The following is a 61,940-nucleotide window of genomic DNA, read 5'->3' on the forward strand; positions in this document are numbered from 1 at the left end:
GAAACATTTCCTGAAAGAATCTTCCATAAGGAACATTATTTAAAGGCACAACAGCAAACTAAAGTTGCTGTCACTGTCACTGTCATCCTGTTGTTCATAGATTTGCTCGAGTGGGCACCAGTAACGTTTCCATTGTGAGACTTATTGTTACTGCTTTTGGCATATCAAATACACCACGGGTAACTTGCCAGGCTCTGCTGTGGGGGCGAGTAGCTTGTCGTGCTCTCCGAGAGGGGCGGAGGAATCGGACCTGGCTCGGCCTCGTGCAAGGCAAACGCCCTACCTGCTGGGGTATAACTCCAACCCAAACTAAAGTCAAAGAACAAAGAATCCAAAGAAAACTAGACAAGATCATTCATCTAACATTTGACTTATTCTCTTTCTATAGTGAAAGGAATTCTAAAGACAAAAAAAAATACATACCTGGAAAAAAGAACCATGAAATTTGCATTTATCTTTATTTTAAAAAATAACAGTTGAGTTTTAGGCATACAATATTCCAACACCAATCCCTGCACCCGTGTCCCAAGTTCACCCCACCCGACCGCCATCACCTGCCACCTTGACAAAGATCGGTGGTTGTAGTTTATTTTGTTATTTTACTTTATGTTTACAGTTAAACAATTTATTGATCTTAATTTTTATTTATTTTTCAATTGAGTCACCATGAGATACAGTTACAAAGCTGTTCATGATTGGGTTTCAGCCATACAATGATCCAAAACCCATCCCTCCACCGGTGTCCATCTATATCCCACCTCTCCCACCACCAGTGACCCCCGTTTCCCTCCTACCACCTTCTCCCCACCCCGGCCTGCTCTGTGGCTCTGTGGCAGGCACTTTCCTCCTCCCCCATCTCTCTCTGTCTCTCTGTCTCTGCCTGTCTCTGTCTCTGTCTCTCTTTCCTTCTGGGCACTGTGATCTGCAACCCAGATACTGAGAGGTGTGTTCCTTTACCTACTTGCAGCACACAGTTCCTACCCAGAGCGATGATTTCCAACTATCTTTGCCAAAGGTGGTTTCAGCTCAGAGCTCATGTTTTCAGTGTTGTTGAGTCTGCACTTTGGGTCTAGAGCTATCCCACTCTCCCGAGTCACTGGTCTACCTGAGGCCCCCGACCCCTGTTCCCGCAGTAATTTCCTTTCTCATTTTCTCCTCCCTCACCCCCCCAAGCCCCCTGTGCACCACTCTGGCTCCACTCCCCTCCAATATATCCTGACCTGCTCAGCCTCGCACCGGTCCAAGACTAACTGTGGCTGTTGATCCCTTTTGGGATTTATTTGTGGGTCTCTGAAGCAAGGCCCGATAACTGAGCTTGTATTTCTGAGCTGGAGGTGGTTTGCGGGTGTGGTTCCACAAACTTTTGGCTGTTTCTCGGGAAACTTGGTCCCGAGTTGTTGGGGTCTGGCCAGAGGGACAGTGAGTGGCAATTTGGGTGTATCAGGAAGCCTGACACAGCATCCGGCTGCTGATGCACTCGCCCCGCCCATGCAGGCTGACCTGCGGGAGGCCCTGCATCCCCTTTCACATTTTTTTTTAATTCCGAAGTATCTTTTTATTTATTTATTTATTTATTTATTTATTTATTTATTTGCTTTTTGGGTCACGCCCGGCGATGCTCAGGGGTTACTCCTGGCTCTGCACTCAGGAACCAACCCTGGCGGTGCTCAGGGGACCCTATGGGATGCTGGGAATCGAACCCGGGTCGGCCACGTGCAAGGCAAACGCCCTACCCGCTGTGCTATCACTCCAGCCCCTTTTAATTTTTTTAAATTTATTTTATTCTTTAATTAGTGAATCACCATGAGGGTACAGATACAGATTCACACATGTTAGAACTTGTTTTTCCCTCATACAATGTTCACAAACACATCCCTCCACCAGTGCCCGTTCTCCATCACCAATAAACCCAGTATCCCTGCCACAGAGGCAGGGTGGGTGGGGGGGGGGATTTGGACTGAGGGGGAGGGAGGGACATTGGGGTTATTGATGATGGAGAATGGGCCCTTTCACATTCTTTTATGGAGCTTTAGTGTCTTCTGGGCTAAACGGGACCACATCCTGACTCACGTTTTTTTATGTTCGTTTTTCCCTCCAGAGTTTTGCTTAGTAATTTTATTTTAACTCGATTTCTCTCTGATGGTTCCAGAGAAAGGTATTCCCTGTATTTCCTATGGAATTTTTTTTTCTCTTTTTGGGTCACACCCAGCGATGCACAGGGGTGACTCCTGGATCTGCACTCAGGAACCACTCCTGGCGGTGCTCAGGGGACCCTATGGGATGCTGGGAATGGAACCTGGGTCGGCCGAGTGCAAGGCCTACCCACTATGCTATTTATCGCTCCAGCCCCCTCCTATGGAATTTTATTATTTTTATTTTTGTTTGTTGCTTTTTGGGTCACACCCAGCGATGCTCAGGGGTTACTCCTGGCTTTGCACTCAGGAATTACTCCTGGCGGTGCTTGGGGGACCATATGGGGTGCCGGGGATCGAACCCGGGTCGGCCGCGTGCAAGGCAAACGCCCTACCCGCTGTGCTATCGCTCCGGCCCCACCTATGGAATTTTAAAATGCTGTCTTTAGTAGGGAGATTGGCATTATCTAATCCTTGTTATCCATTTGACTTTTTCATCTGTTGAAACAAGAGTCCATAAATATTGATCTTATTCCCATAGTTTTTAACATTGTTGTGACTCAGAAGATATATAAATAAAATAAATACTTAGGAAGAGAAATGGCACATAATGATACCTGAATTTAAAATAATAATATTTATCATTATGTTGTAGACAAGGACTATGGCATGCTAATTATTATACCTCTGCAGCAAGTACAAAATAAAAAAAAACTCTCTTCTAGGAAGGAAATAATAATATTATTGGCATGTCAGGGAGAACTTCAAGATATAAAATAGAAAGAAAGCATTTTTTTTCCCAGACTACATTTAATTCTTGGCTAGAAGTGGGTGAGAATTAACCACTAAAGAATAGTTAGGGCTCCGTCTCGTTTAAAACATTTCGACCGATCAGCCATGGATTATGGGGGGTCAGGGTGGGGCGGGGGCTGTTGGTCTTAGAATTACTTATCTTGTTTGTATTTTATCTTCCTTATATTTGCTTGAAAATTAATTCCACTGGTATTTCTACTCTTCATCTGTTTAACTCTCTCTGAAGTAATAGGACGGATAAAACAGAGAAAATAGTGTGTCTAGTTCTTCGAATATGAAATAGGAAGTCATGATGCTTATAGGGCCATTAAATGTCCTTCTCTAAGACCTTTTGCTGAAATCTCAAATCTACTTGCAATCACGACTGCAAGTCTAGTGACCTCTGAAGTGAGCGAACATCAGTTTGGAGAGTCAGATAGCCAGGAGCAGCCCTCAGGACAGAGCTGGTGCGGCCCCTGAGCGCTGTCACGTTTGTTCAAAAAAAAAAAACCCAAATAAATAAATGAATAGATAGATAAAAATAAAACAGGACAATATAACTTGCCCAAATCCAATCTGACTCATTCCAGGAATGCTTTTAAGGGAAACTTCAAAGAGAAAGGACAGATACCTCACCATTTCCATGAGGCAGTCCAAATTATTGTTGAAAGATTCCTACTCTGAGAATTCTTCTGTTGTATTAAGGCAAATGATCTGTCAATATGGGCCATTAGCTCTGACTCTGCTCTCTGGAAGTACATGCAAGAAGGCTTTTTCGTTTTAATTTTGTTTTATTTCGTCTGAGCATTTCTTTGGATACTGTGCTGTAGCTCGTTGATCCATTTGACACCTTCCATTCCTCATGGGAGCCGGGTGTCAGTTCAGGACAGTCTGTCTTTTGAGATTTAAATAAAATTGGAGAGTCTTCTAACTCATATCCTATTGGGGCGGGGGGGAATCACAGTTTCTGTGAGTTCCTGGAGGGTTATGAAGGTGACCTCTGACATTGCATTCCTGATTCTACAACAGTTGTTGCACTTGTGTGGGTTTTTTTTTGTTTTTGTTTTTTGCTTTTTGGGTCACACCCGGCGATGTACAGGGGTTACTCCTGGCTCATGCACTCAGGAATTACTCCTGGCAGTGCTCAGGGGACCATAAGGGATGCTGGGGATCGGACCCAGGTCAGCCGTGTGCAAGGCAAACGCCCTCCCCTGGATGCTTGTGTGGGTTTTTGGGTTGTTTTTTTTTTTCACTTGGTTCTTTACTATTCTCTTCTCCACCCATAATCTCCATATATTGGGCATCCCCTCTGGATCTCTTAACCCACACACGTTCTACTTTAGCTGTGTGAGTTTACCTATGGTGTTAAATGATAATCTCCACCCCTAAGTGCAGACAACTTGAAAAGAAATAATAGAAAAGAAATTATCAATGGTCTTTTACAAATCACATCCTTTCTGCCACCAGAAATATTGCCCACCCTTTCTTCCTTGAGCTGTGTCCTCTGCCTTCCTCTCCAGAGTCTCTCTCCCCATCATCCTTCGATACTTCCTATTTTTCTAATGGCAGAGTCTGGCAAGCTCCCCGTGGCGTATTCATATGCCAAAACCAGTAACAATGATGGGTCTCATTCCCCTGACCCTTGAAAGAGCCTCCAATGCGGCACTGTTGGGAAGGACAAGTAAAGAGAGGCTGCTAAAATCTCAGGGCTAGGACGAATGGAGACGTTACTGAGATCGCTCGAGAAAATCGACGATCAGTGGGACAATGATGATGATGATGATGATGATGATGATGACTATTCTCTAATAATATGCAAACTGATGCTCATTATTTAAAGCTGTCTCCTTCAAAGCCAGGCCCAGAAAGCCTTACCTTTCACACCAAACTATTTATCTAAATATTTCTCTAACTAGCACGATTATCTTCCTGCTACATACTTACAACGTTATTTTAACCCTTCCTACCTCTCCTTGGTGCTCTCATTAAACAAGCTTTGCTCATTAATATTTTTCCTGTAGTACAGCTCCCAGGTGGAACATAGTGAAGCCTGTGAAAATAGCTTTAGTGAATGTAAAACATGAACCTGATAAAGGCCCAGAATGGTGCTTAGGCGAGGCCTGTCTGTAAGAGGTGCCAGGCATGACCAACGTGCTGCTTCTTTTTTCTCTCATTTATTTATATTTTTAATTTGCTTTTTGTCTTTATATTTAATCTTTATCAATCTATGGGATGATTTCTATAGTGTGTTTATCTTTTCCTCTTATACATTTCTTCATTTAGCACCGCCGATTCCGTACTATTATTCTTTAATTTATTTTTAATTGAATAACCATGAGATACAGAGTTACAAAGTTTTCATAGTTGGGTTTTAGTCATACAGTGTTCCAGTACGCATCCCTTCACCAGTGTACATTTCCCATCACCAATGTCCCCAGTACCCCTCCTGCCACTCTTCACTCCACAATCCTTGCCTGCCTCTGTAGTAGGCATTTTTCTTCTCACTCTCTCTCTCTACTTTCGAAAAAATGCAGTCATGAAATTTGCGTATACATGGATGGAAATGGAGAGTAAGATGCTAAGTGAAATGAGTCAGAAGGAGAAGGACAGACATAAAATTATTGCACTCATTTGTGGGATATGAAATAATATAGTATGAGACTAACATTCCAAGGACAGTAGAAACAAGGGCTAGGAGGATTGATCCGTGGTTGGAAGCATGCCTCCAGTGCTGGGGGAGAAGGAAGTTGGAATAGAGACGGGACTACTATGGCAATGATGATTAAGAGGGGTTGCTCTGGATGGGAGATGTGTGCTAAAAGTGGGTAAAGGGCCAAACATGATGGCCTCTCAGTCTCTGTATTGCAAGCCATATTATTCTTCACAAATCACAAAATCACGAAATCCCGTTAATCACCGATTTCTCGGGCAGGCTCAGTAACATCTCATTTCGTCCTTTCCCTGAGATCTTAGAAGTCTCTCTCGACTCAGCCCTCCTAACAATGTTGCACTGGGGGCTCTTTAGGGTCAGGGGAATGAGATCCAGCTTGTTACTGGATTTTGCATATGAACACCATGGGAAGCTTGCAGGGCTGTCCCATGTGGGCAGGAAACTCTCAGAAGATTGACAGTTTCTCCCAGAGGGAGAAGTAGGCTAAAGATATCTTCTGAGAGCTTGCTTTTAAGTCTCTCTCTGGATGTTGGCCGTTGATGGGATTACACATACCTGGGTTCCTCTGCCAGTACCTTCATGCATGAGGCCTGTCCCAACGCATGGAGAGGGGCCTCGAGCATGGCTGTAGCTAGGTTCCGGTGGTTTTTAGCCGCCTGGAGCTCTGCTCAGGGTGGGGAGGGAAGCTGGAGCCCATCCCCTCCGAGGGGCCCTGAGAAAGACAGCCAGGCATGCGGGCAAGAGACTCTCTGCATCACTCTCTTCTGAGAGCTTGCTTTTAAGTCTATTATTCTTAATATTTTAAAATTAAATCACCATGAAATCACTGTGTCACTGTATCACTGTCATCCCATTGCTCATCGATTTGCTCGAGTGGGCACCAGTAATGTCTCCATTGTGAGACTTGTTACTGTGTTTGGCATACTGAATACACCACGAGTAGCTTGCCAGACTCTGCCGTGCAGGAGAGATACTCTCAGTAGCTTGCCGGGCTCTTCGAGAGGGGTGGAGGAATCAAACCTGGGTCAGCCGCATGCAAGGCAAGTGCCCTACCCGCTGTGCTTTCGCTCCAGCCCCACCATGAGATAAACAGTTAAAAAGTTGTCTGTGATTGAGTTTCAGTCATACAATGTTCCAACATCCAACCCTTCACCAGTGTACATTTCCCACCACCAGTGTTCCCAATTTCCCTCCTTCCATCCCCCCACCCCTGTCTGCCTCTACCGTCAGACACTTTTATTCTCTCTCTCTCTCTCCCTTTCTCTCTGTCTCTGTCTCTGTCTCTCTCTCTGCTTTTGGTCATTATGGTTTGCAGTACGGGCACTGTAAGGTTATCATGCATATTTTTTCTCTTCAAGGTGTTCTAGCCAGCTAGCCTTGTAATTTATATCCGAATGCCCTACTTGAGTCCTTAACAGTTCATCCATATTCTGCACCAGGAATGGGATTCAGACACCTCGGGTTCATTCTGAGCCACGAACATGTTTTCTTAATCTACATGTACCTGGAAAAAGTGCTATTAATATTGCACACATATTTTTAAATCTAAGTTTGATTGCTTATGGATGTCAAGATGTGACTCCAATTTTTTAAAGCATAAGAAAGCAATCAGGGAGGTTCAGAGTGATAATAACAACTTGGGAAAGTCCCAATTTTGGTCCACCAGTCATCATTTCTGTAGATAGTTTTGGAGTTCTCTAGAATGCTAAGTGTGGTTGTTTGCATAATTGATGGCTTGCGGCACAGAGGAACCGGAGATTCTTTCCATTATAACATGTACTTTTCCTTAGAACTTACTTTGGGCCAGGTGCTGTGCTAAATGTATCATACCTCTATTTTCTCTTCTCCTCCTCCACCCTAAAACCCTAAACTGTTCCTAACTTTGTTTCCCCTGGTTTATAGATGAGAAAACTGAGGTACAGAGAGACGAAACAACAGTGTGTTCAAGGAGACAGTTAAAGAGCGGGGAGCTAGGAGCCATCTCAGACGTGCTTGGCCACCAGTGTTCGCTACACTGTCCTACTCTAACTAAGTGATCTGGGAGAAAAGAGATCAACTAGAACATTCTTCCACACCCCCCACCCCTGTTGTTGTTGCACATGCCTTACCAACCTCCTTTGGGGTTTCTAAATACTAGTATTGGCAAATCTAGATCATGTGACTGGTCCATTTTTATTTTTATTTTTTTTATTTCATTTTTTGCTTTTTGGGTCACACCCGGCGATGCACGGGGGTTACTCCTGGCTCATACACTCAGGAATCACTCCTGGTGGTGCTTGAGGGACCATAGGGGGTGCTGGGAATCGAACCTGGGTCGGCTGCGTGCAAGGCAAACGCCCTCCCTGCTGTGCTATGGCTCCAGCCCCCATGACTGGTCCATTTTCAAAAAGGGGAAGTTTCCTTATGGGAGCCAGAACCTACACAAGAAGTAATGGGCGAGTTCACTGAATTTTAAGGAGGAGAGGGCCAGTGGATCAGAGAGGGCACGAAGAGAGTACCAGGGGGAAGCAGGGGGTGACAGCCAGCAGAGGGAAGGGGGAGACCCATCTTGGTCTCTATGGAGATGTCAGTTCCTTTCACAAAGGATTATTTTGCATCTTGATTAAAGTGTCTTAGGAGTGAGCCTCATTAAACAGAACCAATGCCTTGAAAGCATGTAATTACACTAAACCATCTTTTGTTCTTCCTAATGCCTTAAATACCTGTTTGTGCAGGAGGCCTGAACATCAAATAACTTCCTCAGGCGAAAGAAAGAGGGTGGTGGGAGCCCTGGAGGACAGTAGTGAGAATTCTCTGGCTGATTAAGGATTTCCTCAGGGGACAGGCTTGCCTTCCCAAATTTCTGAATCCTAATTCACAAAACACAGACCCCTGCATATGTGCCCGTGGACACTGGCCATCTGGAATATCAGAATCAGACATGCTTCTGAGAACATCACCCAACCTCACTGATTTACCCATCCATTCTTTCAGCATTTATTAAGTGCCTCCCTGATGACGGGTGCTATCATCCCAGGAGTGAACAAGTCTAAATTCTTGTCCCCGAGGAATGTATATTGTGGCAGGAAGCACAGCACGCTTTTGGGTCTGCGTGCCGTCCTGTTTTTCTTTTCTTTCTTTTTTATTTTTTTTGTTTTTGGGTTTTTGGGTCACACCCGGCGATGCACAGGGGTGACTCCTGGCTCACACACTCAGGAATTACTCCTGGCAGTGCTTGGGGGACCCTCTGGGATGGTGGGAATTGAACCCAGGTCGGCCGCGTGCAAGGCAAACGCCCTCCCCGCTGTGCTATCGCTCCAGCCCCTGTCGTTTCTTTTTTTTTTCACACTAGACCAGTGCTTCCCAAACTTTTTCTCATTGTGTACCCTTCCAACATTGTTTACCTCCTGTTAACCCCCTTCTCTCATGTCGTGCTCCTACCCCCGCCTCCATTCATTTATATTTCACTGTAGTACCTATGGAATATTCTAGAGGCCCCAGGGACCCACATATGCTGGGTTAATAAATGCTAACTTAAGCTATTTAAGATCTAAGCTTCGCCATTCACATGATAATTTAAGTATATATAAATATATAATAGTATATAGAAAAGAAAAAGAAGGAAAAAATGGGGCTGGAGCAATAGTACGATGGGTAGGGCATTTGCCTTGCATGCAGCCAACCCGGGTTCAATTCCCAGTACCCATATTGTCCCCCTGAGCACCACCAGGAATAATTCCTGAGTGCAAAGCAGGAGTAACCCCTGTGCATTGCCAGGTGTGACCCCAAAAGAAAAAAAAGTATATAATATGTATTAATTATGTTATAATCCAAATTTATAATTTATGATTACATACAAAATATATATGTCATATATTATAATCTATCAAGTCCTCTCTTTAGAGCATTGCACTCATCTGCCAACATCTATATCTTTCTCACAGATTCTCATAAATCTCCAGGTTCACATGGCCAGAACTCAACTTTTTACTCATCTTCCTAAAATCCTTCCCTAACCTTCACCCACCTTGGATCCATATTTCACCAAATCAGAGACCTGGGAAATATGCAAAGTTTATCTTACCCTATCTTCTCTTGTGTCCAGTGGATCCACAAACTCTCTTTCTCACTGTGACTCGCATCACTAGGTCCCTTCTCTTCATCGGGACTGCTACATTCACTGCCCAGCTGGTCCTCTGCTCTTCTCCACCTCTGACCTTGCCTTCACCCAGCAGCCGGAACGATCTCCTTAAAAGTGTAACCAGACCTGTCCCTGTTCTGTACAAATGAACAGAATAGTCACAGCAGTTACAGTGCTCTACAGAGCTTCACAGATATGGTCTCTGCCTACCTCCATCCTCTTAGAATTCTCAGCCCTCACAGGGCTGACTTGGTTCCATCTGAGGCTGTGGCTTTAAGAATATGCAAGAGATTCTAATGTTCTTATAATACCGGTTGTCATGTGCTCAGTCAAGTACTAAACTATTTACCTGTACACTTTCGCCTCAAACCATGCTTCTCAACACTGATACAGTCACTCAACAGGTAAGAGACGAGTATATATATATATATATATATATATATATATATATATATATACACACACACACACACACACACACACACACACACACACACACACACACACACACACAGCTAGTGAGCTAGTGACAGGGAGTCCTGGGACTCAAATCCTGGCCTCTTTCTTTTCAAAGGGGGTCCTAATTTATCTTTTCAAAGGGGGTCCTAATTTATCTTTTCAAAGGGGATCCTAATTTATCTCTTAGGGTCATACTTTTTGAAATTTTGCAGTAACCACTTGCATCTGATTTGAACCTAGAACTTCAAAGTCTGGACTCTTTTTTTTTTTTGATCACACCTGGTGATGCACAGGGGTCACTCCTGGCTCTGCACTCATGAATCACCCCTGGCAGTGCTCAGGGGACCATATGGGATGCTGGGAATCGAACCCAGGTCAGCTGCATGCAAGGCAAACACCCTCCCCGCTGTGCTATTGCTCCAGTCCCTCAAAGTTTGGACTCTTTTCGTGCTATTGGGCCAACACATCCTCTTCCGCTAGGCAAGCCTGCCAAGGAGGGGGAACCCAGGAGCAAAGCCCCGAGGGTGCAGAAGACCGTTTGCTCTTTTGTATCAGAGAGGGTCAAAAGAATCACGCGGAGAAACGTTCAGTCAAGGGCACTGCTGAGGCGCTTCCCCAGGGGGAGTCTGAACTGGACCGGTGGAGACCTGGCTCCAACTCGAGTGTTAGTGTGCGCCCAGTGATTCTGTCTTGCAGCCGGGATTAAGAATGCCGCTGATTTTCTTGGGCTGTTTTCTCTCTTTTGTAAGCTCACATGCCTGGCCAGGTGAGCACAGGGTCATGTGAAAGCTACGTTCAGCGCTTCTCCAAAAATTCATTTCATGCTGAGCAGCCCCCGAGGAAGAAGAATCTTTTTCTCATCTTTTTCTCAGTCCTCTGGCAGTTTCACTGCAAAGGGGGAGGGAACAGTTCTTGAAGGCTGGGGCTCCGTGCATCTCTCGGGGATCCAGTGACAGCAGTTTTGCGGACATGGGGAAGTTCTGAGGTGTTCGGGACGAGGGTCGAATAGGAGAAGGGATATTCGTATTCATTCCCAGCTTTTTTCTTCACTCTCCCATTCCACTGGACTGACCTTTGCGCAGACTTCAGATAATCCCTCAGCAGGTTAATCTGGAATTCAATTCAAACACACAGCTTTCTGTTTCTCTAACAGTTCTTGTGAGTTTTGATTAATTTTACAGCCATGTTACTGTTTATGCTTTTGGTGTACCTCCACCACTGCCATCATGCCCAAAGCCATAGACTCCTGTCCTTGTGGACTGGAGCGATAGCACAGCGGGTAGGATGTTTGCCTTGCACGTGGCCGACCCGGGTTCGATTCCTCCGTCCCTCTCAGAGCCTGGCATGCTACCGAGAGTATCCCGCCCACACGGCAGAGCCTGGCAAGCTACCAATGGCATATTCGATATGCCAAAAACATCACAAGTCTCACCATGGAGACGTTACTGGTGCCCGCTCGAGCAAATCGATGAACAATGGGACGACAGTGCTACAGTGCAGGGCTACTGTCCTTGTCTTGGTGAAATTGGGGGCTGGAGGTGGGGAGGGGAACTCCTAGCCAGTGCTCAGGGCTCCTCTGGTGATTTCTTGTCCAGCCTGGACAGCAGTTCTGTTTTAAGAAGGGATAGTGGTCAGGTCTGGGTATTGGGGACCTCGAGAGTCACCTGGGTGATGCTCAGGAGACGCCAGAGCAGGAAATTATCGGCAGTGCCAGGAGTTGAACCGGGGTTGACTGTAAGCATGGCAGAGTGAGTTATTCCCAGTGTTACCTATCTGACCCCATTGCTTTCTATTTGGGGGGGGGGGCGGCGGGGAAGGTATGCACCCAGCAGGGCTCAGGGCTCACTCCTGGCTCTGTGTGCAGGAATCAGACTTGGTGGGCCATATAGGTGCTGGGATTGAACTGAGGTTGGCCACTGCAAGCCAAGAACCTTACCCATTGTACTATCTCTCCATCCTCGATATTTGCATCTTAGAAGCTCTTTGAACTCCCCAATATCTCTCAGTGTGCACTTTCTGTGTCTCTGGGGTATCTGGAGCCCCCCTGGGAGCCTTTTCAGAAGGAGTCTACAAAGTCAAAACCATTTTCCCAATAAAACCAAGGCGTGCTCTGAATCCTCTTTCCCCATGCTCCCTGAATCCACATTTGTACTAAAACTAGAACTGCTGGAACTTCAGGAGAGATGACAGTGTCACGACTTACCCGTCATTACATCCTTCAACACCACACACTCAAGGAGAAGACAAAAAGGGCAGTTTTATTAAAGATATTTGTGATAAGCTTGTTTATAATAAAAATGAATGTTGTTAATTTTATTAAAATCTTAAGAGGTCTATATCCAGCACTTTATCTGACCAAACGGGAAGCACACTTACACCCCCACTGCCTACTCGATCCTCAAGAAAAGAACTTGTGTAAGTGTCGGTGCTGTGAGCTGAGGCAGTCATTTCCCTCTGAGACACAATTTTTTTTTCCCCCTGCAAAACTGACTGACAGATTCAGACTTGAGTATTTGGCAGACATTTTCTCAAAAATGAACAAAGTGAGCCTGTCACTTCCAAGGAAAACAACTGGCAGTATCTGATGTCAATGATAAAATCTGAGCATTTGAGAGGAAATTAAGAATTTTGAAAAAATTTATTATCTGCCACCATGAGTTTCACAGGCTCCCAATACTTAAAGATTTTTTCAGGTAAGGTCAATGGTGATATTCATGGATGTGAGTTGTTTTTTTTTTTAATAACATATAATAGATCAACATTTGGAAGATCTGTGTAACTCAGTGAATCAAAATTTTCCCTGGGACTAATGTGTGACACTGTAAAATTGTGCATAGGTAAAAGTGCTATTCAAAGCGTGGGGCAGGGGGCTGGAGCAATAGCACAGCGGGGAGGGCATTTGCCTTGCACGCGGCCGACCTAGGTTCGATTCCCAGCATCCCATATGGTCCCCTGAGCACCGCCAGAGGTAATTCCTGAGTGCAAAACCAGGAGTAACCCCTGTGCATCGCTAGGTGTGACCCAAAAAGAAAAAAAGTGTGGTGCATTGATGCCCTGTGGTACCACGTGGTCTCCCCAAGCATCACTAGGAGCGACGACATCCAGCACCAAGGTAGGAGTTTCCCTGAATACCACCAGGTATGACCTCCCAAACAAAAAAATACCTTAAAGATTATTTTAATGTAGCAGCATGAAGATACGTTCACCAACCTGGGGTCTGGTTCTGCCTTGCATCTAACCATTTTAGGTCGCATGAGAAAATAATGGCCACAGTTATCAAAAACAGCTAGCTCCCTCCTTTTATGAATCACAAACTATGTAGAAGTTTTCTTCATAACCATCAGCCCAAAATACCATATCATAACAGATTGAAAGCAGAAACAGATATTAGAATCCAGCTGTCTTTTATTAGGCCAGACTTTAAGGAGTATTTTTTTAATGTGAAAACAGTGATAGTCTTCTCAGCAACTAGTTTAGTTTTGGGAAATATAATTTTGGGAAAACTATCAGGGTGTATTGATATTTTAGGAGCAATGATTACGTGATTATCCTAATACTTCCTTAGTTTCCTTTTCAAGTGTGGTCACTTTGACAGGTATAACTAACATAAACAAAGGTTCATTGGGATCATTGATTGATTTTAAAAGGTAATGGCCCTTGAGACTAAAATGTTTGAGAACCAAACATTTAGTGGCTCTAACTGGAGAAAGGATGAATTGGATTTTTCAGATATGGGGTGGGCATCAATCAGGAAGAATTTTTATTCTCCCTATGAAAGAAGCAAAAGAACTATGCCTATTCCTCTGAGAATATTTGCTTCCGGGGTACTCTCCCCCAACCCTCCAGTCAAAACTTGACTTATGGGGGCCAGAGTGGTAGTACAGTGGGTAGGGCATTCGCCTTGCATGTGGCCAACCCAGGTTTGATCTCTGGTATCCCAGAGGGTACCCCGAGCACTGCCAAGAGTGATTTCTGAGTGCAAAGCCAGGAGTAACCACTGAGCATCACTGGGTGTGACCCAAAAAGCCAAAGGAAAAAAAACCTTAACTTATGTCCTCTGTCTACATGACCATTTCATAGAATCTGTACTTAGGCAATAATCTCATTGTGACATGCATTTATAACTTATATTCTGTCGTGAACCCTTTTTTTTTTTGCTTTAACTTTGATATATCATCATCATCATCATCCCATTGATCGTTGAATTTCTCTAGCGGTCTCAGTAACATCTCCATTTGTCCTATCCCTGAGATTTTAGAAGCCTCTCTTTACTCATACTTCCCAATGGTGCCGCATTGGAGGCTCTTTCAGGGTTAGGGGAATGAGACCCATCGTTGTTACTGGTTTGGGCATATGAATACGCCACGGGGATTTTGCGAGGCTCTCCCATGTGGGCAGGAAACTCTCAATAGCTTGCCAGGGTCTCCCAGAGGGAAAACTAGGCTAGAGGGAAAACTAGGCTAAAAGCTTCCAGGAGCTTGGTTTTATAGTCTCTGGATGTTGGCCGTTGGTGGGATTGCATGGCGCTGGGGGCAGTCCCTGGGTGTGACTGCCTAGCTACTGGAAAATGGGGAATCTGGGTGGAAGAAGCCCAGTCCTGATCCGAGCAGGCTTGGAGATATGCAACTTTGATGTATCTATATTTTAATTTTTTTAAACTAAAAGTAATTATTAGTCACTGAAACCACAAAGTTATTCATGTGATGAATAACTTAAAAGTAAGGGAGAGGTCAAGAACGGGATCTTTAATAGTAGAACAGGGAGGGTGTTGGGCCCAGCCATAGTACAGCAGGTAGGGTGCTTGCTTTACATGCAGCTGACCCAGGTGTGATCCCTGGCACCCCATAGGGTCCCCTGAGTCCACCAGAGTGATCCCTGAGTGCAGAGCCAGCAGTAAGTCATGAGCAACACCGGGGCGTGGCCCCAAAACTGAAAAGAAAAAAAAAACCTGGAAGGATATTTTTCACACCGATGTGACTGTTAGTCAGAGACCAGTTCTTGGTTGGTTTGAGATTCTATACCTAATGAGTCATCTCGGCGGTGACTCGAGTGGACAGCCCTTGGAGAGGAAGGGAGAGGCCTGGGAGGAAGAGCAAAATAAACATTGCACTCCGGATCAAGGCTCAGGCCAAGTGTTCGGGCGGTTCTTATGGCCGTGACTCCCACGGCTGCTGCCCACAGTTGTCCCGAATTCATTTCTCGGCCCCCTTGAAGGTGCCCTCCCATGTAAACAGCCCGTCCAGTGCACGAATTTGTGGGTTGCCCTGTAATTGCTGGCTGTGCTGTGAATCCCGCCTCCCTCTAATCCAACCCTGACACAAATAGCCAGAAAGGTCACTTGTAAAGCCACCCCTCCCTGAGCAGTACACGTTGGGGGTCCCCCGTAGAGAGAGTAGCGCCCGTTCCGTTCAAGTTAACTCTAAAAGTGAGCACCTATTTTTCTGTCCTCGGGGTGCTACGTAAAGAACGCATTCCCAAAGCACCCTGGACGGTACCATCCAAGCTTGATGTTTTGCAAGCCTCTGGGTCTACAAGTTTTACCTTCACCAGACTCCTTGGCCCGCTGCCACGGTAAAGAGCCAGCTACCACTTGAGGCGGCTTTGTAGAGGCTCATTGGTAGCAAATCCTTCCTCATTCTCTGAAGAGGCAGCATAGTGCCACGGGTAAGCCGCACAGACTTGGGCCTTAATCCCAGCCCAATCACTCACATATATTATGACTCGGAGCAAGTTGCTTTGTATATAATTGGGTTTCCTGTCATGAAGGAAGGGACTAGCTGGACCCTTCACAAAAGGTTGTTGTACTAAATTAAATTATCCTTGTAAAATGCATCACCCAGGCCCGAGCACAGATTAAGTACGTTATCACGCCACTGCCACCATTTGGCCTTAAGCTAATTTGTAAACTCAGATTCTTTTGTAGCTGAGACAATGCCTGCAATGTAGGCTGGGGAGGCTGCATCCCTGCTTACTGCTTAGAGATAAGCCAGTTTTAGGACCTTGGTAAGCATGCCTTTTTTTTTTTTATCTGTAAAAGAGAGGCAGTGGTCTTGGCTAATTAAAGGGCTTTTATGAGAATTAGATTGAGTGGTATATATAGCTTTGTGTAAACGGTAAACGGTAGATGTTATGTTATTCACTTTAATCCATTTGCCCTCTAGGATGTCTCCTTTGCAAGGTCTCTGGTCCATTTTTTTATCTGTAAGCTCTGTACAGATGACATCATAGTCTTTCTGCTAAATGGCTCCTTCAAGGCGACCTATTCCACAGACATTCATTCCTCTAATACACATTCCCTTCCAGTCCCCAGGTACTCTGTGCATCATATCTGAACACCGTCCTCTGGATGTTTTCACATGAGGGTTAAGTTTATCAAAGTTAATTTCAAAATATAATCACTGTATCACTGTATCACTGTCATCCCGTTGTTCATCGATTTACTCGAGTGGGCGCCAGTAACGTCTCCATTCGTCCCAGCCCTGAGATTTTAGCAGCCTCTCCTTACTCATCTTTCCCAATGATTGGAGGCTCGTTTAGGGTTAGGGGAATGAGACCTGTTATGGTTACTGTTTTTGGCATGTTGAATATGCCATGGGTAGCTTGCCAGGTTCTGCTGTGTAGGTGGGATACTCTCAGTAGCTTGCCGGCCTCTCCGAGAGGCATATATATATATATATATGTATATATATATGTATATATACACATATATACATATATATACACACACATACATACATTATATATAATATATATACATATATATTTCTATGATTTTATGGAAAATGGGTAGGGAGTGTCTTATGATGTGTTGTGTGGCCGCGCAGTCCAAGAATATATTCATTTATGCATGAGGCTTGGCCCGAGCATGTGGAAAGTGGCCTGGAGCATGGCGGCAGTTGGGTAGTGGAGGTCAGCTACCGGGGCTGGGTCCCTTGGGGCAGGGAGGGCTCTCATCCGCCCCCTTCTGGGGCGTCCCAAGTGGAAACAGCCTCTGGAGCCGAGTCCAGTGGCATGGTTATGGGAGCCTCAGTTTATGCTCCCTTCCAGGGGAAGCAGCCATGAGTTCTGGAGGGTGGCGGATGAGGAGATTATCTGGCACTGGCAGGAGGTGGCTTATGGGTGTGACCCCTGGGTGGCCAGAGACTGGGGGAAGCAGGCAGAGGATCTCTGCTCCCAGGTCCCATTGAGCCCAGAGTCCAAGATCACAAAGTTCCTCATTACCTGGGTTCCGTGGGACTTTGCTCATGCTTGAGCAAAAGTCCCAAAATATGATATTTAATGCAATTCCTGGTGCAACTTGAACAGTCCATATTACTTCAAGATTACCAGTTTTATCGTGCAGAATACTCTTTCTTTGAACATAGCAGAGGAATAAGACATGCCTCTCTAATTTCATGTTCATAAAGTTTAATTTTTTATTTTAAATATAATTTTTTTCTTAAGTTCTAATAACCTTGGTGTCCTTATTTCAACCGGTTTCCTTATCTATTTCTTTTTTAAAAATTGTTATTTTGTATCCAGTGCTTTACATTTTTTTGGCTGGAGTCTGTTTATAGATGAGTAAGAATGCCCTTTATTTGTTGAAGTTAATTAAATTGTTGAGAGGCAAGACTAAGCCGGGGTTTGTGAGGTGAAAGAGAGCCCACCAACAGTCAAGATTTTAATCAACATTATGAAGGTCTCATCAGCCAAATGACTATAAGTTCTCCATACAGATATTCCATCCCGTATGGCATCATTATGCATACCGTGCTCTTATAAAGTGAGAAAATTAAAAGGTGATCTCATTTTCCATAGCACTGGGGAAAGAGGATAGCAGAGACCAGGGTTCAGATCTTTTTTCTTTAATATACTTGTGGATGTCTTGAGGAAAATTACTTACCCTCGATTTATTCATATGCTAGAGAGGCAACATAAATGCACCCCTAACTGCTAACTGAAAAAATTTTAAAAAAAGATAATTAGAATAAATTCTGTATAGAATGCAGGTGTTATTTTATTTCAGAAATAAGAAACTAGAATGACTTTCTTTCTTTTAAAAGATATTTGCATATATTTTTAACACCAAAAAAAAAAACCCAAACAAACAACCCCACCAGATTCAGATTCACAGAAATAAAGTGGCAACAAGAGTTAAATTCTTGCATAAAATATTTTCCACAGTGCACTGGTACCTTGCTGCAATAATGTATGTGACAAATACTCTATCATAAAATGCTGGACTGATATAAGATGTTATTATAATTTAGTTCACCAGTTGGAAATTATACTGAAAAGAAAATTAGGTTCATTTGGCATAATTTGTCCTTTGTGAACCCAAGTGGCCTCCTGGTGATTACAGATTTACCTTTTTATATATATAATCACAAATCACCTGTCATTCATTTTATTTGCTAGCATTTTATTTTAGGCAAAGTAAGTTCATAAATTTTAACATTGATTCTTTCTTAAAAAAAAAGAAAAGCGGTGCGGGCAGGGGTGGTGAGGGGTGGGCAGAGAGATAGAACAGAGAGATAGAACAGAGGGAAGGGTGCTTGCCTTGCACCCGGCTGACTCTGGTTCAACCCCCGGCACTACATATGGTCCCCAAAACATTACCAGCAGTAATCCCTGAGTGCAGAACCAGGAGTACCCCCTGAGCATCACTGAGTTTGGTCCCAATCTCCTTCCCAACCCCTCCCCAAAGAAGCAAGGTATTTATCCTTCTCTGGGGTTCTGGAACTTTTCCCATTGAGAAATACACCACAGTTGTTGTTGTGTTTTATTTTTTTAATTACTGTTTATATGAAGCTGAAATAAATTAGGCAATATGTAGCACATTATATAAACATAGTCAGGTATTAAAATGAATGATAGGAAAATTTTTAAATCTTCTCTATGACCAAGAAAGTGTCCAGTGTGGGTTGCAGCTATCAGGAATGGCCTTGTCATTAAACATCAAAACATCTATTGATGTAAGAAGGACACAGTTCCAAAAGGGCCAGAATCCTGAGATCAAAATCTTTGAAGGTCTGAACTCCTAAATACCCTAGTCCTGAAAGACTGAAGTCCTGATTTTAAGTCCTCAGAGCTGACACTCCCCTTGAGGGGACAAACCAGAGAGATGCTTCCAGACCCCCTGTGCCAGGCTGAATTTCAGATCCAGGGTACCCAGGAGTGGGGGCAGGTGAGTCCCCCCCCACCTGCCCAAACAGAGCCCTGGCAGCAGAAAACCTCCAGAACCCAGTCACTGCCATGCTCACAGCTGGACTCCACGGCCTTGGTGAGCCTCATCCCTGAATGAATCTGTTGAAAAACTCAGGTATGCGGGTTTTGTGACCAAGATCTGCAGGCTCCCGCAGAGCCGGGTATAGGCGACCTCCGTGCCATCCCCCTGTTCTTCCAGGAGCTCGACTCTCACTGAATAAATTCATTAACCGGCCATAATACTCATAAATAAATCTCGAGAGAGATCTGTGAGCTGCAGAGATGCTTCTGAACTCCAAATCACCATCCAGTTAAAAACTTAGCCCCAACGTTATCACCCCATCAAAATTTTAGGAATCTTGGCGCACACACACCTGCAAATGCAGCCACATGACACTATCCTACTCTGCATCACTGATACACCAGGAGTAGCTCGCGCGCGCGCGCGCGCACATACACACACACACACACACACACACACACGTTGGATGGTTGTAAAGTAGCCAGCAGTCAGTCTTGGCGAAGAGAATAATTAGCACACAATTAAACCTGTAACAACGGGTTAGTCATCTCTTATACAAGAGCTTAATGGCTCCAGGGTGAGATACAAAAATCTTCACACACTTTCTTCTAAGGAAATATTTTTCTGACCGTTTTTGGGTGAATAACGATCAATACAAAATAAATCATTTCGGGCCTGCTATTGGGGCAGGCTTGGGTGGTGGTTGGGAAAATAGGAAATAATGGTGGTGAAAAGGTGTAATTATGGCGAGATTGGTGTTGGAATATTGAGTGTAATAAATCACTGTGAGCAACTTTATATAAATACAATAAAATTTAAAAACAAAACAAACAAAAAGGACATCGGTTGTCAGTTAGAGTTTCTACTATGAAATTGTCTCCTTATAGTTGTTCAGTATACAAGGTGATCTCATAGTAAAGGAGAAGAGTTAGGAGACTTATTTCCTTCCTCCCTCCCTCCCTCCATTCCTTCCTTCCTTCCTTCCTTCCTTCCTTCCTTCCTTCCTTCCTTCCTTCCTTCCTTCCTTCCTTCCTTCCTGCCTTCCTTCCTTCTTTCCTTCCTTCCTTGCTCCTTCCCTCCCTCCCTTTCTCTCTCTCTTTCCTTTTCTTTCTTTCTATTTATTTGTTTATTTTAATTTATTTTTTTCTGAGATGCATATTCATTCCTGAAAATCGTTTGGAAATGCAATTTAGGTTTTTTTTAAAAAAATATTTATTTTTTGATTTACAAGTTCTTTTATTTAGATTTATTTATTTATTTATTTATTGAATCACAGTGAGATACACAGTTACGAAGTTGTTCATGATTGGTTTTCAGACTTCCAATGTTCCAACACCCATCCCTCCAACAGTGTACATTTCCCACCACCAATGTCCCCAGTTTCTCTCTCACCCGACGTCCCCCGCCTCTATGACAGGCACTTTTCTTCTCTCTAGGAGACTTATTTTCATTGGTGCCATGAAAGCTTAGCACCCCTTCTTGGCGGCAGCCCGGAGACCACAGGACTTGTGAGATACCGAGTTGCACTTACACAGTACCGAAAAGATCTGCAGACAGCCAGAACTCTGCATTCCAAGTGCTCAGTGTTCATTTTCTCAGATGGCTCTTTCTTAGAGAACAGGCTCTCTTCCAAAGGTCAGGAAATGTTCTCCAAATTGTTTGGGTATTATCTTTTTGGGAGTTTGATCTTTTAGGTTTATTATCATGGGAGTTTGGGGATTTGGGCCTTAAGGATTCTGCTATTTGGGACTGCATCTTCTGTGTTTATGACCCAAATTCCAACGAATGTGATATACCATATCAGTAGAATAAAGGATAAAACCCACATGATCCATCTGAGTTGAAGCAAAATGCCTTTTTATACACACACACACACACACACACACACACACACATCACCTTTCCATGGCTAAAAACAAACATAGAAACACTCAACAGGGCAGAGAGATAGGCAGCAAGTAAGGTGCTTGCCTTGACCCCTGGCACTGCTTAGGTCCCCTTAGGCCTGGCCAGGATTAATTTCTTAGCACAGGGCCAGGAGTGATCCCTAAACACAGAGTTAGGAGTAAGCCGTGAGCACTGCCAGTGTGGTTCAAAAGCCAACCAACCAACCAACCGAACAAAAAGAAACATAAACATGCAACAAACCAGAAATACAAGGAAATGTTCTCAGTTTATAAGGACTATCTACAAAATAATCTCATTACCAGTTGTGCTATAATTACTTGTTCAAGACTCGGTGTTTTCCCTCTGAGTTCTGAAAGAACTGCGTTTCTCCTTTCACCGCTGCTGCTCAGCATTGTATTAGAAGTTCTAGTCAGCATAATTATGACAGAAAATTTAATAAAAGACATTTAAATAGGGAAGGGTAAAATTATCTCTATTTGAAGATGATATGATCTCCTATAAGAGTTTAAGGAGTTCACTAAAATATATTAAAATAATAAACTAGTTTTTAATAATACACTGCAAACTTACTAGGTTTCACGGTACAAAAATAAATTGTATTTCTCTCCAATTAGAAATGGCAATGGAATAGCAGCTCATTGACCAGAAATGGTCAATGGTCAAATTTGAAGTTGAAAATAGGGGAAAAAAAACCCATAATAATATAGTCAGCATTAAATACAACACTTAAGAATGAATGTAACAGTATGAGACTTTTACTCTGAAAATGACAAAATGTAGTAAAAAGTCCTTGTAGGGGAAAGATAAACTGGGTTTATGAACCAGAAACTTAATATTGTTAAGATAGTGTATGTGGGGACCCTCTGCGCCTAAAGACTTTGATTCCAGAGATGTAACACATTCGGGCATCCAGCGCAGCATCCGATAGTGATGCACTGGGACTTCGAACTAGGCTACAACTCTGTGCTGCCGGGGGTGGATTTTTTTCCTCCCCACCCTGTCTTCCTGCACGGAAAGCGGCGGCCTGGCGGCACCCACGTGGCAGGCGCCATCTTCTGTGACTCCAAACCCACAGGTATTCGGATTTTACTTTTGGGGCTCCCAGGAACTCATGGGAAGGGGGCGTAACCGGCACGCCCTCGGCCCAGATAGATCCGGAGCCGCTGAGCGCGAATCGGACCCTCTGCGCCTAAAGACTTTGAATTCAGAGACTTCTTACAGCAATGCACTGGGACTGTGAGCTGGGCTATGTAATTTCTGGCAGAATTTTCCCTGGACTTTATACAGAAATCCAAAACCGCGCGGACTTAACATTTATAATTGTCAGCAATGTGAAACGGTTCCTTTTGAACAGGTCTGACTTGGGGGGGAAACTCCAAATAATAACAGTAAGTTTTTGTTGAAATATTGAAGGTTTTTAATGTAGCAGCACCTCTCTGGACTGTGAACTAAGCAAAAGCCCCACGCTGGCCGACGCGGCGTGGTGTACACCATACTATGAGGCGCGGGAAGGAGTATGAGGGGGAAAAATTAAAAAAAAAAAAAAGGGAAAAGGAAAAAGGAAAAAAAAAAGAGAGAGAGAGAGTTATGTACTTGTAGCAGTGGGGCTACATATCTCTTCATTTCCAGCAATGAAAAACTAATTATCAAATGTAGTAGGTCTATCTCTCTTGGTTGGAAACTCCAACAACTATAGTGAGTTTTGTGTTGAATTATGGAATGTAATCAAGGTAAAGAAAAAATGAAGTGAAATTCATTAGTTATACGGTAGGGGGTGGGGGCGGGGGGTATACTGGGGTTTCTGGTGGTGGAATATGGGCACTGGTGAAGGGATGGGTGTTTGAATATTGTATAACTGACATATAAACCTGAGAACTTTGTAACTTTCCACATGGTGATTTAATAAAAAGTTTAAAAAAAAAAAAGATAGTGTATGTGTATGCCCCCAAATTGATGGATAAATTCCCTGCAATCATTATGAAATCCCCTGCTTGAATCTTTGAGAATCACTTTGTTAATTTCTGCAAATTCCCATGGAAATGCAAGGTATAAGAGTAACCTAAACAATCTCGACAAAGAACAGTGTTGTAAAACTCACATTTTTTATTTCAAAATTTACTACTGAGCAATATTAATCTGGTCAATCACTCCTGGAAGTGCTCTGGGGAACATGTGGTTTGCTAGGGTTCAAACCCTGGTTGCCTGCATGCAAGAGACTGAAGAGGGACAAAATGTCCCATTAATTTAGATAGCTTTAATATAGCCCATCCTAGAAAAGACTTAAAGTCTTGCTTATATACAGAATAGTCCATGAAAGTCAGAATGCAGAGAAAAAGAAGAGGAAAGAAGACACTAATTACAACTTTTGTGATTACAAGTCATTATTTCTATACAATTTACGAAATGGTCTATGAGCATATTTTGACATTTTAGAAAATTACTGAGTAATTTTATACCCACAGAAGCCATAAGTACTTGTATTATTCTCATTATATATGTGAGAAAGTGGAAGCACCAAGAATTTATACAATTTACCCACAATCAGAGCTCTAACTGATAAGATAGTACTCTTCATAATGATTGCACCTAAAAATCACCTCTGGAGCTTGTAAAACACTCAATTTTCAGCCCACCCTTTAGACTATTTGAATCATGCCTTTGGTAGTTACATGGATTCCCCCAAGATATTTCAATAAACAGCCAAGTGATAAGAACCATCATATCACAGTACAATTCTTAATTCAATACCTAGAGTAAAGGACTTGTTTATCGTATCTTATGGTAGTTGCTGGGTTCAAAGACTCTGAATTTCAGAGGGCAATCCTCAGAAATATCACATGAGAACTTGTAAATGAGAATTCTAAAGTCTCCTTTTGAGAGTTTGGATAGTACCCAGGCATCTGTATTTTAGCTCTCCTACAAGATTAATGCAAGCATCAAAATGCTTATTTAAGTTTGAGAACCAGTAAGACAAAGATTAGTGTTTATCTTCTTTCCTCCTTCCATGGTTTAGGAATGTGGAGATCAGGAATCTGGACTTTTATATAAAACATTGTAGATGTTTTTCCACTGGCAGGTATTTCTGGCTTATGAAATTCTCAGATTTTTTCATTTGTGAAGTTAGGGGAAAGGTAAGAAAAATATGTAAGATGTCTTAACAGTGTCAAAGCTGAATTTTTATAATCCAATCTTAATTTTCAGAACTGTTCCAGCTTTCCTAGTAGGAGGTTTTCCAAAAATATAAGCAGACACATTCTAATTCCCAGAAATAAGAAGTCACTATAGCCAATTGTTGAAGTACATGGTCTCCCAGCATTTTCCAAATTTGACTCTTAGTTTTCTCAACTACGTGGGCCTCAGTCTTTATTGTAAAACTGGATTTATCGTCATACCTACTTAATAGGCTCATGGAGGTTGAAATAAGGTGCTTATAAAACCCTTAAGATCACCCAAGGCACACAGTGAACTCTCAATCAATGAAGACTTGTCTTCATAATTATTAATAATGTTCTTCCACACCGAAAGAAATGAAAAAGCTTCAGGAAGTTGGAAAATGGCTGATTAGGTCACAGGGCTGTGAGCAGAGACTGCATCGCAAGAATGAAATCGTAGGATCACTTTGTCTGAAAGATGCAAGGAACCCTAACGAGCTCTCGGTCCCCTTCCACATCTGCAGAACGGGAAAGGGGCTAGGGTGGCCAGAGTCTTGAATTTGGAGAGCAACAATTCAGGAAGCATCCATGGATAGGGTCCTGTGGGTGGCTGACACTATAGTTGGGCTCCCGTGGAGGGGAAAAATGTTGGTGAAAAAGGAGGCAGATTTTGGGGGGAAGTCAACGTACTGCTAAGTGTCCTCTTGGCTCACCAAAAGTAGCTTCTGAAAACAAGGTGCTTTCTACACCCGTAGATGTTCCATCCATCAGAAAGTGCCAGGTCAGACAGACACAGCCTTACCACTTCGCTACAAAATTCCCCATTCATGTCCTTTGCCAAATATTTTTAGTGGGGCACATCTGGCTGTGCTCAGGGCATCCTGCACCAGCTGTGTGCTCCAGGGTCACAGCTGGTGGGGCTCAGGGGACCATATGTAGCGCCGGGTATCAAACTCAGGTTGGCCAAAGGAAAAGCAAATTGTCTTGCCGGAGAGGGAGAGAGAGATGGAGAGAGATGGAGAGTGATATAGAGAGAGGTAGAGAGGGAGAGATGGAGAGGGAGAGATAGAGAGACGGGGGAGAGAGATGGAGAGAGGGAGAGAGCATGAAGGGGAGAGAAGAGAGAGGGAGAGAGGTGGAGAGGGAGAGATAAGAGAGGGGGGAGAGAGAGGGAGAGAGCATGAAGGGGAGAGAAGAGAGAGGGAGAGAGCTGGAGAGGGAGAGAGGTGGAGAGGGAGAGAGGTGGAGAGAAGGAAAGAGTGGGAGAGAGAGCGGGAGAGGGAGAGAGAGATGGAGAGAGGGAAAGAAAGAGGGAGAGAGGGAGAGAGATAGAGGGAAAGAGAGGGAGAGAGAGATGGAGAGAGGGAAGGAGAGAGGGAGTGAGGGAGAGAGAGATGGAGAGAGGGAAAGAGAGTGGGAGAGAGGGAGAGAGAGCGGGAGAGGGAGAGAGATGGAGAGAGAGAAAGAAAGAGGGAGAGTGGGAGAGAGAGATGGAGAGAGGGAAAGAGAGAGGGAGAGATGCCCACTGTACTATCTCTCCGGATTTAGATTAATATTCAAAATACACGTGAGACGAAGGCAAACGAGCGGGGAGGATGCAGAATGGGAGGTTGAGTACTTCTCCCAAGGCCAAGGAAGTTGCAGTGTGGGTCTAAGCTGTGCGGAGGCACAATGCCAGGCCGGGACTCAAGGCCAATGGCACCGAGACAAATTATCAGGTGTAGAAAGCAAATGTCGGGCAGGGGGGAGATGTTAAGAACATGCGTTACAATCTTCGCAGTGGTATGCATTTCTGACACCAGGTCTATGACTATGTGTTTCTTTCGCATAAACAGAGGATGGGAAGTTCAAGATTCTGAACCACAACAGTCCTTTCAGGAAACAGCCCGTCGTGCACTTCCTGGGGCGGCTGTACCACCACCCGGGGGATTGAAACCACAGAAATGTATTTGTCACACATCTTGGAGGCCGGGAGTTCAAAGTCAAGATGTTGTTGACCAAGGCGGTATCTACTGAGGACTGTGAGGGAGAGTTATTCCATGCCTCTCTCCCCGATTCCGGGGACCTCAGGAACCCCTGTGTTTGCAGATCGTGTTCTCTGTGTCTTCACTCCTCTTGCCCCTCCCTGCATAGGTCCGAGTCCAAACTTCTGCTTTTCATAAGTCCAGTGTTTGGGTTGGGGCTCACCGTAATGACCGCATGTAAACTTCATCACATGCGAAGACCAAATGAGGTCAACATGTCCAGATCTGGAAACGTAGGACTTTAATATGTTTGGGTGGGTGGTCGGGTGGTGGGGGCGGGGGGAAGGGTGCACAATTCAACCCATACCACAGCCTGTGCTTTGTTCCCGTGTTATATGTGATGTGGGATCTATGGCAACTGACATTCCTGGATCACAGTATTTCTCGAGTCTTTCATTGGCTGTTTCTAATTTAGCACCATTTGGCGTCCAAGTGCATCCTCACCGCCTCCTACCTGGAAATGTGGAAGTAGGAGGTAGGTGGAGTCCTGTAGCTCCCTGATGGAGCTCCCTTCGGCAGAGGAAATCCTCCCCATCCTCTCCCTTACAACCGCTGACGTGGAGCAAGTCTTGCACAGAGCAGACGCCGAGATGGGAGGCACAGGGTGATACGGTCGTTTTCCCGAGCAGTGGTCAGGGGCCCCGGGAGGCTGGGATTTTGCCCAGGTGCACAGCAGAACCAGTTGCAAACTCAGTTTTCTCCTTTGAATCCAAGAACCCTTCCCACTCAACTTACGACCGGCGGTATTGTACGAGGCAGGCTGGAACCGCATTCAAAGGAAGCGTAAGGTTTCACACAGTTTCAGATGCACATTATTTCACCTGCTTGAAATCCTTGGAGTAGATACACTGTTTACAATCAAATGACTTGTTTATTTGGCTTCGTTTTTCTATTTTTAAAGTGGTATGTAACAGTAAACACGCTTACCCCACAGGGTGGGGGGGCTGAAATTCAGTGAAATATCAGTGAAGGAATGGCTTCAGATTTCAAGGTATCTCCCTGCTTTAGGTAGGAAGATGTAGGAAGATGCTGGTTTCCCCCCTCCCTCACCCCCCCAGATATAAGCTGTGTAAGATAGGATATGATTGAGACGTTCACCTCAGCAGCTTGGCTGAGAAGGAATTGACCATTCAAAACTGATCACGCCCACCACCCCTTTTCTGTAGCTTTCCGTTGAATTCCTTTTGCTCTTTGGATAACAGGCAAATCCATTTGATGGGTCCCAAGGTTTGGCATGCCCCAACCTTTTCTAAGTTTCCGTCTTCAGCTTAAGCCACACTTCTTCATCTCTTTCCCCCCCCCACAGTAGCCCTTTTTATACCCTCATAATTACCATGTCCCTTCCAACCACACAGATTTTCCCATTTTCTCTTTCTCATTTCTTGGCAAGGGTTACTTCTCTGAGTGTAATCTCCCCTAATCCCTCTTTTGTTCAGGTCTTTCCCCTGTCGATCTGGCCATGGATAAATATAGTTCTACATAATTTGATCATTGCACTAATACCAGTTTGCCCCCGTATCTTGAACCTTTCATGAGGATTCATTTTTTTTAATTGAAGTAGCATTGCACTGTAACCTGCTTCAGATGCGCATAATTAAAAATAAGTATTCGTACAACCCCATTAAGCTTATCACTGGGATCCAATTCCTTCCATACAAATGGATAATGGAGGAAGAATTTTTGTGTCTTTTCCCCTTCATTATGTCCCAGATCCTGTCAAAGTCTGGAATATAGATGCTGCCAATAAATATTTGTTGAATGAATGAGTTATGATTCTGTGCATGTTTAGCCGTCCTCAAACTCTTCTATAACTTTTATGATCCCTTCATGATTTAACCTTCGTCTTGGTAGGCAGTGAACAGAGAGAATAATCCAGCCATTGGATCACATGAATGTAAATTAAAACCCCAATTCTGTTTACAGTGAAATAATTTAGAAAATTAAATTAGACAATATACAGAGTACTCATGTAGTGTCTGGAATGCAGATGACCCTTAATAAATTATCGTTTCCATTGTAAATAGTAATGCCTATCCCAAATAGCTTATTTGGTGTAGTATTCATATAAAATTCAATATTTTTGTACAGTACTACTGCCACCTTGGGCCTGCTCCATGTCCATAAATGCCCATTGACCGAATGAAAGGCATTAAAGGTGAAAAATATGCTTTTGAGGTTAAGTATAGGAATTGTTGAATGATCGGTATACCCAGGTCCACTTCTGAATAATAACTGTAAAAGTCATTTCCAGTTTTCTCAAGACGTTATTGAAGAACGAATATAGAATTACCTAGAAGAGAGGTTTCATCGAGTCTCCTTAGTGAAAATGTTTCTTTAAGCACGCTTGTGATTTAGCAGAAATTTTTTGCTTTGCTAACAGTCTGTGGTTTAAGGGGGGAGAGATTCCCTAAAGTACTTTGGTGGGATTTCAATATCACAGGCCTTTGAGTTTTCACTCTTGCTCTCAGACCCTGAGCTCTTGGTTCCTAATTCCTTTATCTGGATGTCATTTTATAAATTGTAATTCTCATAATATAGAAAATTTTACCAAAGTGTTTAAGAATCTATTTCTTTTATTTGTATGTCCTGAATTTCTTGAGTTATGTAAATCTATGGATGCTGACATTTTCAGCATAAAAACATTTTAATTTAGTTTCACATTGACCATTGCTTCTAGGTCCATTTTATAACACTGTTTGGGCCCCGTTTCTCATTTTGCTCATTTATTCTGCATTCATTTTACATTTGTTGACCACATTAGTGATTTGATTTTCTGCAATATTAACCCTTTTAGTGCCTCCAGTATAAATGGCAGTTCTGCAGCCGTACTTTGTTTCCTTTAAATCCCTTTTAAAAAACTTTATTTAGGGCTGGAGCAATAGTACAGCAGATAGGGTGTTCGCCTTGCATGCGGCTGACCCGGGTTCTATTCCCAGCCCATATGGTCCCCTGAGTATAGCCAGGAGTAATTCCTGAGTGCAGAGCCAGGAGTAATCCCTGAGCATCGCCGAGTGTGACCCAAAAAGTAAAAAACAAAAACAAAAACTTATTCATATCTCTTGCTTTATTATTCTCTTTTTCCCCTTAGGAGCTATTTTTGCACGAACATAAAGTTGTGTAGGAGCCTGGAAAATCCTATCATCCAGGGAGGCAAATTCTTGGCCAAAATGCTGATACACACTTTTCTCCAATGGCAGACAGTATTGGTCAAATACTGCTTATGGTTTGCAATATTCCAGACAAATACAGCTAATCAATTAGATATGGCCTGCAAAGGCAAATCTGGTTTCCATTTGTGGTCTTTGCCAGCCCTTCATTTTACAGATAGAGACAACAGGAACAAATACAGGACTTACACCCAATTGTATAGGTAAGGGAGCATTAGGATAGAGGATAGAGCCATCTCTGAAAAATGATTAACTGGAAAACCAATGCTATTTAAGTTCTGATAGTTCTAAGTCTTTGCTTGGCCTCAGGGATGTTTTGACTCTCTGCTGGATGTATGATGCTTCTGAAAGGCAAAGAGTTCTCAGAGGGAATCTGCTGAAAAAGCTGTTTCTTAAAAAAAAATTTTTTTTTACCCCAGAAACTCTGCTTGAAAAACACTCCTACCTGCATCAGGGCAGAGAAGGACAAAGGAATCCAATACCAAATAGTTACTGTGTTGGTACTTCTTCCTGTTCCTACAAACCAGTCAAATCTTGTTTTAAAATCAATTAGATTCAACAAGGTGTCTTGAATCCTAAAATTACAAAATAGGTAGGAATGGATATTGGTCACTTGCAATCTCCAACGCAGAAAATACGACTTCTACTCTAGACTTCACTTTAGAAGGAAAATAACAGGATGACTTAATGACTAGCGCCATAGACTATGAGACCAGTTTGTGAAGTCTAAAGCCTCTATCTAGAGTCTCTTGGCTCGGAAGCATTAAGCAGATAACTCCACCTCATTTGCCTGTACTGTTGGGGTTTACAACATCCGTACCTGCCTGCATCAGTGTTGTGATGATCAAGTGAGTCGACATACACACACTTAAAGGATCCCTGGCTTAGAACAAAAGATATGTAAATGCTTATAACTCACTTTTTACTGTGTCCAGATAGAGTACACATCATGATCTTATGACGTGGTTATTATTTTTCCCGGGCTGGAGTGATAGCGCAGCGGGTAGGGCCTTTGCCTTGCATGTGGCTGACTCGGGTTCGATTCCTCTGCCCCTCTCAGAGAGCCCGGCAAGTTACCGAGAGTATCTCACCCACACGGCAGAGCCTGGCAAGCTCCCCGTGGCGTATTTGATATGCCAAAAACAGTAACAAGACTCACAGTGGAGACGTTACTGGTGCCCGCTCGAGCAAATCGATGAACAACAGGATGACAGTGATGACAGTGATACAGTGATTATTTTTCCCATGAAGGGAATCCCTCAAAAATTACATTGAAAACCAAGTATACTAAATTTGAATAGAGAAGATGAGTATTTCTAGTTTGGGGATGTTTTGTGGAGGACTTGCTGGAAGAGTAGACAGATGAGCATGATTAGAAGGAAAGGGATCTATGGAATCAACCACAGGGGTGTGTGGGGCAGAGGGTGGGTAAGTCGGAGAAGGGACTGGGATGGCAATAATAGCTGGGAATGATCACTTTGGAAAAGAACTGAGTGTTCAAAGTAGGTAAAAGGATATTCCTAACAACATTTCAGTATCAATATTGCAGACCACAATGCCCAGATGGAGAGAGAGAGTGAGCGAGAGCGAGCGAGCGAGAGAGAGAGAGAGAGAGAGAGAGAGAGAGCGAGAGAGAGAGAGCACCTGCCATAGAGACAGGCAGGGGTGGGGGTGAAGGGGGTGATGGGAGGAAAACTGGGGACTCTGGTGCTGGGAAATGTACACTGGTAGAGGGATGGATGTTAGAACATCGTATGACTGAAACCTGATAATGAACAGCTTTGTATTCAAGAACAACAGCGACAACAAAGATAAAGAAATAAAGAAAAGAAGGGGGCTAGAGCGATAGCACAGCGGGGAGGGCATTTGCCTTGCACTCGGCTGACCCGGGTTCGATTCCCAGCATCCCATAGGGTCCCCCAAGCACTGCCAGGAGTAATTCCTGAGGGCAGAGCTAGGAGTAACCCCTGAGCAATGCTGGGTGTGACAACAAAAAACCAAAAATAAATAAATAAATAAATATTCAAAGAAAAGAAATAAAGAAAAGAACACACCATCTCTCTTGGGTTGGAGTCCGTGGCGGAGGCTGGTAGATGCAGGGACAGAGGCCTGCAGTGCCTCTGTGCTCATTGTCTGTTCATTGACAACTGTGGAATACAAACGGTGGTTTGCAGTCAGGAGGGGAAACTTTAGACAGGACAATAAAGAAAAACGGGGCTTCAGCCTCAGATATGACCATCGTGTTCTCTGCCGGGAGAGGAGAAAGGGGGCGTGGAGGCAGGTGATTGTCACAACTTTTTATTTATATTATTAAAAACAAAACAAACTCACGAGCACTGAACAACTGAAATTTTCTAGAAATGATACTTTGAGGTTCATTCTTCTGTGACTGGAAAGGCTGTGGGAGTTCGTCCTCCCAACAGTGGCTTCGGAACAGGAGTTTGCAAACTCAACTGCGACAGGGACTACAAAGATACCGTTTGGTGGTGGGAAGTGTACCCTGGCGAAGGGATGGGTGACGGGATATTGCATAACTGAAAACCCACCGAGAACAACTTTGTAACTGTGCCTCTCATGGTAATTCAGTAAAAAAGATAGATTTGTTCGTGTGGGCACCAGTAATGTCTCTCATTGAGAGACTTATTGTTACTGCTTTTGGCATATGCAATACGCACGGGTAGCTTGCCAGGCTCTGCCGCACGGGTTCGATACTCTCGGTAGGTTGCCAGGCTCTCTGAGAGGGACGGAGGAATCAAACTTGGGTCGCCTGACCGCTGTACTATCGCTCCAGCCCCAATAAAAAAGAAAGAAAAAAAAATTAAAGCCATTCAATACAACATAAAATTTAAAAGTATTAAAAAAAATTATAAAGGTGTAGTAAGCCCACGACGCCCTCTGAGTATAAGTGCAGGCGCCAGACTAGAGAAGTTGGGGCAGGCACCGTGAAAGACTGGGCAGGGCTCTGCCTTTACAAGGGGCACCCACTCACTGCCAGGCCTTCCTGATCTTTGGCAGGAATCAGAACTCAAGAATTTAATATTAAATCTCCTTAATTCATTCATTTAATTTTGAACATTCTATTGAGTCACCGTGAGATACAGTTACAAGCGTTCATGTTCGAGTTACAATCACACACTGATCCAACACCCATCCCTCCACCAGTCCACATTCCCCACCGCCAATATCCCCAGTGTATCCCCCCCCTTCCCCACCCTCCTCCTGCCTCCATGGCAGACAGTTTCCCCCCCCCCCCCCCGCCCAGACTCTCTCTCTCCTTTTGGGCATCATCGTTTGCAATACAGATACCGAGAGGCCATCACGTGTGGTCCTTTACCTACTCTCAGCACACATCTCCCCTCCCAAGCGATCCCTCCCACCGCCACTGACTCAGTGACCCCTTCTCCATCCCAGCCGCCTTCTCCCCCGGCTCACGAGGCAGGCCTCCAACGCCGAAATCTCCTTATTGTAAAACATCGCACCACATATTCTAAACAAAGCTAGGTATGCCAAACACAACATGTCTGAGTGTCATGTTTTTAAAGCTCTTGGCAGTCGGCTGAAGCTCCGACGTGCGTCAAGTGCAGCGGGCACAGTGGACGTCCCCACCCTCTGAGAACCCAGAACCCCCCTATTCTCCCCGCCACCCTCTGAGAACCCCCCCTACTGCCCCCTACTCCCCCGCCCCCCCACACCTTCATCGCTCCGCTTTCATCCCTTCCCTCCCATGAACTCCCCGAAGAGAAGAGCAGCAGACTGGACGGCTTGACAAGGGCGTCTCTCGGCCACGGCAGGGCAGCCGAGGCTCTCCAGTGGCAAGCCCCTCTCTCTGAGTGAGTCACCTCAAACCCAATTAGGGGCGCGCTCCTCCGGGCTGTGCCGCCCTTGGCCGAGGGGGAAGTGACTCAGCCAGTGGAGCATGCAGCGCCTAATGGGTCCAGCATGTGGGGGGCTTTGGAGATGGCCGGGTTCGGTGCTCACGGTGCCCAGGGGGAGCCCAGAGGAGGGCAGGCGGGAGGCTCTCCAAAATGCTCTCCGCTAAACGAACTGCTGGCTTCTTCGGGCGAAAGGAATTTGGGATATTTGCCGCTGACCTCAATGGGAAAGTGGGCCCCGAACCTCAGGGAGATGTATTATTACAAGGCCCTGGTCTCCCGCCCGCCCAGGCGCTGCCCTTGGCACAATGAGATTTCCAAGCGTTTTGCAGCTCCCCAAGCCGCGTTTTGGGGTCCTGTAGCTTTGTATATGCCCCTCAGTGTCTCGGGCGTTTCTTTTGCTCTGGCAAGCACGTCTGTGCTTTCCCACCCAAATCAGGCCTCATTTCTTTGTTGTTTTTTTTTTCTTTTTGGGTCACACCCGATGATGCACAGGGGTCACTCCTGACTCTGCATTCAGGAATTACCCCTGGCGGAGCTCAGGGGACCCTATGGGATGCTGGGAATCGAACCCGGATCAGCCCAGTGCAAGGCAAACGCCCTCCCCGCTGTGCTATCGCTCCAGCCCCAGGCCTCATTTCTTTGGGAAAGCTGTCCCCAGCCTTGGAGTTCAAGGCTGGCACTTCCTCTCCACGTCTCCAACTTGAAATTTACTAGGGCTCTGGCACTTTTCACCCTGTGGCAACCATCATTTGTTTATTTACCTGGTTACACAGAGGCCCTTGAGGTCAGGAGCTTAGACTGTTCCCCCCCACCCATTACGCTTAGGTGGGCAGACAGTACCGGTGGAGAGAACTGAAATGAAACGGCCACACACACACGCCTCTGAAGTGAAGACATCGTCACTGGTTTCAGTCCTCTGGGCTGGACTTAACCCATCACGAACTGAGGCTATTTGGAGATGAGAGGCCCATGAAGTGAACCGTGAGCCTGAGTGAAATGGTTGGGACAGGACACGCAGGAACACACAGATCATCCCCAAACCAATGGTTTCACCCTAACTTATCATTCACTCCAAATCAGAAAACACTCATCGAATAAATACCCTGTCGGATACAGCTCTAAGCACTTGCAATATGTCAGTCAGTAAGAAGAGTCTCTTACCCATTCTTCGACAGCGTGGGGGTGTTGGTGGCAGGGGGAGGAACAAAACAGCAAATAAAAACAAGACAGCACCAGGAATGTTAAGTTCCATGCATAAAATTGTACCGGATAATGTTAGGGGTACAAGGAGGTGGGGCTTTAAAGGGGTGGGGGCGGGTGGGGGGTCTTTCTAGAAAGCCGCATTTCTGCCAAGACCTGAATGATGAAGACTCGGCACAATAAGATGTGAGGAAAGAAAGTTCCATTTCCACAAAGGAACTCATGGCTGGAAAGGCTCTAGGCCGGGCGTGAAGGTGGTGTGCCAAGGAGAGAAAGAAGGCAGGCACCCTGGTCTGAGAAATACACACGGAGAAGATAGAATCAAGATACTCGCACTGCCCGTAGTTCAGGGTCCCTCCCTGAATTCCAGGGCTGGAATGATTTCACGTGAAGAAAGGTGGAAAAGGCCCTGGATCGGTTGGAAATCGGGCGTAGGTCTGTTGAATCTTGAAGCAGGAGGGAGCCTGATACATCAAAGTTCTATACAAGGTAAACAGTCATTCCGGATTCCCCCACGAGGACCCCAGCATCTCTGTCGCATCATCTACTGTAAAATAGACGTCTAGCTGAGATGTACCTAAGCCCCGAGCACCCAGGTCTGGCCGGTGGGGCCAGCTGACACTGCTGGAACAACATCCTGTTTCTCTCCTCTAGGAATACCAGGTCCCCCCCACCCCCACCCCCCAGCCTGGTCCTTCAGGGAAGGCTCTCGCGTTGCCTTGCTTCAAAGTCTCGCACCGGATATTAGCTTCTTCCTTCTCTGTAATTCATCCTTCCAGTTTGCCATCTGGAATATTTCTCTTTTACAAGTGCCTAAGTTGTTACAGTTTGAGGCAGTTGGATCCTAAATTTGCCATTTTGGGTAATTTATTGTTTTTAATGTTTTCTTCCCCAAATTCAGATTCTGTGGTCTGAAACAGATTCCAGCCTGTATTTCTGCTTCCTCGTTGGACATCTGGTGTTTGTCTTTTCCAGGTCTTCTCTGGGTTTATTTTTCAGTCTCCCATAAGTGACTACTAACATGTTTCTTTAGATCACTTCATCCACCAAATCCATTGATTTCCCCCACACGTTTAATAAACCAAAGTCCTTCCCTATACCCCTTACGATTAGAACAAAGAATTAGTGGGGCTTAGTAAAAACAACAATTTTAATTGCAGCACAGAGATCTTCCTATCTTTAAGACCTCTTCCTTCCCCCAAGGCCTACCTTTAAAAGCTCTTTGGGGTATACTGGTCACATAAACAATATTCTGAAATAAATACAATGTGGAGGGAAAAAAAGTCAGAGGGAAAGGGATCTTGTATCTGTTGAGCAAATCATATTTACCTTGCGTCATGCCCTTAATGAAGAGAATAGGTCATATGATTCCTACTCTACAGGTGGAAAAACAAGGCTCAAAACGGCTTTCCCAAGGTGTCTTCAGTTACGGAGCAGCGGGTCCAAGACTTGAACAACCTAACTCAAAATCCACATGTTTGTTATTCTCTGTTGTTGTGAGTTTTTAGTATTGGCAGGTTAAATGAAAGTATACCAGATAGGGGATAAAAGTCAGTTTGGGAGATTCAAGGATGGGATCATTGAGCACAATTAAGCCAAGAGGTAGAATGGGCAGAATTTGGACAGAATCTCTACAGCTGGGCACCAGGTACCAAGCAGAGATCCCATGTTGAATAATCCTGGGCACTGCAAGATTTTATGGGTTTCTTATCTAAGGCAAGAGCCACACTTAAATGCGGCTCCCTTGGTGCTAACAAATAAAAGTGTCACTATCACTGTCACTGTCATCCCGTTGCTCATCGATTTGTTCGAGTGGACACCAGTAACGTCTCTCATTGAGAGACTTATTGTTACTATTTTTGGTATATCCAATACGCCATGGGTAGCTTGCCAGGCTCTGCAGTGCGGGCACGATACTCTCGGTAGCTTGCCGGGCTCTCCGAGAGGGGCGGAGGAATCGAACACGGGTCGGCAGCGTGAAAGGTGAACGCCCTACCGCTGTGCTCTCGCTCCAGTCCGACAAATAAAAGTGAATGACAATAACTTGTTTTATGGAAATTTTGAGTCAGAGTGGGGCAAGACCATTCCTGGAACAACTTCTTTCTTGATTCCCTTTGAAGAGGAGTTTTTAAGGTAACAATACCTTGGTGGTTTTCAGCCTTTGGGGACTTGGAATAAGTAATGTGTCTGGGCCCCAGCTGAGTTGGGCTTCTAGGGGCGGGGCCTGGCACCATTCTTGCTGAGCTATCCAGGACTGGTGAGCAGCCAGGGTTAAAACCACAGCCCCGAGACAAAGGAGTTTGCTATTTCCCTTTATCCTGAGAAGAATACAGCCCAAACACTGCGTAATACCAGGCGGCAGGGGGATAATGAAAAAAGTTTTCGGTACTTGAAAATGGGAAAAATAGAGTTTCTCTCATTTATAAGGAGAAAGGGCAAGGTTTTTTTTGTTTGTTTGTTTTACTATATATTTTTTATTATATTTTTTAAATTTATTTTTTGATTAGTGAGTCACAGTGAGGGTACAGTTATAGAGTCATACATTCTCGTGCTTGTTTTTCCCTCATGCAGTGTTCGAGAGCCCATCCCTCCACCAGTGTCCATCCTCCACCACCAATGAACCCAGTATCCCTCCCGCCCCTCCAATCCCACCCCCCACCCCACCCCGCCTCTGTGGCAGGGCATTCCAATTTGGTATCTCTCTTTCCTTTTGGGTGTTGTGGTTTGCGATAGGGGTATTGAGTGGCCATCCTGTTCAGTCTCTAGTCTACACTCAGCACGCATCTCCCTTCCCATGCAGGATCTCCAACCACATATTACTTGGTCTTCCCTTCTCTACCTGGGATGACTTTCCCCCAGCGTGTGAGGCCAGCTTCCAAGTTATGGAGCCAACCTCCTGGTATTATATACTACCATTCTTGGGTATCAGTCTCCTACTCTGTTGTTCTATATTCCACAGATGAGTGCAATCTTTCTATGTCTGTCCCTTTCTTTCTGGCTCATTTCACTTAGCATGATACTTTCCATGTTGATCCACTTATATGCAAAGTTCATGACTTCATTGAAAGGGCAAGTTTTAACCACTTCACTATCTAGCCAAGGGTCAGCCACCGAGAGTCCTTTTGTTCCGCATCTTGATGCTTCTAGCTTCCAATGTTTAACTATTGTGGAGGCTTTGACCTTGGTGGTATCTGTCACCTCTTTTTTGTTTTTCAAATGTAGGAATACTGATTTTTATTCAGCCATTGATTAAGCTGATTGAATTGGGCATGAACCCCATATTACTTTTTTTTTTAATTGAATCACTGTGAGATACAGTTACAAAGGTTTCATGTTCGAGATTCAGCCGTACAATGATCAAACACCCATCCCTCCACCAGTGCACACGTTCCACCACCAGTGTCCCCAGAATACTCTCCCCCCATCCCAGTCCTCACCCTGCCTCCATGGCAGGTAATTTCCCCAAGACTCTGTCTGTCACCCATTTTTAAAGCTCAATTCTAAAATACATTGCACTTCAAGTTTTCTTATTCGTCTAAAGGACTTGCAGGCGGGGGAAATGGCTGCTCTGTCAATTTTAGATCGAACCGGGTTTCTTCCTAACTCACTGTGGAACCCGCTCCGGGTCTCTGCCCTCCCGGAGCTGCCTGTTCAACTGGCGCGCATTTAAGATGGCCCTGGAATGCGACGGGAAAGACAATTATCCCTCCGAAATTAACCACAGGGGGTGCTGCAGGGGGCAGTCTGCATGCTCTTGGCTCATTCCCTCCTCGCCATGGCTGCCAGAGGACCCATGGGGTACCGTGGTCACGGTTCCAGCATTTAATCAAGGCTGTCCCTTTTTGGAATTGTCGCAAGGCCCCAAGATGATGAAGTATGTCCCACAGAATCAAAATGAGCTATAAAAGAGGATGGAAACTTCAGAGCAAGAAGATTCCAGCTAGCTTTTTCCCTTGCGTGATTTTTCCCACGTCTGTCTCTTGGGAGTTTGTCACAACGGAGAAGAGAAGAAAAGAAGCAGACACCCCGTCTTCTCCATCAGCTCTTGGATGGAGAGAAGGCACGGCCAGAGGGGAGCGCAAAGGAAGTCCCGTCAGGTTGAACGAAGGGGGACCCCACGATCAGTGCATTCCCCCCGAATTAAGCAAGAAACAACAATGTCTTCTTCAACCCACATGAGTGCATCTCCTTGGTGAGATGTAATCTCAGCGCAGAACCCCGGCTGCAAGAAAAGTAAAATTTTGTTCTCTACCTTTCATCTGGTAAGGACGGTCAAAAGAAAATTGAGAGACGAATACCAGTGTTGACCCCAGTGACCATTTTCCAATTTGCATATGATAAAGTAGTGAGATGCAACTTGGTTCTTTTTCTCTCTTAAGATTTTCTTCTCAACTGAATTTCGGCCAGGCTTGACAAAGCAATGTTAAACACGACTCTATATTTATTTGTTTGTTTATTTATTTAAATTTTTTTTATCAATGAATCACCGTGAGGTACAGTTACAGACTTACAAACTTTCATGCTTACATTTCAGTTATACGATGCTCAAGTACCCATCCCTCCACCAGTGCCCATTCTCCACCACCAATGACCCCAGTATCCCTCCCCCCACCCCTACCTCGTTCTCCCCTCCCTGCCTCTGTGGCAGGCACATTATCTTTTACCCTCTCTCTCCTTTTGGGTGTTATGATTTGCAATAGAGGGTATTAAGTGGCCCTCATGCTCAGTCTGTAGTCTACTTTCAGCACGCATCTTTCATCCCAAGGGAGCCCTCCAAACATCCTTTACTTGGTGGTGGTCCCTTCTCTATCTGAACTGCCTTCTCTCCGCCCCCCCCCCCCCCCCCCGCAATGAGGCCAGCTTCCAAGCCATGGAGCAATTTTCCTGGTCCTTATCTCTACTATCCTTGGGTGTTAGCCTCCCATTCTGTGACTTTATATTCCACAAATGAGTGCAGTCCTTCTGTGTCTGCCCCTCTCTTTCTGAACATGACTCTTAAACGCACTGTTTCTCAGCATCTTTCTTAGCCACACATACACGCTAGTTCTTCTTGTTCGGGGGTGGTGGGGGCTGGGGGGGCTGGTCATGAATTTTAAGCCCATTTACAGGCCGGGAGACTGGGGCCCAGAGAGATTCAGTAAGGTGCCAAATACTGACTGGTCGGTGCCTGTCTGCGCCTGAACCTGCATTGGGCTGTTTTTCCCGCTAGGAGGGGGACGAAGGGAGGGTCTCAGGAGGCGGGCCAGTGGGGAAGGGGAACGTTGAAGCTGACAGGAAGATGAGGGGGTTGGAGACCCAGAGGAAGGCTAGGCGTCCCTGTCTCTCCAGACTCGGAGAGCAGAGCACACGAAGGAACTCTCTGCATGTGTTCGAACCCGGAGCCAGGCCGTGTTCATCACAGAAGCTGGCTGCTCAAGCCCACGGCTCAGGCTCTCTCCACATGTGCCTGGAAGATGCTGTCGCTTTGGCCTCAATTAGGAACAGGGAAACCGAGCTCTGTGCAACATGTCGCCTTTATAAATAGAACCAGAGTCGAGTGGTTTCTAAACAGGCAGGAGACACTCTGTCTTCTGGTGTCAGCTACTTATTTGCATTTCCGCTCCATAAAACGCATCTTAGCCATTCCTAGCCTTTGCCTCCTCCGACGGAGTCTGCTCTCCTGCTCCAGATGTGTGGCCCGGATTCCTCGGTCCTCTCGACTCAGAGCCCTGCAGGCAGGGGCAGGGGACACTTTCCCCTCCTGTCTCTGCCAGGGCTGGCACTGGGGGAAGGAACTCTGTGTCTGCTGAGAGGCTGGGATGGTACTTTCTCCCTCGGGGAAAAGAAGGCAAAGGAACACGCCTTTCTCAGCCGCCCCCTCCGAGAGGCTGCCTCTTTCTCTCCACTAGTTTGCACAATTGTTAAATTTTTTTTTGGGGGGGTAGGGGTGTTGAGGGAGGGCTAGGCTATCCCTGGGACATATAGACTCAGGGATAGCGACCAGCTTTGTGCTCAGGAATTTCCCCTGACTCTGTGCTCAGACCTGGCAGTGCTCAGGAGACGGACCATATGCAGTGAGTTGACCAAGTGCAACACGACTACCATAATCCCTGCACTGTCTCCCCAACTCTTGGGGAGTTAATTTTTAATATTTTTAATTTTTAATATTAATTTTTACATTTCTAACTTAATTTTTTTAATTTTTAAAAGGGCTGGAGCAATAGTACAGCGGTAGGGCGTTCGCCTTTCACGCGGCCGACCTGTGTTCGATTCCTCTGCCCCTCTCAGAGAGCCTGACAAGCTACTGAGAGTATCTAGCCTGCACAGCAGAGCCTGGCAAGCTACCCGTGGTGTATTGGATATGCTAAAAACAGTAACAAATAAGTCTCACAATGAGAGATGTTACTGGTGCCCGCTCGAACAAATCGATGAGCAACAGGATGACAGTGACAGTGAATTTTTAAAAAATTATCTTTTAATATTTTTAATTTTTTTAAATTATTTTTTAATACTACACTTGATCTTAGCCAAAAGGCCGAGAAGCGAGTCTCTTGCCCATGCAGAAAGTCTGTTGCCCACGCACCTGGCTGTCTTCCCGGGGGCCTCCTCGGAGGGGATGGGCTCCAGCTTCCTTCCCCACCCCGAGCAGAGCTCCCGGCGGCCAAAGACCTCCAGAGCCTAGCCACAGCCATGCTCAAGGCCCTTCTCCACACGTTCGGACGAGCCACGAACCCAGGTGCGTGGGACCCGAGGCTGAGACCTCCAAGGATGCTCAGATTGGGACTGGGCCTCCTCCACCCAGAAATCCCATCTCCCAGTAGCTAGGCGGTCACACCCAGGGACTGCCCCCTGTCAACGGCCAGCATCCAGAGACTTAAAAGCCAGCGCCCGGAAGCTTATATCTTACAGCAATATCTCATAGCCTATTTCTCCCTCTGGGAGAACCTGACAAACTACTGGGAGTTTCCTGCCCACCTGGGAGAGCCTGGCAAGGTCCCCATGGTGTATTAATATGCCCAAACCAGTAACAAGCTGGGTCTCATTCCCCTGATCCTGAAAGAGCCTCTAGTATGGCATCTTTGGAAGGATGAGTAGAGAGGATTTGAAAATCTCAGGGCTTGGACGAATGGAGACGTTACTGAGACCGCTCGAGAAATTCGACGACCAGCGGGATGATGATGATGATGATGATGATGATGATGATGATGATGATGATGAATTTTTAATACTTTTATTTTGGGTGTGTCCATTCTCTCTGGCTTGGGTCAGTCTTATTCCTGACCCAAAATGATAAAAGTTAGTAGTAGTTCTAATAGCCATGTTTTTGGTAAGAGTCTGCTTCCCACTTTGGACCTTCGCTCCCATGTTCCCTCTCTCCACTCAGGATTTTCTCTTTCACATGTTGCTTCAGGCAACAGACACTCTCATCTTTTTCAGCCAGCAAGGCTAAAAGGGACTCAGGGTTCCCCCAAGAATCCACCACTTTTTTTTCTGATAGATTTGCTTAATTTTACATGGATCATCCTGGAAATGGGAATTTCACTCCGTATTTGTGAAGCAACTCATAGCACCATTGGGTGTTTCTATGAGCCAGGACATATTTGGTTGTAGATATCAGGGACGTTAACTCGAATGGGCCTAAGGCCTACTCAGTCTCTCCAAAAAGGCAATTTAATGATCAGCCAAAGAACAGGTGAGTAAAATCACTCTCTCACACCCCGTTTTGGGGCCACACCTGATGGTGCTCCGCAGTTACTCCTGGCTCTGTCACTGTTACTGTCATCCCGTTGCTCATCGATGTGCTCGAGCGGGCACCAGTAACGTCTCCATTGTAAGACTTCTTGTTACTGTTTTTGGCATATCGAATATGCCACGGGGAGCTTGCCAGGCTCTGCCGTGCAAGCGGGATACTCTCGGTAGCTTGCCGGGCTGTTCGAGAGGGATGGAGGAATCGAACCCAGGTCGGCCGCGTGCAAGGCAAATGCTCTACCCACTGTGCTATCACTGCAGTCCTCCTGGCTCTGTGCTCAGGAATTACTTCTGGTGATGCTTGGGGGAGCACATGGGATGCTCGGGATCGAACTCAGGTTGTCCATGTGCAAGGCAAACACCCTACTCGCTTCACTGTCACTCGGACTCCATAAAATCATTTCTTAAATGGCTAGACCCAGGAGCTAACATTATGTCACCGGGACCCAGTCTCTCTCTCCACCTCCCTGTTTCTTCTTCCTCTGTATAACTTCACCCTTAACAAAACCACCCCCAGATATCCCAGGTTGGCATGCCTATAGTGGGAGCATTGCAGAAAGAGAGATCATAGTCCTCCCACTGTTCAGACACGTCCTGGGACGTGTAACACCGGCCCAAGATTAACCATGTCCTGAACCATTCACTGGCCGTGGCCCGTTCCTCTGTCTGATGGGCAAGGTTTGGGTCATGAGCTCTGGTAACAAAAAAGCTGAGAGGATGTTCCCAGAACCAAGGGCAGAAGATGTTGGTTACGATGAAATACTGTCACTCTATTCATCTTCAGTCAATCCCTTTCTCATTTGGCAGAGAGATGAACGGAGAACTTGCCCTCTACCAGATACTGGGGATGAAATCCTGGACCACTTCTCTGCTTCTCTTTGGGAAGCAACTCAAGAATTCTCTGATGGTTCTCTCACTCCCACCCTCAGCAGGAATAGGCACAGGTCCCGTGTTCCTGCTTCCCTCGGTGCTTGTGGCTTCTGCACGCACCATTCAGGATCATATCGACGCCTTTTCAGTGTACCGAGTACTCCTGGAGTATTTGGTATTCTCTTTGTCTTATTCGGTATTCTCTTTGGTGCTGTGTTCCCTTTGTCTCAGCCTCTCGAGAGGCTAATGGCAGGTACAGACACAGCACACAAAAACCATGGTGAAAAAAACAAGATGGGCAATGAGTTGTTTAATCAGTGGACTGATACACGTATTCCCAGTCCTTGAAGATTTTGAAAACCCTCAGGGGAGATAAATCTGTAAATAACTAATTTAAAGACAAAATAATTCATGAAACAACAGCTGTATGAACAAAAGTCTGGGAAGCACAGAGGAATGTGGACGGCATTTAGCCTGGAGCAAATTTTTCAAAATTTATAGATATTCTAAATCCATTTCTCCATCATGTCTACCTAGAGTCTTTTTTTTTTTTTTGCTTTTGGGGTCACACCTGGAGACGCACAGGGGTTGCTCCTGGCTCTGCACTCAGGAATTATTCCTGGCGGTGCTCAGGGGACCCTATGGGATGCTGGGAATTGAATCTGGGTTGGCCGAGTGCAAGGCAAATGCCCTCCCCGCTGTGCTATCGCTCCAGCCCCTACAATGGAAGTGTCTCTTGGCTGCTTTCTGCTCACCTTCAGCTCCCACATTTTTTTGTTTTCTTTTAGTTTAATTTTATTTTTATAAAGTTGTTCACAATGATGTATTGCATTCGGTATCCTAACACCAATCCCACCACCATTATACCTTCCCACCAACATTGCTTCCAGTTCCCCCAAACACCACCATAACCTGCCCCAATAGTAGGCCCTAAATAATTTATTTTGTATCATTTGTTATGAATAATCTACCCACAGTCTTCATTCTTTTTTTTTTTTTTTTTGCTTTTTGGGTCACACCCAGCAATGCACAGGGGTCGCTCCTGGCTCATGCACTCAGGAATCACCCCAGGCGGTGCTCAGGGGACCCTATGGGATGCTGGGATTTGAACCCGGGTCGGCCGCGTGTAAGGCAAACGCCCTACCTGCTGTGCTATCACTCCAGCCCCCACAGTCTTCATTCTTTGTTCTTGCACAACCCGTATAAGTCTACCTCGTCCTAGCATCTGAAGCAATTCCTGTCAACACATGAGCTACCTAATCAGTATTTTGAAAAGAGTGAATTGAATCTTCTCAGCCACTTAGCAGTATCTGTGGTGTCCAGGCGGATACTTCATCCTCCTCCTGGGCATTCTCTGATGAGTTATGTCTCTGAAGGAGCAAAAGGACTTCACTGCTTTGGGCATATCTGCGTTCTAAAACTCCAATAGAAAGTCGGTTGTTTGGGACCCGACTGACATTTCCCTTGAGGTGACTTGCTTCCCAGGTCCACCACGCTTGCTTTCCAGGCTCACAGGTCCACTGGCGGAATTTTGTGGTGGTGATCGATGGCTGTCAGCTTGGGATCAGGAGTGAGAAATGGACCCAGGCTTCACTTGAGCTCTGAGTTGGACCCTGGACAAAACTGGATCCACTTGTGTCCCGGCCTCCCCGACCTGCAGTTCTCTGTCCCTGCCTCTCTTCCCCTACTGGTCAGCCGCTTTCCGCCCAGCTGAGGCCTTAAAAATGCTCAAGATTCCCGTGGCCCCACCGGGCCATCATGGATAGGCACCCGCCATGCTGTTCCTTCGGACGCTTTGCTGCTTTTGCTGCTCTGGGCCCGTGAGGATAAGGGCCTGGCACTGTCCATCAGCAGCCAGCGAGGCTTCCCCAGCGTTGTGTCCACGACTCACCGGCCCGGCCTCCATCCTTCCTTCACGGGGTCAAATCTGCATCTCCATCATCTAACAATCCTCCTTGCCTGACTTGTGCCCATGCCTCCTTCACACCTTAGACAGACTCTTCCCCTGTAACTCTTCCGCATGTGTGACCCCATCCTGACGACTCCTTCTCTCGGGACCAGGAGGGACAAATGTAATTGTGTCCCCTGAGATCTTGCACAGGAAACGTGCAGCCGGGAGACTCCCCTCTGCTCCGCCTTTGGTGCGTGCTTCCCTGTCGGGGTGGGGGAGGGGCTGCTGGCCGTGGGCTCAGGAGCGTTCCCTGGACAGGCAATGGGGTCCACCTAATCGAGCTGGAAAAGATTTGAATTTTGACCTCACATTACCTAGTCTTTCTCAAAACCCCAAGGACAAAGAGATAATCTGTTCCCCCCTCTGCCCTGACACATTTCAGGCTGTTTTTTTGTTTGTTTGTTTCTCTCCTTTTTTTTTTTTTTTTTTTTTTTTGCTTTTTGGGTCACACCAGTGATGCACAGGGGTTACTCCTGGCGGTGCTCGGGAGACCCCATGGGATGCTGGGAATCAAACCCAGGCTGGCCGCGTGCAAGGCAAACGCCCTCCCCGCTGTGCTATCGCTCCATCCCTCTTCAGGCCATTTCTTGTTTTGTTTTTATTCCACTGCAAGTTAAGGTTCCATGGAAGATTCACTTTTCTCTCATATTACATGGAAATCATTAGGATTCGATAGAAAAGGTCGCCTGCCTCTGAGTCCTGCCTTCACCTCCCTTCAGAACGGTCTCTGCACCCCAACTAGGGTGAGGCACAAATGGTCAGGGTAGAATGGGGGGCTTCTCTCTGCATGTCTCTAGCATTTACCAGGAATGGGGAAAAAGATAAACTTTTTATGTAGAAAATAAAAATTTATTTCTCATGTACATATTCCATGTAGAGGTTTTTTTTTTCTACTTTTTGGGTCACAAATGGCGATGCTCAGGGGTTACTCCTGGGTCTGCACTCAGGAATTACTCCTGGCAGTGCTTGGCGGACCCATGGGAAGCTGGGGATCGAACCCGGGTCGGCTACGTGCAAGGCAAACGCGCTCCCTGCTGTGCTAGCGCTCCAGCCCCAAGTAGTCCGTGTAGTTTTCTGAGCTAGGCAGTACTTGAGATTCAGATCCTGAATGTAGGCATGCCAGTCAGTTACCCGCAGGAAAGAGTTCCTACAATAGCAGCATGCGTTTCTTCGTTTCAGAATTTTTGCAGGGAGGGCTGTTCCAGGGAACCCTCAGAGAACCAGCCTCCAAGTTAGTGAGGTTCTGAAATGCACCATGTAGACGGTGTTCACTTGCCCCACTAACATCCATCCCAGATGCACTGGCAGCCACGGGATGCTCTCTCTGCAGCCAGACCCATCTGTGTCTGTTTCACCAGTTATGTCCACGTTCACGTATGAAGACCTGGATTCACTGACCTTCTGCTCCAGTGGCCGCAGTAGTCCAGGGAATAGAACAATAGCCTTGGCCTGCAGCACCACATTATGTCACTATGTCCGTGCTGGTGTTTGCTCGAGAGCTTGGGTACCATCAGGCTAGGGAAGCCCAAGGAGAGGACAGACATGAGAGGAAGAAGATGGTGGAGGAAGAAGAGAGAGCGCTGTGGTTCTCAGACTCGGAAAGGAAAAGCTGAGACAGCAGAGAAAGAACGGAGGGAGGCAAAGGCATCTCAAAATGGATGAACTCCTTACAGAGATGTCTCTGGACCCAAACCACTGACATTTTTAGAATTCCAGAAGCCGTGTGGCCACAAAAACGGCCACACGACCTCTCAGGCTATTCCTAATAAGCAATAGAAAATAAATGAGCTAGCATCTGCCCCTGGCAGGCAGGCTTGAATGGTGGTGGGAAAATTGGAAACAATGGTGGTGGGAAGGTGTCATGGTGGTGGGATTGGTGTTGAAATATTGAATGTATTGCAACGCAGATTGTGCTGCAAGCCATAATGCCCAAGAGTAGAGAGAGAGTATGGGGAATGTTGTCTGCCATGGAGGCAGGGGGAGGGTGGGAAAGGGGGGTATACTGGGGATATTGGTGGTGGGGAATGTGCACTGGTGGAGGGATGGGGGTTTGATTATTGTGCGATTGTCACCCAAACATGAAAGCTTGTAACTATCTCATGGTGAATCAATAAAAAGCTTTAAAAGATAAATAAAAGGATTTTATGAAATTATTATAAAAAAGAAATATTGAATGTAATCAGTAGTGGAAACAAACTTGTCGCACTATCGCACTGTTGTCCCGTTGCTCATTGATTTGTTCGAGCAGGCACCAGTAATATCTCCATTGTGAGACTTGTTGTGACTGTTTATGGCATATTGAATATGATATGCCACGGGGAGCTTGCCAGCCTCTGCCGTGCGAGAAGGATACTCTTGGTAGTTTGCCGGGCTCTCCGAGAGGGACGGAGGAATCGAACCCAGATCGGCCGTGTGCAAGGCAAACGCCCTACCCGCTGTGCTATTGTTCCAGGGAACAAACTTATGAAAATAAAAAAACTCTTTTTTTGGTTTTTGGGTCACACCCGGCGATGCACAGGGGTTACTCCTGGCTCTGCACTCAGGAATTACTCCTGGCGGTGCTCAGGGGACCATATGGGATGCTGGGATTTGAACCCGGGTCAGCCACGTGCAAGGCAAACGCCCTACCCACTATGCTATCACTCCAGCCCCCTGAAAATAATTTTTTTAAAAAAGATGGGAGGGAGGGTTAGTTTTCAGTCAGGTCTTTCCCTCCAGCCCCCTGGAGCACTGGGTAAAGTTCATGGCCGTTCTGCGTTATCACACTGGCAGGCGACTGCTGCGGCATCTAGTGAGTAGAGCCCTGGGTGCTGCCACACCTTTACTAGGCTGAGAACCGCATGCAGGACACGGAATTGCCAGGACCTGTCCTCAAGGCAGAGAAGCCTGCCAGACCCAGACCTCCACCCCCTGTGACAGGGCGGCTCCCAGCTGTTTGCTTTCCTTTCCTGCTCAAAATCCTCCCCAAGGGCCACTTCACCCTCTGCTTCCCTTCTGGTTCCTCCCACCTCCAAACCCCCACCCCCTTTCCTCTGAGTCTGGCGGCTTCTTGGTCTTGGTCCTGCCCACGCCCCGGCCTGAGGCTGGGACACAGAGAGTGAGAGCGCCCTAGAATCCAAGGTCGCCCATCTTGGGCCTGATGTTCACTTTACTGGGAACCTTTCACGGAAAGTGAAACCCAGTGCACTCAGGAGGCTGGCTCAAGAACTCGTGGGTCCAGATTGGTGCAGGAAAAGGAAAGCTTCCGGAGAAGGTGCTCCTTGTGAGGCACTGCCTGGGAGAAGAAGAGCGAATGGGGAGGTTTATGTCCCACTGGTCTAAACAATGACGAAATGTTGTCTAGAGTCCACGAAGGGGGCTGGAGCGATAGCACAGTGGTTAGCGCATTTGCCTTGCACGTGGCCAATTCAGGTTCGATTCTCAGCATCCCATATGGTCCCTTGAGCACGGCTAGGAATAGTTCCTGAGTGCAGATCTAGGAGTCTAGGAGTAATCCCTGTGCATCACCAGGTGTGACCCAAAAAGCAAAAAAAAAAAAAAAAAATTGGAAACTCTACCCTATGTTCTTTTTTTTCTTAAAAAAGGTAAATAGACCAAGTTTATTTTTATTTTTATTTTTATTTTATTTTCCATTTTTTTAAAAATCGAATCACCGTGAGATGCAGTTACAAAGCTTTCATGTTTGAGTTTCAGTCATACAATGATGGAACTACCCATCCCTCATGCTGAGTGAAATGAGTCAGAAAGAGAAGGACAGACCTAGAACGACCGCACTCATTTGTGGAATATAAAATAACATAATACCCCGTGTCCTGACTAGCTGTGAATGATATCAAGTCAGCACCTCTAAACTGAGTCGTTTAAATGGGTGTATTCGTGTCTTTCACGTTCTCGAATTACCCGGCTCATCTAACTGGTTCTAATCGGACTCACCATGTAGTCACGGTCAGAGGGTGCCGGGTCTCTAGGCCTCTGAAGGTCCCGTTTCTTCCCTGCATGTCCCAGATCATTCACTGACCTGCGTCACCTTTTGGTAGACTGTTGCCTTGGGGGTGAGGTGTAGCCTGTCCACGTACACAGACTTTGTAGTGTATGACAACTGTGTGCCGTGTACGGGCTTTGTGCTGTGTGACGACTAACTTCTAAGCATCCGAAGGACTAGCTGCAAAAAGGCTTCTCTTGACTTTGCTTCTGAAACCCCATAGCCCAGTGTCCTAAAGTCACTGTGACCAGCCTCCGTTGAAGAGGAAGTTGGACACATCTCCGGAGTGCGGAGAGTAGCGTGTGCACAAGAAAGGGAGGGGAGGAGTGGGCCCCACCAGCTTGGACATCCCCCTACTTCGTCCCACCCCAGGCTCTCCCTCCCAGTTCCAGTACCTCAAACAAGAAGTGCTGACAGTCCCCAAGAGTCCTTGTCAGTCACGGAGGTGAGAGGCTGATGAAGTGGTTATGACCATAGTTTTTAAAAAGGTGTTTCATTGAATTACTGTGAGAGAGATTCTTTACAAAGCTGTTCATGGTTAGGGTGCAGTCATGCAGTGTTCCGACACCCATCTCTTTATCCCTTTCCCAGGACCAGTGTCCCCAGTTTCCTTCTCATCACACACGTCAGCCCCACCCTGCCTTTATGACAGGTAGACCGACCTCTCTCTCTGTCTCTCTGTCTCTCTGTTTATCTTTCTCCTTCTCCCTCTCTCTCTCCTCTCTCTCGGTGTGCCTCTCTGTATCTTTCTCCTTCTCCCTCTCTCTCCTCTCTCTCTGTCTCTCTGTTTATCTTTCTCTTTCTCCCTCTCTGTGTCTCCCTGTTTATCTTTCTCCTTCTCCCTCTCTCTCTCCTCTCTCTGTCTCCCTGTTTATCTTTCTCCTTCTCCCTCTCTCTCTCCTCTCTCTGTCTCTCTGTTTATCTTTCTCCTTCTCCCTCTCTCTCTCTCCTCTCTCTGTCTCCCTGTTTATCTTTCTCCTTCTCCCTCTCTCTCTCCTCTCTCTGTCTCTCTGTTTATCTTTCTCCTTCTCCCTCTCTTTATCCTCTCTCTGTCTCCCTGTTTATCTTTCTCCTTCTCCCTCTCTTTCTCCTCTCTCTCTGTCTCTCTGTTTATCTTTCTCCTTCTCCCTCTCTCTCTCTCTCTCTCTCTCTCTCTCTACCTCTCTCCCTCTCTCTCCCTCCCTTCTTTTGGGCATTGTGGTTTGCAACACAGATACTGAAAGATTAATAGATATAACCTGTTTATGACCATATTTAGAGGCAAAGGAGATCTGGGTTAAAAGTTTGGCTTTTCACTTGCCAACTTGTGAGTCTGGGGAAAATTCTTTAACCTGTTCAAGCTTTCATTACTTTATTTGTAAAAGGGTGATTCTATATCCCTGTATTGATTGTGGAATGTAAATGTTTCCTAGCTACAGAGCAAGCTTTAGCTAACTGTTCACTAAATTCACTAAGAGAAATTAAGGTGAAAAGAGGGTTTCATTGCTTTCCGGGCTCATCTTGACCTAGCCTGATGGAGGTGAACTCGGGCTGTCTAGTACTCCAGGGAGGCAAATGTTCAGGCCTCCCTAGAAAGGAAGTCGTTGGGTGGAGAAGTTAGAGTCAGGAAGATGAAGTCAAGGTTCCTAGAGTCCGAGTCACCCTGGGGTCCCAGAGGCAGAAGGGATTAATCTGGAGGATTAAAGTGAAGGAGCCGGGTTTGGTCCAGGTAGAAAATGTTGACAGAGGCCAAGGGGAGAGGACTTTGAAGGGACTGTGCCTTTCTTTTTTTTTTTTTTTTTTTTTTTTTTTTTTTTTGCTTTTTGGGTCACACCCAGCGATGCCCAGGGGTTACTCCTGGCTTTGCACTCAAGAATTACTCCTGGCAGTGCTTGGGGGACCATATGGGATGCCGGGGATCGAACCCGGGTCGGCCGCGTGCAAGGCAAACGCCCTCCCCGCTGTGCTATCGCTCCGGCCCCGGGACTGTGCCTTTCTGACTTTGCTTCCCACACATCAGGGGAGATGTGTGATGTGAGGGGGACGTGGCCTGAGCAGCCATGGCAAGGCCAAGCCCTGCCCTGCTAGAACGTTCTAAATTGGCACACCTCTCCATCCACCAAATCACCACTCCAGTTCGGGCTGCTGTTGCATTTTTTTTTTTCTGGTTCATTTATTAAGTTTGTTATTGTTACTTTGGACTGGAGCGATAGCACAGCAGGTAGGACGTTTGCCTTGCACGCGGCCGACCTGGGTTCGATTCCTCCATCCCTCTTGGAGAGCCCGGCAAGCTACCGAGAGTATCCCGCCCGCACGGCAGAACCTGGCAAGCTCTCCGTGTCAAAAGCAGTAACAACAAGTCTCACAAGGGAGACGTGACTGGTGCCCGCTCGAGCAAATCGATGAGCAACGGGAAGACAGTGCTACCGTGCTACCGTGATTATTACTTTGATTGCAGTGAGATTGCCTGTTTACAGATTTTCCTAATTTTAATCTTTGCAATTGGTCTTCTGCAGAGCAATCAACAATCCCATTTTGCAACCCCCATCGAATTCTGTCACTCATCGGCTAAATGTTTTCTGGCCTGTGCCCTTCTTTATGTCTAACTGGAGTGAAACATGTCAAATCTCTTTGGCTTTAGGTTTTCTCTTGGGACGAGTTCCTGAAAGACCCAGCAGGATCCGGGGGGGGGGGGGCAGGGGCAAGTATCGAAAGAGTTTGAAGTATCTGTTCTCCCCAGATTAGGTTTCTGTGTCCTCTGACTTCCCACGGGCGTAGACTCTGCTGAGCGTCTCTCTTCTCTCCAGAGTCCTGGTCAGCTTTCCCTCCCAATATTGAGCTGATCAGTATTGCTTTCTCAGTATCGCTTTGCTCTGGCATCTCCACAACCTTCCCTGGTTCCTCTCATCTCACCCACACGCATCAGACGAATTCCCCATCTGTAAATTACTGCCGACGTGTCCCTTACCTGTGTCCTTTGAAGATCTCAGTGGTTCTAGTCTCCATATCATTCTCCCGGTCTCGGGATGGAGTCCAAGCTCCCCTGAGCCACAGCCCCCGTGGCCTTGCTAGAGATCAATGTCTCTGAGCTGCTTCCCTCGCCCTCCTTTTTTTTTTATAAAAAATGTATTTTTTATAAAGTTGTTCATAATAACTTATTACACTTCAATATCCCAACACCAATCTCACCACCGTGACACCTTCCCACCACCATTATTTCAAATTTCCCCAACCACCACCCCACCCATGCCTGCCCCAATGGCAGGCCCTAAATAATTTATTTTGTATTGCTTACTACAAGTAATCCACTAAAAATGATTTTTTTTTAAAGTTTCCTTAGAAGAAAGTGTGTGAGGATGGACGTATCTCACCCTGGACCATGACATCAGCCATGACGTGAACCTCTCCCTCCTGACATCAGCACCCCTTGCTCTTAGAATTCACTCCTGCCTTTGAATGTGCCTTGAAATTTCCCTGGACATCTCAATCCACCCCTGGCTTTACAGAGTTAACTCCAGATGCCCTTGAGGTCTCAGCTCAAGTGCTGCCTTCTCAGAAAATTCTTCATAAATCACTCGATTAGACATTTTATTAGTTCCTTGAATCCCAGCCATAACCCCCTATTGCAATGTATACAATTATTTGATCAGTCTGTCTCTTCTACCAGACTTTAAGAGGCAGGGGAATCAAACACAGAAACAGAATTTAAAAAACAGCTGCTGGTGGCAGGGAAGTAGAAAGAACAGGGAGAGGATGGGAGGAGGATGCAAACTCGCAGTTTAAAATGAGTAAACGGAGGGGCCTGGAGCGATAGTATGGCGGAGAGGACATTTGCCTGGCACGCGGCCAACCCAGGTTTGATCCCTGACACACCATATGGTTCCCCAAGCACCGCCAAGAATAATTCTGCAGAGCCGGGAGGGACCCCTGATCATTGCAGGGTGTGACCCCAAAAGCAAAAAATAATAATAAAATAAAATAAAACGAGTAAGAGGGAAAGGATCCAAACGAATTGCTGAATGTGAATGAGGGCTGAGGATAGAAAGTAATGTTTCTCAAAGTGTCCCCCCCGACAATGGCTCCCTTTCAACTGTATTTCCTTCCTGTTACCTCCCCCACTACCACGTCCTACAACTTGGCCCCTTGTCTCCTGTTGTGTCCCTCTACAGTGCCCCCTCCCCCCGACTAGTGCTCTTGGAATATCCTAGGGGCCTACAAGGGGTTATATGACTCCCAGTTGAGAAATGCAAGTGTAAAATGATGACCGTTGTTGAAACCATTGCACGACCATTAAAATTGACTATAGTAGCACTTCAGTGGTCTTCTGTTGTGAGTACGTGAGGAGATGGACGTGTTCATTAACTCACTGAGGGGGAGCCTTCCATAATATTTATCTATATGTCATTATCGTGTTGTAAACTTGAAGTATCTCTTTGTCAGTTAACCCTCAATAATACTAGGGAGGGGTCAGATAAATAGTATCAGGGTTAAGACACTTGCTTTGCCGGTGGCCAGTCCTGGTTTGATCCCTGGCGTCAAATGGTCCCCTGTGCATCTCCTGGTGCATCCCTGGAGGACCCTGGGCACTTCCAGGTATGGCCTGGGCAGCACTGCATCCTCGGACCCTAAAAATTGAACCTCAGGCCCAGTTGTCAGAGAATTATCAGGACAGGTCCCTGGGCCAACTGAACACAGCTTCTTTTTTTATTTTATTGAATCACTGTGAGATACAGTTACAAAACTTTCATGTTTGAGTTTCAGTCATACAATGATTGAACACCCACCCCTCCACCAGTGCACATTCTCTACCACCAGTGTCCCCAGTATATCCCTCCCCATCTCAGCCCCCCCACCCTCTGCCTCTGTGGCAGACAATTTTCCTCTTACATTCTCTCTACTTTGGGGCATTATGGTTTGTACTGCAGATACTGAGAGGCCATCATGTTTGGTCCTTTATCTACTTTCAGCATATATCTCCCTTCCCGAGCGATCCCTCCAACCATCATTGACTCAGTGATCCCTTCTCCATCCCAGCCGCCTTCTCCCCCAGCTCGTGAGGCAGGCTGCCAGCCGTGGAGCAATCTTCCTGGCCCTTGTCTCTCCCGTCCTTGGGTATTCGTCTCATATTATGTTATTTTATATTCCACAAATGAGTGAGCACAGCTTTTGAGACGTCCCCCCAAACACCAGGGAAAGAAGAGACAGACCTGCAGGTGTGCCACCAATTTTGTTCCCCCCCCCCCACTACATCTCCGGCATGTAGCAGAGTGCTCTAGTTCCGTTGCAGGCCTCCAATGAAGAATTATTGAAATAATACGTATAACTCAGAATCCCCAGTCTTACTGTGGAAGGTTGGAAAAGACTGCGTTTGTGCTTCCAAAAAATCCTTCAAAGAAACGAGAGACAGTGGGGAGGGCTTGAGTCACTGGGTTTTGTTGCATCTTGAATGGCCTCCTCTGCACCTTCAATTCCTCTTGGATATTTTTAGAAACCCTGTGTCCAAACAAAGCTCTGCAAGGAAAATTTATACCCCCAGCACCACCACCACCACGTGTGTGGTATGCAGCCGAGCAGAAAAAACAATCAGAAGCACACTTGATGAAGGAGAGAACGGGAGAATGCGAGTCCCCGGGCTGAGCATGGTGGGGAATGTAGCCCAACAGCTGCTTGCATTAAAATGATTGCTTTATATTTACGGCAGACAGGCAACAATAAGCAGTTTATAGCCATAATCGAACACAAATGACTTGGGAAAATATTCTTAATGGAGACTTCAGCTCAGAGTCCCAGGGCGTGAGGGAGCCCCAGCAAAGGAGCACTCAGGATTGGCCTTCATTGATCTCACTAATCCCTCGTGACTCACTGCATGTTAAACCACTTCTCTGCGCAATTTTTTAAAAATAGCTTTATTGAAAGAAATTTGGAAAAATGTGGAGAGAGAGAGAGAGATGGGGGGGAGAGGAAAGGAGAGAGAGGAGAGAGATGGGGTGAGAGAGAGGGAGAGAGATGAGGAAAGAGGAAAGAGAGGGAGAGATGAAGGGAGAGAGAGAGAGAGAGAGAGAGAGGTGTTCAAGAAACAACATGTGCTTTCCCAGAGGAGAGGAAAAGCCTCTACACAATTTGTTGTTGTTGTTGCTGTTCTCAAAGACACAGACCCCACCAGAGACTTAGCCTGATGGCTTCTTAGAAACTGAATTCTACATCTCGGGCTGCACCAAAGCAGAGAAATGAAGCATGACCTTGTCAAATACCAGTTCCTGGCTTTTCTGACCGCCCCTCTCCCCCACCTTCCCTCATTGTGGGGATATTATCATGGCTGGAAAAAAATATATATATATACCGTTTTCCAAACTTTATTCTGGAAAATGATATCCATCTGTGGGAATGCTGAGCTGGCATCGCAGGCGGGATCTCTGGGGCCAGGCGTGGTATCAGACTGACAGGCTGGCGGGGACGTGGGTTGCTGGGAGGGATCCGCCGGAAGAAAGGAGCTGGGCTCCAGGGAGGATGTGTTCTCCTGTGATGGCCCCGGGAGGCCGAGGGCCCACAGAGGCAGCAGAGGCCAAATGGCTCGAGGGAAGCAGTTGCCTTGTCTTGTGACCTCTCTCATGTCTGGAGGTCGACTGTGGCTTGTGATGGTCCTGATGAGAGACAAGGGAGCGACAGAGAGACGGAAGGACTGGACATCAGATATGGAAACCAGCGGAGGAAGCAGCTGGCTCTAACTTCCCTGCCCGAAGGGGCACACGCACTAGGAGTGTAGAACAGAGTGAAGATCCTGAGTCTTGGGAAGTCTGTCTGTCTTTCTGTCTTCCTTTCTCTTTCTTTCTTTCCTTCCTTCCTTCCTTCCTTCCTTCCTTCCTTCCTTCCTTCCTTCCTTCCTTCTTTCTTTCTTTCTTTCTTTCTTTCTTTCTTTCTTTCTTTCTTTCTTTCTTTCTTTCTCTCTCTCTTTCTCTCTCTTTCTTTCCTTCTTTCTTTCTTTCTCTCTCTTTCTTTCTTTCTTTCTCTCTCTCTTTCTCTCTCTTTCTTTCCTTCTTTCTTTCTTTCTCTTTCTTTCTTTCTTTCTTTCTTTCTTTCTTTCTTTCTTTCTTTCTTTCTTTCTTTCTTTCTTTCTTTCTTTCTTTCTTTCTTTCTTTCTTTCTTTCTTTCTTTCTTTCTTTCTTTCTTTCTTTCTTTCTTTCTTTCTTTCTTTCTTGGGGACCCTGTGGGATGCCAGGGATTAAACTTGGGTTGGCTGCTCGCAAGGCAAACACCCTCCCCACTAGACTATGGCTCTGGCCCCAAGCTTGGGAAGTTCTTAGCAGGGTTCAGGATCTTCAGAGTCTCTGAAAATATAAGTCGCGGCGTGGGCTTCATCAGGAGGGACACACATAGCGCTTTAGGTAAGAAATAGAGTGGTGAGCTCAAAGGACAACAGATAGGTCATACGGCAAAGCATCCTGTGTGTATCTGGACAGTGAGGGCCTCTGGCCAGAGGAAGCTTTTTGCCCCAGGAAGCCCCCCGAGTAATGCTGCACCTGAATGAGGGGCCAAACTGTGGTGGGAGAGATGGCCCACAGGGACAGCAGCTGTCCCTACAGGAGGCCTGGATCTGATCCCCGGAACCTCATGGTCCCTTAAGAGATTGCCATGAATGTGAACACGACTGACACATTCAATAAAACTTAATGTGGGGCTGAGTGATAGCACAGCGGGTAGGGCGTTTGCCTTGCACGCGGCCGACCCAGGTTCGAATCCAGCATCCCATATGGTCCCCTGAGCACCGCCAGGGTGATTCCTGAGTGCATGAGCCAGGAGTGACCCCTGTGCATCGCCGGGGTGTGACCCAAAAAGCAAAAAAAAAAAAAAAAAAAAAAAAAACTTAATGTGAAGAATGTGGAATTTAGACTGAAGAATTTCCAGAGGCTCCCACGAGCCCCAAGTCCCCCTGAGCACCGCTTGGGATAAACTCTCCACATCCCCATCCCCCCTGACCGAAGAATGAGAATTTACAAGTACTTTGCATTTGTGATAGCTGTTTGGAACTCCATCCCCTGAGTTTCCCAGAGAGCCTTCCATTCAAGAAGTCCTTGTGGCCTGAATCTGAGATTCACAGTCAGCCAGAGAGGCGTTCCTGTGATGGAAATAGCATGGCATCGACAAAGACAGTTTGAATCAGAGAAAAATAGTAAAATGTTACATTCCGTTCACTTCCCTATTTTGGAGTGATCGCACAGCGGGTAGGGTGTTTGCCTTGCATGTGACTGATCTGAGTTCAATTTCTCTGTCCCTCTCGGAGAGCCCGGCAAGCTACCGAGAGTATCCCGCCCGTTACGGCAGAGCCTGGCAAGCTCCCCATGGCATATTCAATATGCCAAAAACAGTAACAACAAGTCTCACAATGGAGACGTTACTGGTGCCTGCTCAAGCAAATCGATGAACAATGGGAAGACAGTGTCTGGGGGGCGGGGGTGAGGTTTTGAGAGAAGGCAGCCTTACCCTAAGGGTGTCAGACCATCCAGTGTTCTCAAATAACAACCGAGATGGCCCATACCTGGGATGGTGCTAACATTTTACATGATGCCCTCGAATGTATGATTCTCCCTCAGAATGAAACCTTACCTGCTTATGGCAGAAAGCTATTGCAGTGGCTTTCATAGCATTTAAGTTTTCTGTGTCAAAAGGCTTCTATTCAGTAATCCTGAATATAGATGCCATCTCCTGTGGAAATCCTGGTCTTGGTTGCTGGTGAGTTTCCCCAGTCATTTTAACCAACCAACCAACCAACCAACCAACCAACCAACCAACCAACCAACCCGGTATTCATTTATTTATGTTAAATAGTGATTTGCAAAGTCATCCGGAATTGGGCTTCAGACACACAGGGTACCAGCACCAATCCCTCCACCAGTGTCAGTTTCCCTCCACCAGTGTCCCCAGGGTCCCTCCATGTCCCAGCCTATCTCTTTGACAGTCACATTTTGAACTTTGGTCCTTGGATTTTTATTTCACGTCTTCAGTGTTGTGGACTGTGTGGTTTAGATGTATACATAGACCACACCTCTGCACCGCAGATGGACCTAAGTTACCCCCTGTAACCTTGCTGCTTCCGTCTGCTTTTTCTTCCCCCCTTCCGTATCCTCATTTCTATTATCTAGATCGAGGATAATCTAGATATCCACCCCTGATACCTGTGTTCCCTTGTCCTGTTTTCCTGTGTGCTAGAGATGAGTGAGACCCAGTGTATCTTCTTATTTCACTTCACATATTATCTACTAGTTCCATCCGAGTTACAGAACATTGCATAATTTACTCATTCCTTGCAGGTGCGTAGCATTCCACTGTGTGTGTGTGTGTGTGTGTGTTTGTGTGTATAGCACATTTCTGTTACCCACACGTCTGTCTGGACACCTAGGTTGATTCCATATCTTAGCTATTGTGCTAAATGCTATAATGAATAATGGTGTGCATATGTCCTCTTGTTTTTTGTTTTTGTTTTTGTTTTGGGGCCAGCAGTATTTGGGCCTCACTCTGGCTCTGTACTCAGGGATCACTCGTGACGGAACTCAGGGGGCCCTACAGAGTGCTGGGGATTGAACCTGGGCCAGCTTTGTGCAAGGCAAGGGACCTTACCTGCTGTACTATCTCTCCAGCCTTTGCAAATGGAAGGGATGTTTATTTTGGAATGAATGTTTTTATGTCCTGGAGGCAGATACCAGGAAGTGGAATTTCTGGGTCACGTGGCAGCTCTAATCTTCATTTTTGAGAAATCTCTATACTCTTTTCCATGGGGGTTGAACCAGACAAAATTCCCACCAACAGTGGTTGAGAGTTTATTTTCCACTCTATCCCCTCCAACCACCCCCACCAACACATATTGTTTCCATTTTTTTTCAATACTGTAATTCGCACTGCTGTGAGATGATACTGTATTGTCACCTTCATTGGAATTTCCCTGATAATAAGTGATGAGGAGCACCGTTACCACATACCTCCTGGCCCTCCGTCTGTCTTCTTCAGAGAAGTATCTGTCCATTTCCTATCCACATTTTTTAAGACTGAAATTCCGTGGTTTATAATATTGTTAACAATGGTTTCTCTTGGGGCTGGAGCGATAGCACAGCGGGTAGTGTGTTTGCCTTGCACACGGCCGACCCGGGGTTCAATTCCCAGCATCCCATTTGGTCCCCTGAGCACCACCAGGAGTTAATTCCTGAGTGCATGAGCCAGGAGTAACCCCTGTACATCACCGGGTGTGACCCAAAAAGCCAAAATAATAACAATAATAATAATAATAATAATAATAATAATAATAATAGTTTCTCATCATCATCATCCCGTTGATTGTCGATTTTCTCGAGCAGTCTCAGTAACATCTCCATTTGTCCTGGCCCTGAGATTTTAGAAGCCTCTCTTTATTTGTCCTTCTCAACAGTGCCACGTTGAAGGCTCTTTCAGGGTCGGGAGTGAGACCCATCATTGTTACTGGTTTTAACATATTAATACGCCTTGGGGAGCTTGCCAGGCTCTCCCATGCAGCAGGAAACTCTTGGTAGCTTGCCAGGTTCACCGAGAGGGAGAACTAGGCTATAAGAGGTCACGTGGCCTTACACTTCTGAGAGCTTGGTTTTATAGTCTCTGGATGTTGGCCTTTGATGGGATTACATGGGCCCAGGGCAGTTTCTGGGTGTGACCGCCTAGTTACTGGAAAATGGGGGATCTGGGTGGAAGAGGCTTGGAGATCTCAGCCCCAGGTCCTGCACACCTGGGTTCCTCTGCCGGTTCCTTCATGTGTGAGGCTCATCTGAACATGTGGAGAGGGGCCTTGAGAATGGCTGTGACTGGGTTCTGGAGGTCTTCAGCTGCCGGGGCTCTGCTCAGGGTGGGGAGGGAAACTCAGCCCACCCCCTCCCAGGGGCCCCAGTGAAGACAGCAGGCGTGAGGGCAAGAGACTCTGCCAATGGTTTCTCATACACATAAATTTGAACACCACACCCACCATCACTCATGTGCTCTCATGCCTCCCTCTTCTTTACAGTTTTAATTGGGGATTGAGTATTTTTTATTTTATGAGTATTATATATATATATGAACCCTTTATTTGGTGCTTTGAGGGAAAATATCTTTCCCTTTCAGTTGGGTGTCCTCTAAGTTTTAGTCTATGTTTCTTTTTTCATGTAGAAACTTTTAAACTTGATATAGACCCATTTGTTTATTTTTGTTCCTGTTGTCTTGTTCAGTGGCATCATATCATTGAAAACACCTTCGAGGTCCAAATCCTGAAGGATTCTGCCTATTTTTTCTTTAGTGTATGGATCTGGTTCACTTTGAATTGACTCTTGCATAAGGTGTGAGACCCAGCCTAAGGTTCGTGTATGCGCTTATCTAGTATCCCAGCACCACTTATTGAAGAGGTTGTCTTTACTCCACTTCATGTCCCCACTGACTTTGTAAAAATTAGTTGACCATAAATCTGGGGACTTGTCTTTGGGTGCTAGACTCTAACCAATTAGGTGTCCAGTCTTTTTAACTCTCCCACTATGGAGTCAAAAGTAGCTCCAGGAAGTATAGAGTGACCATTGCACCCTGGGTCCCACTGACAGTCAGGAATCAAAGAGACATACATCAGGCAGGAAAATCAGTCACCCTCAAGAATAGTATCTGCTAAAGTGATATACCTGATAACCTTTCAGTATCTGTATTGCAAACTATAATGCCCCAAAGGGAGGGAGGGAGGGTGGGAAGGAGAGAGATGACAAGAGAAGGGGAGGGGAATAGAGGGAGGATAGAGGAGGAGAGGGGAGGGGAGGGGAGGGGAGGGGAGGGGAGGGGAGGGAGGGGAGGGGAGGGGAGGGAGGGAGGGGAGGGGAGGGGAGGGGAGGGGAGGGGAGGGAGGGGAGGGGAGGGGAGGGGAGGGGAGGGGAGGGAGGAGAGGAGAGGAGAGGAGAGAGAGGAGGAGAGAGAGAGGAGAGGAGAGGAGAGGAGAGAGAGGAGAGGAGAGGAGAGGAGAGGAGAAAAGTACTTCCCATGCGGAGGTGCAGAGGAGGGAAACTGAGGACACTGGTGGTGGGAAATGTACACTGGTAAATGGCCAGGTGTTGGAACATTATATGACTGAAACCCAATCATGAACAATTTTGTATCTCATTGTGACTCAATTAATAAATTAATAATTAAAAAAGAATAGTATATGCATTGATCCTAGGGTAACATAAGAAATGCCATCTATTTCTGTGGCGCTATAATGTCGAAAGCATTGACAATAAATTCTAGAAAACAGACTGCACAAATCTCAACTCAGTAAGGTTTTTCTAGGACTCTGAGAAAGCTTTCCAAGCCACAAACTGGAAGAAAATACTTAAAACTCATAGAGCTGACAAAGGCCTACATCCAGAAAATAAAAGACTTCCTCATAAATCAATAAAGCAAAAGCTAAGTCACAACAGGAAGAGAAAGGGAGGGAATTCGTACAACAAACTTGAAAATCCAATAATCATGACAAAAAGCTCAACCTCAGAGTAATCTTGTAAGTACAAATTAAAACCACAATGAGATAACATTTTATATTATAGGGGGGGGGGAAACGTTGACGGTCTAACATAGCCAAGCTTTCGCTTGGATCGTGAAAACCCAACATCACATTCTTTATAGAAATGTTTATAAATGTGAATTGGCACAACCATCCAGGGTAGTAATTTGTCAATACTCAATAAAGATGTCTGAGTTCTGGAGCTGGGGCAACG

General features: G+C 45.9%; 1 pseudogene; it reads right to left on the reverse strand.

Moving 5' to 3' along the window:
- Nucleotides 1-41,066: 41,066 nt before the first annotated feature.
- Nucleotides 41,067-41,234, reverse strand: LOC129402694 (U2 spliceosomal RNA; annotated as a pseudogene).
- Between the last annotated feature and the right edge of the window lie 20,706 nt (nt 41,235-61,940).

Source organism: Sorex araneus, chromosome 2 (genome assembly GCF_027595985.1).
Source record: "Sorex araneus isolate mSorAra2 chromosome 2, mSorAra2.pri, whole genome shotgun sequence".
Lineage (NCBI taxonomy): Eukaryota > Metazoa > Chordata > Mammalia > Eulipotyphla > Soricidae > Sorex > Sorex araneus.